This window comes from Hippoglossus hippoglossus, chromosome 22 (assembly GCF_009819705.1).
Source record: "Hippoglossus hippoglossus isolate fHipHip1 chromosome 22, fHipHip1.pri, whole genome shotgun sequence".
NCBI classification, from domain to species: domain Eukaryota; kingdom Metazoa; phylum Chordata; class Actinopteri; order Pleuronectiformes; family Pleuronectidae; genus Hippoglossus; species Hippoglossus hippoglossus.
Genome location: NC_047172.1, coordinates 10238260 through 10310348, shown reverse-complemented (window position 1 = coordinate 10310348; position 72089 = coordinate 10238260). Strand labels below are relative to the sequence as shown.

The window sequence follows — 72089 nt, the reverse complement described above, 5'->3', positions numbered from 1 at the left end:
GGCGCCTTCCACTCATATGCACGCACGCACACACACACACACACGCACACACACACTGGTGCTTTTGATGCACACACACCCACGTTTTCCATTAGTGTTTTTGCAGAGATCACAGGTTGTTCTGTTTCCTGCCACAGAAGCTAACCAGTGTTCATGCTTTGTCTGCTCAGAAGATGATCACTGGAAAATCAGCACACCATAGTGCGCACACACACACACACACACACACCTCTACCACAAACACAGATGTTTGAGCCCAAACAGATAAATGAACACAGATACCTTTCAGCTCGATTTTGCATCACTGAAGGAAGTGAATATATGTTGAAACCGGTCTGAAATTTTTTATTTTTTTTGTATCTATCACAGACAACCATCCTCCTCATTTTTCTCTGTGCCTCTTATCTCTTGTTTTCAGTTTTGTTGCTTTTGTCTTTGCTTTACCGGTCTCTGAGGAGGACTGATGTGAGCTCCAGATGTTGAAGTAGACTGGCTGGAGACCGGGAGCACAGGGGGCTCTACCACACCTCCTTCCTCTCATCTTCAGAAAATGTTATACCTGATCTTTTTGTGTTTTGTTGCTTCTTTTGTCCTCTGAGGCATTTTTTTTTTTACTTTTTCTGTTTATGAGGATACAAAAGAGAAAAGTTTGACATTTGGGGAAACATGCTTTACTTGCTTCTGAGAATTAGATGAGAAGATCGATGACACTCTCATGTTCGTGCAATACGCACGGGGCTATGAGCCAGGAGGGAATTAGCTTAGCTAAGCATAAAGACTGAACGCATGGGGAAACTGGCTCCGATTGAAGTTCAGAAATACACCTACTGTGTTGCGCATTGGGCAAAGTGGATTATTTTTCATCTCAACCTTTAGGCCAGACTTTGTGAAAATACACATTCCAGTGTATCCCTTTACACTCCCGTTGTTTATGTACTGTATAAATCCATGTATGTATTCTTATTTCTTTAAAACGTCTTTGTGCAGGTTTCTACTATTCCTTTGTTTCATGTGATGTGAAAGATAATAAAACTGTATTTATGAAAAGCACACCTACCGGAACCTGTTAGACTCACACAATGTAGTCATAACAACTTTATAATCTAACTATTTAAATACCTAGGCCAAGGCCGAACAATCGAAGGATTGTTTAGTTCTTACAGTAAAAATATTCAAAATAAAAAAAGGTCTGATAACCTTTGTGATTTATTTGTCATGAACATAAATAAATCCTGGATTGGCCTCTTCATCCACTTCTGCATCACAATGTAATGGGTTCTTCCCAGGCCCCATCGCTCCAACAAGTTTGGTGGAAATTGGTTTGGTAGTTTTGTATTATCTTACAAATAAATCAACCAGGATGTCACTGAGTAGAGCACATTCCTCCGCCAAGGCCCAGCAGTTTCCTTGAATTCACTAGATCTAGACATCTAGACAATTACACACACTCATAAACACCAGTTCCTATATCTGTCTGATTGTTTTCATCAAAATCCAGGAATTATTCTCTGAGAAATCGGTGAAAATGTCCAAAAACATCCGGAAAAAATAAATCCTGAATCCGTAAGCTTAATTGAACCCTCACCAAAATTGTATGGTTTCTTTCTTGGCGCATGTTCCATCCTTCTGCCACTTTTTGTGGTAATCCGTCCAGTCGTTTTTGTGTAATGCTGTTAACTAACAGACAATTGCCAATGAAAACATAACCTCCTTGTTATGGGCAAAAACTAAGTACATTATTCACACATATCACAGCATAACTGTAAAGCATCAATGGCCCCCAAGACGTCGATGTTATAATTATCCGTAGGAATTGACTGCATGTGCTGCACACAGTATTTACTATCTCTCTTTAGTTTGTTTTTGAGTCTGGTCTCTTCTCGGCCACATGACCCCTCTCTCTCTCGCTCTTTCCGGGTTTCACAAATGATGTTGAAGCTGTGTTCTCCCCATTAGGCCTTATTGGGGTTGGGTCGGAGGGGTCACTGAGCCTCTTAAGATACTATCTCTCTATCTGGGAACGTCCATCCATCACCTGCGATACGACGTCACCTTCCTCACCTCTCGTCCCGCACCGCCTCTTTCCTCCTCCTCACCCTCTCCTCCGTCATCCACTTATAGGTCCTGTGTTCGCTCACTCTTTCTCCCCCCTTCCACCCCCCTCGGTGGGTGCTTCCCTCAAAGGAGACATTGATCACCGACAGACACTGATAGACATTTTAAGTGTGTGTGTGTGTGTGTGCAGCAGCAGGGGTCACACCATGAAATTAGGCTGCATGCCAGGGCTAATTGAACTAACATGCATGATCCACCATGCACGTTACTTAGCATATCTTAATGTACTGATAAGATTTAGAGGTTCTCTTCTGTGTGTGTTTCACAGGTAATTTGAGGTAAAATCAACAATCTGAACAACAAGGTAGCTGCTTGTAGATAAAATGAGGGAAGATGAGAGTTAAGTGGTTTTAAGTGTTATTGCTTTATGTTACGGGAAAACACTGCAGCTCTCAGTTTTCTGCAATAAAAACCACTGGAGCATAACCATTTGATTTAAATTGACCAAACCATGACTACTTGAGTGTTGTTGTTGATCGCAGGAGGGATGGAGCTTGTGATTAAAAGGTAGAGCTGGTAATTTGTTTCTGAAACACTTTTTTTAATCTTATTTGTCGAAATCCTCTTTACGTCCCATTAGCCATTAAAAAAATAAAAACACAAAAGTCAATATCTGTGGCCCTTGCAGGACTGTAGGAAACACCGATCAATCAATTTGATTCAAACAGGATGAAACGATAAGCTGGCGTACCTCTCTGTCACTATCTGACTAGCCTGCCTGCGTGCACCTTACTCAAGCTCTCACTGTGAGTCTTCAGCCTGAGAGAGGAGCCCGTTTTCAGACATGAACTCCGGAGACGGTCCGCACAGTTGGGCCCAGACTTTCCCCTGAGTTTGCAGAACTCTCAGGAAGCGTTCAGGTGACGAGTGGCACGCGCTGCAGAGACAGGATGTAGCGTATTCATTCCACTGCAGACATCACGTGTTTACAGTAAATCAACACCCTGAATCAGCTCTTATCGCACAAAGCTCTTGACATCTTTGTCTGTGTGGCACCTCTTTTCCATCCTGAGATATTTGTATTCCTTTGAATTTTTGCGTCTGTCACGTGAGGATCTCCTGTTGTGTTCTCACATCTGCCCATTCAGACACTCTCCAGAGTTTTTTTGGGGGGGGCTAGCAGGAGAAACTCTGGAGGCTCTCACTCGTGCATTTACATTCTTACTTACAGGTCCTCCGGGGAATGTTGGGAGATTATCCGTTGCTCAGTGCACATCCAGAAGGGCCGATGGGAGGGGGTGGGATGTATCAGTTGCATTTTATTAAAGTGTAGCTTCCAGGATTACCAACCCTAGCTTTAACAAACTTTAGTTTCTATACATATGGCAGATACTCATATAAATATATGAAAAAAAACTCATGGTCAGTATTAACAAGGCCTGGTCAGGGATGCAGGAATAAACAGAAGCGTAAGAAATGAAACATTTCACAGATCTCATGACTGCTCTCTGGAAACTTTCCCTCTCAATGTTTTGGCTGAAGACTCCACAAATCTTCTATAACTCAATTTTACATCCACGTCACTGTCAAAATAGAACATTCACATTATTTCTGCGGCCGCAGAAATAAAACGGCAACAACTAAATCAAGTGTCACACACTGTCTATCTATTCAGAGGTCACGTTAGGTAGGGGGCCCAGTTTGAAACAGCTGCTAAATCTACTTTGTTGTAATTAGAGCATTTAGAGCAGCACGCAGATGCGTCGTGCATTAGTCCGGTCCCTTCCAGGCGAGTGAGACTGGTTTCATTTCACCTGCTGCGAGCACACGTCTCCTGCCCATTAGCCTGTTAGGAAGCTGCTATTCTGGATTTCCTGTGAGAGTTAGAAAACGGAGAATCAGGCCACAGTTAGTAGCTCATGCAGTTCTTATCAAGAACGTGCACACTACTTAAAACTAGAATGGCACTCAGGAGAGCGCATGCCTCCGACAAGGCCCAACAGTCCCCTGCACCATATTTCACACACTCATAGATATCAGATCCTTACATGCACCTGAATTAATTTCTGAGAAAACTGTGAAAATGTAAAAAAAATGCCAACAAAGTTAACGAAAGTTAAAGAAATGCTGGATCCGTAACAGAAACAGCGTAGAGATGAAAACCCGAACAAAAGCACGAGTAAAATAAGAGTCTTTAAGTGAGCAAATTGACTTGGTAAGAGTAGCTGCTCATATCACAAGTGAAGCTGGAACAGTTAAACCACTGCACTGAACAAATTTGTGTTTTACTGTTAATGAATTTAACTTTTAATGTGAGAGAGGTAGATTGTTTTCATTCATTTAGTCTTTCAAGCACTGAAATCATTATTCCGAAATATTTCAAACTTGCATCCTGCAAATTATCGTTACAAATAAATACTTTATGGCAGCAGTTTGGTTTTTCATTTCCAACCTCCAGAGAGTGAAGGAACACATATTGTGTATTGAACTTAGTTGCTGTACAGATGTTGACCCTTGTTGTCGAGCCTGACCTCTTATCAAACCACAACTCTGGCCGACAAGCTGCTGGAGGGGCTGTGTGTGTGTGTGTGTGTGTGTGTGTGTGTGTGTGTGTGTGTGTGTGTGTGTGTGTGTGCGCGTGTGTGTGCGAGTGTGCATACTTCAGAACAGACACTCAATGCCTTCTTTGCTAATCTGGGGCAAAGATTCAAGAGTTGCAAGAGTATTGATGATGACTTTAATGAATGTATGTGTGAGGGTGAGTGTGAGGGTGAGTGTGAGTGTGTGTGTGTGTGTGTGTGTGTGTGTGTGTGTGAGTGTGTGTGTGTGTGTGTGTGTGTGTGTGTTGCCCCTGTGCTCCCTTTTCCTCTGCTGCGGTTCTCTGTGGCTCGACCTCTGACCTGCTCATTTGACCTTCGCGATGCTGACCGCTCCTTGGCCGTCCAGCTGTGAAATAGGCGTCATGAGCACAGACGAGCACTTTGAATGAAAAAGCCTGATAAACACATTTGTTTGCTTCCTCTCTGTCCTCTTGCAGGGTTTCCTCTTATCGTGGGCCTGTTTGCTCACACTTTAAACCAGCACTGAAAAATCCTTCTGCTCTACCATTGTGGTTTTCCCAGATTCCTTGCCCCCTCTGCAGAGGACCAGTGGAACTACATCCCAGTGTAGAGTGACACTTTCCAGGTATCTGACTGTGACACAGGAGAGGAAGGAGACCTGGCAAACAAACCACAACTGACTTAAATCAGTTTAAACCAAAATATAAATCATTTAAGTGTTTTAATATTTAATAAAATGACTTGGGGAGGTTTTGTGCAGGCGAAGCTTTCAGTTTTACACTCGTTTCCTGTCACGTGAGAGATAAATAATGACATTTGGCAAGATCGCATTAACAGGACTGTGAAAGATACACAGGAAGAATTTATTCGTTGAAGTGGACGTGTTTAAGAAAAGACTGTCAAACCATAAGCACAGAGACAAAACAGAGCTCGCTGACTCCCTCACAACAACACGTGGCTGATGCAGAAACTTTGTCTTTAAGAGGCTGATCCTCATGAGGAGGAAATCTCATTTTTAGAGTGCAGCTCCTGTGAGTGTGCAGCTTGTAGATACAGTGTAAACCTAATGATGGCCTTAAAATCTAGTCCCTCCATTTCTGCCCATATCCTTCGACTTGCCGGGTCCCCGGTACAGCACACAGGGCCCCCTTTTCGTCTCCTCCCATCCCTCTCTCTGTCTTCCTCTATCTCTCTCTCTCTCTCTCCCCCCTGCTAGGATCCCCACAGCTGCGCGGACCAGGTGCGTTCCGCCCCGACACACACACACACACACTCGCATACACACACACGTGCAAATACTCACACACACCCTCACACCCGCCAACGGACGCAGCAGGAAATGCCTAATACCAGTTTTAGAATGATGCCACTATGCCAGCTTGACAGGGAGGCTGCAGGATCTGTCACCAGAGAAGGCGAAAGAGACACAGAGAGAGAAAGTGAGACAGAGACGGAGAGAAGCATCTCCCAGAAACAAGTGGAAACTTAAAGGGATCTATTGGCAGAGGCTGAATATAAAATAAACCTAATGATGTTTTCACTAGTGTGTTTTATCTCAATTGTACGAATTGTATTTTTTATATTTAAAAATGTATTATTTACATCGGTAAGAGGGTCCTCTCTAATGGAGGCCACCATGTTTTTTACAGTAGCCCAGACTGGACAAACTAAACACCTTTTGAGTTTTTATGACAACTGAAGGCTATCAGAGGTTCTCCTTCATGTTTGGAAGGGGGAGGGGGAGGTGAGGGGTATTCATCTGAAACATACAACTTTACCACTAGACGTTTCTAAATTCAACAAACTGGACCTGTAAAGAATAAGACAACTTCCTTTCATCCATCAGCATTTTGTTCTGGTTTTAAGTCTTGACAGTCTCCTAAACAGCGTCTACACGTGCCCAGTTTCACTCCTCATGGTGGTGCATCTCCAACACACACACACACACACACATCTTACGGCCAAAATACATCCATCTACACTTCTCTCCCGGCATCCTCATGTAAAGGGGACCTCTAAATGTGTGTAAGTCTGCACGCATGTGTGACTTCATGTGTGGGTGGACGCACATGTGTGTGTTTTTTTTTTTATGAAGAAAAAGAAAGTACCAGTTATTTTGGTCTGTGGCTCACCACAGCTCACACTCTGCCCTGTCTTGTACTCATCTCACAGGGCCCCATGAGAAGAGGAGGCGCAGGAGTGTGACAGGCGGAGGAGCGAGACAGAGACTGATAAGTGGAGGTAAAAGAGAGGAAGAGGAGGAAGAGGAGGAGGAAGGCAAACAGTATTTGTCAGATTGCAGATAAGCCATAAATCCGTATGGAGCAGTAGGAAGCATGAGGTGCCCATTCATCTCATCTGTTCCTCAAATGTACTCGACATTTCTTCTCATACATCACCAGAAATGAGAAATGACAACATGAATATTATGACGGCTGAATGGACTTTTAGTTTCATGACAACTGCGTAAACAATACTTGTCCACCAGTTCTGTAACTAATGGTTATTTCCATCATCAATTAATTCTGGTTTCGTCAATCACAAGTCGGAAATAGTCAAAACCCCCCAAAAAGGTTCAGATTAGTATCACATTGTAAAAAAAAAAAAAGTCTGTAAAAAGACCTGAGGTAAAGTTCGGCTTTCAAGAAAAAATGACAATCAAATTATATGAATAAATAAAATATCTATTGTATGATTCTTTTTCAGTTCCATGTTTGATTTCACCCAGCACATAGCCTTGATACATATAAATACATATTTTAAACTTTAAAGATCTTTTAGAAATTCTTTACTTTGACCAAGAAAGGCTGATGAATCACCTGCAAAAAAGTGTTGTAAACAAAACCAAACAAATTCTGTTCTTCAATATCTCAAAGCTCCAGTTTCCGTCAGTAATAGCGACGCAGTGTGAAGTGGCATCACTATAATGTAGCAGCTGAACACGTGCTGTTCCCCATCATTAGACAGTGGAGCAGCAGATGTAGCCAGCACCAGCAACAATAATACAGAGGAGAAGCCTCCAGTCCTCCCAGTATCTACATCCACTTCAGTAACTGTTGGACAACATTTGATTACGTCTTGGCTACGTTCTGCATGTTTGGACACACTGAGACAACTGAGCTGACGATTTGATTTTAATGACGTGTATGTTTAGAAACATTTGTTGACTTCATGCTCATCTGACTATGAAGCAAAATCTCCCCTTTCTGCCTCTGTTCACTTATAAATAACATTGATTAAACATATTCCATTTAAACTGGCTTTAGTTGGTTTTACATTAATTTTTTAAACTGGAATGGGACTCAGGCTGCACCAACATGAACACACTCATAGATATCATCCCTGAGATCCATGAATTATTCCCAGAGGAATTGGTGACAATACCAAAAAAAACTACTTCACAATGCTAAAGAAATTCATAAAAAAAAACATTCCTGGATCCGTACCAACATTTAATGGGTTCTTCCCCGACCCATAACACATCCTTCTAACAAGTTTTGTATTAATCCATTTAGTGTTTTTTTTGTGTAATGCTGCAAAATAAACAAATACTGTTGAAAACACAAGTTCCTTGGCGATAATTACCAATCCACAAAATAGTTTATTTTATTATGATTATGCTAAAGACTTTATCACATTGTTGACGTGTTATGATTAGGCAACATCTTATTTGTTTCATAGAAAGCGTTTACTTTCTCGCATTCGAATCAGAAACACAAGTTACAGTGATGTATCTGCAGAGGCCATCATGTCGGAGGTCAACCTGAACAGAGACAAAGGTGTTCGAAATAACCCTGCAGTCCATTTGAGCTATGTGGCAAATGAAGAAAGCATTTCATTGTGATGGAAACTTAAAAAAGACCGCCAAACACACATATACACACACACACTCACACCTACACAATCGCACACCCTGCTGACACCTCAGTGTGGCCACACTCTCGCCTCAAACCTTTCCATTCACCGACTGCCAGGCCAGTGTTTCCACTGGCGGATGTTTTTTGAGGCCAGTGTGAAGTTCAAAAGATGCAGCGAGTCTGAGGAACAATACATTAACTACTTTAGACCTCATCTTCTGTGGGACACCTGAAGTTTGACTTTTCAAGACCACAACTCAACTCTTTTTGTTCGAAGTCATTTGTTTGCCGAGGTCTGATCTGTTCTCACAGGGCGAGATTTTAAATCGTTTTCTGTCACAAACCTTTAAAAAGAAGGATTAATAAAGAGTCAGACCACTATTGTTAAGCACCCACAATGAAATGTTACTGCATTAACATATATCTTATATATAAAATGCACACATTGGCATTAAACCAGTAAAATAGCTGGAGAATACATATTGATGTGCTTGAACAATACAGGTTCCTCTTTCCTTATGTTGTAGTAAAAGAAACACACACACACACAGACAGACAGACAGACACACAAACGCACACACACACACTCCAACAGGAAGAGTGTGGGTGTTTGGGAGCAGCTGCATGGAGAAGCATCAGACCCAGCTTCCTCCTGGTGCAGCCAGCACCATCTCTCCTCTCATTTCTCTCCTCCCTCTATCTGCTCATTTCCTTCACATCTATTTCTTCTCTTCCTCTGATCTCTCTCTCTCTCTCTCTCTCTCTCTCTCTCTCAGACAGACACATTTAGTCAGTCTACACCATCATTGCACCATCTCGTGTTGGCCCTTATCAGAAACTGAACAGCGGTTTCAATCTGCAGTGCTGGCAGGAATTAGCTGGCTGAAGCAATCGCAGAGCAGAAAAAACAGTTTGTGCATGTTGCAATGCAAACTCTGCATGTGTGTGTGTGTGTGTGTGTGTGTGTGTGTGTGTGTGTGTGTGTGTGTGTGTCCTGTTTTTGTCCTGTTTCCTCAGAATTGTGACACGTCGATGCATCATGACCTGAAAGCCTGAATGTTGCACAACCCTTGACTTTCCAGTCTCCTATGCTAATCGAGGTCTTGTTGGCAAGCGATAAAAACACACCTGTGCGAGGTGAGGCCCAGATGACTTAAGGAACAGATGGACGCAGCAGATAAAAGCCTGAAAATGAATATAAAAGGGAGAGAGAGAGAGGGGGGGGAGAGGGGGGATATGGAAATATAACTGTTACATTAGAGCCTTAGCTGTAAAATGTCAAAGTTTGATTGTTGCAAAGGATCTTTGTAGTGGTTTGATTATGAAAACATCTCTGCATATGTCAGTTAACATGTTTAAATGCAAAATATGTGTCTGGATCAAAGCCGGTGGAAACTTCCTCCAACAGGAGACTGCACAGGTGCATCAACATCTCGATTTTTTCACTTTCCTTTCTAATTTTCTATTCTTGTTCAAACGCTAGCACGCCGCACCATTCCAGCCAGTTTTCCTCTGTCTTCTACTTTCCTTTAACAACTCTCCTCAAGCCCCTTTCTTGTCAGCAGCACACCCCCAGTGAGTGGTTACCGTGCAGAAGACACTCAGCAGTTATTTCTGTGTTTCCTGTGTGTCATGTGGTGATAAGCTTGAACTAGCGAGCATGGCTGACGACTCGCAGGCTTTCCAGGTGCAGAGTGTCACTGTGTGGGCCGTCAGCCAGAAAGCCAGTGGGCCAGTTAGCGAGCCAACCAGGGCCCTGCAGCACGTGCTGCCCTCCACCCCCCACCCTTAACCCATCACTATTCCCAGTGGAGCCTAGAACAGGCATGTGACGATTCCTCCATGGGAACGAACGTACATCTGTGTGCTGCGAGCGTGTGGGAGCTTGTTTTTAAAATTAGCAATAAGGGCGATGTTGCACCAATCCAGGATGATATAGTCTGTCTAAAAGTTGTTATCAACCTGTGCATGACTGAGACACAAGTACTTCTCTGCACATCTACTGTATTTAGGAATAAGCTTGTCGTTCTCTCCGGGAGTTCAGGGGTCAGGCTGCGCCGCCGGAGAAGACCTCGAGTGAAACCGGCATGCAGGGGCACCAGGGTTCGCCCTCTTCCCCCGGCTCGCCCCCAGGCCGCAGATGCAGCGGCCCAGACAAGGGCTGCACTTCTCTGGACAGCACAGAGAGACTGCTGTGCTCCGGTTCCTGGGGCCCTGACGCTCTGATTGAGACCCTGCGCCCATGCAGGAACCAGAGGGAGGGGAAGGGAGAGCTGGGGAGGGCACGCAAACACATCTGGCAGCTGCAAAAGCCGGCGCACAACTATCACATCGTCCTGAAAGAAATGTACGCACCATTTAGGGAAGCGCAAGCTCGGTTTCAGTACTGCTACAATGCAGGAAAGTATTATTTGAGAAGCAGGACAAGAGGGTACAACTGTTCTCCAGCTGGTAGGACATCATCGGAACCCAAATACTCTGCTATTGTTCTATTTATAAAGCTCACCAAACAATGCAATGTGTGGGTGTCTTATCTAAAGAGGGAAAAAACAAGGCTGTATAGTCTCAATGATCCAGGTTCTTGTACATATACATACAGTAAGATCTATTGGAGCTGTCAGGGGGAAGATAAATGAAAAGCTGTGAAAGGAGGACACAATACAGAACGTATCAGAGTGCAAGAATTTTGTGTGGGTGCACGTCTCTGCAAGGTGTCTTTCTGGAGTGTTTGTTTCTCTTGCGTGGGCGATACCGTGTGCATTAGACGGCAGTACAGGACGAAGTTAGAGGTAGTGGTTGGGACGTGTGTTAGAGTGTGTGTGTGTGTGTGTGTGTATGTGTATGACTGTGAGTGTGGGTAAGAGTGCAGAGTATTTCTGATAAACAACCAGCACCTCCTCTCTGTTTCAGCCCACTCTTCCACACAACCACGCGTTTTCACAAATCTATTCTTTACCTCACATAACGGGGCAATGACTACTCTTCAGGAGCTTAGAGAGTCTGACACCGAGGACAGGGAACGCCGGATCAAAGAGGAGTGTATATAAGAGTATAATAGAGTAAGATATTAAATTCACCAACATGGCGGCGCCCATGTGCCCTCCTCTCTTCAGGGTGAGCGAACATAGGTCGGTGAGAGGCGCAGCACCGAGCCGGAGTGCTGTGCTCTTTGTGGCCAGCTGTGGGGCCACTGAAGGCCCATCTGCAAACAATAGGCTCTGTCTGAAGGGCACGCACAGCCTGGTTCGTGTCCTGCCCTGCCTCACTGTGTTTGTGTGTGGATGCGTGTATATGAGAGTACCATGTGTTTCCATGCCCCATTTTAATCTATCACAAAAGGAATACACAGAAAACATACACTTACACATGCAGCTACTTGTAAATGCTCTTCCTACATATTATTGACTCATGACCTTTGCATCTTCATATAACGCATTTCTAATGTGGCAGAAATAAGAATCATGACGTGCGGTGAAGTCAGATATCATTGCAGATGGTGAACAAACTGATTTCTTCATGCGATTAAAGTGTTCACGCCATCGTAGAAGTGAAGATCGCTTTTATTAAAAAGGTTATCTCCTCTGGCACACTCGTCGAAACATAACAGCATGCAAAAAATACAGATGGGCTGGAAAACAGCTAGCTGGCACGACCACATATCACTCAGCGTGGTTCGATCAAGCAAGCCGCAGCTTCACACGCCCCGGCACACACACACACATATACGCACGCACACACGCACGCACACACACACACACACACACACACACACACACACACACACACACACACACACACACACACACACACACACACACACACACACACACACACACACAAGCACACAAGCACACAAATACAGAGGATGCTGCATGCAGGCACATGCAAAAATATCTGTCCCAATATTAAAATAGGCCCTGAGAGGTTGCACCTGCACCTGTGCCCTGGTCCACACCTACACACAGGTGTCAGGATGTGACACATACACACAGAGAAAGATAGATAGACGAGAGGGAGGGGGAAAAACAAGAGCGGGGTGAATCACACTGCTGTGGTCGACCGAGAAGCTTTTTTCTCCCCAGATATCATCTCTGTATTTTGGAGTCAAACCATGAGTGTGATTTTAATTTTTTCAAAAAATGTCAGGTTAATGTGTTTAATTATAACAAGAGAGGCACACAAAGCTTGTTCGGTTACTGATGGTTGCTCCGTGATATATAATTATATGATGTAAAATAGGACTTTTATTCATAATTACGGGTTGTGGCGGGGGAGTGGAGCGGGAGATTAAGCAAAACGTTTATCATATTGCATACACGAGTGCCTCGGGTGTGTCATTGTGCAATTCAGAATGAGTAGACTCTGAAATGTGTGTGTCTGTCGCAGTGAGTCATATCCATTTGTCCCTCATAGAAGCAGTGATACACACACACATAAGGTCAGACACCTGCCTGCATGAACACACGCAAAATGTCTGTTTTGATTGAGATTACTTCATACGCCTCAGTTATTCATGATGAAATGAAAAGAGCAATCAAAAACAGCATCAAAGTCAAGCTTATTGTGTTGACCTTGTTTGTCGAATAAATATGATTATATTAAAATCTGAATTTAATAAATCTTATGAATCGTTACTCTGACAATAACGTCTGAATTCTCACTGTGTTCTGGCTTTAGGATGGATGTAAAAGAAAAAAAAGTGAATGTGCTGGTTGATACATTTTCTTTCAATCCACAAACTGTAGATTCTTTTCTTTGCCACAGTAGCTCACATTGAGAAAAAAACAAAAAAAAACGCAGCTATTTTTTGAGAAATGTCGCCACCCAGTGGAAGCTGAAAGCTGCTACAATCCAACAGACACTGCTGGAGCTTAAAAGCTTAATTCTATTATTTATCTTCTTTTATTTTCATTTCTTATTTGTATATTGTACATCAATCAGTTTGAATCTGAACATTGCTACACAAAGACAACTACCTTACTGTACACTGTGTTGTCCAAGACTGACAATAAGTAAGCACTTATTGAGGACTCAGTTACTAGTAATGATTTTATTTGACTAACATGATCTTAAGTTAAAAATACTTACACATACATTAGGAATATTCACACATATAATAACAGTAAATGACAACATTAGTATCCATACAAAAATACTTATCCATCACCTGATCCCTTCTCTTAATGTATTCTCACACTTCATCCTCTGTGGCTCCGATGGGACACGAGACTCCGGTGCCTTTGAGGCCGCAGAAGCCTTTAGGTACTTTCTTCAGGTACTGCTGGTGATAGTCCTCAGCGTAGTAGAACTGCTGCCCCTCCCGGACCTCTGTTGTGATGGGGCCGAAGCCTTTTTTATCCAACTCCTGGTGGTAAAAATACAAACATAAATGTGAAAAAAAAGTACTATACTGTTGTTAACTAATCGAAATAATAACCAAAACTAATTCTAACTAAATCGACAGGCAAGAAGGTTTCTCTAGAAATCGACACCCTGAGTGTAAATAAAGATGGATGACAGGATAGCTCCTCAAAAGTGAAGCCAAAGTGTCTTGATTGCCACCTGGTGGCTGGCTGCAGTACATGTCATAAACCCTGCCTCTTCTAAGTTAGTGCAAGGGACGTGGACCAAACTAAAAAGGAAGCGCATGTAAAAATTAAAATCTTCAGAGAAAATTTCTGTCATTTAGGTCTTATCACACTGAAGTTTGTTCAAGTGCTAATTATTCTAGTAAATTTACTTTAGTTTCGTTCGTTATTCAATGCCACACAAAACAGGGTAAACGTCATGATTGACAGCAAAGACTGACTTGCGATTGGTCGAACGGGTGTGTAGGCGGGACCACAGTACTATGGTTACATCCGTCGGTTGCTACTGGGCAGACTCATTTAACTGAATTTTTAGATAGTAGGAGGAAGTGGAGACGTGTCGTCCATCTTTATATACAGTCTATGTTTTAAAGCATAAATATACACAAAGAATTTCCTGTGTAAGAGTTGATTCCACGTGGATCCTACTTTCTGTTTAAATCAGACGTAAACAAGTTAAAACTATTTTTCTATAAGTATAATTCGGTTTTATCTTTTAGTTGCAGCAAAGTGTTCCTGCAAACCGTTTCCGTCACCAAAGTCTTGGCAAGGATTCAGGTCTTCCTCCTCAGAATGAGCACAGCTTTTAAGTGGTGTATTCTGTAGTGAGTATTGGATGTGAACTTTCAATACCTATCACTAATACAGTAAAGAGTTTGTGCTCCTCAACTAGAAAGCAGGGTGATTGAGTGACAGAAGAAAGGAACATCTTTCTCTCTTTCTTCTGCAGTGCAGCTTGCCTCTGTGGCGCTCTCCGTGGGACGACGCATCAAAGCGTATCCGCTCTCTTTGAGAACTCCTGAAGACTCCTTCACACTTACACTTTTCTAAACATCCCGAGAGGAGGCTTCAAATGCACTTAAAAAAAAAAAAGAAGCACACATACACACAATAAACACCTCTGACAGATGTATCAAAGGTGTACCTGCTGTGCTGAGTGGTTCTTTCTATCTAATAATACAAGCGCTCAGCCCTCTGTAGATCAGTGCTCCAGAGAGCTGACGAAACAGCACATTGTAGGTGCACTGAGGACCGTCTGTGGGCAACAAGTAGCTTGCATGTAGCGCGCTGCACCTTAGATCAGCGCAGCACCGAGGAGCTCGGCTCTGCGGAGGCGTCGATTGGCAGGGTTCAGCGAGCACCGTGATACCGAAGCAAAATGTTCCTCAATCCAGGCTCAAACTGCTCTTATCAGACTTCAGCATACACACTGTCTCTCTGTGATACAGTCAGGGATGCTGTCGGGACAACTGTTCATCTTAAGGTGGGAGAACTGCAGAACTTTTTAGAAAATGTGTTGTTTGAGTTTGGTAGCTTGCTCATTTATGGTGGCTGGGACCAGGTTGTTTTCACAGAGGTTACAATGGATTCCATACAGACAAATTTGTAAGGCAGGAAAGGTGTCTTAAAAGAAACATACACGAAAGACTTATTTTAATACAAAAGCAGTATAATCCACTTTTTTAAGCCCATCATTGTTAATATGATCTATTTGCAGAAATATGGTGAATATGGCATTTACTTTTAATCCTTTGGCAAACTGAAGGAATGACTTTCAGCAGGCACATGTTCCAGGATAAAACTGCGATAATCAATAGTTTGACATGAACAATGGCTCAAATGATGTGAAATGTACAAGTTGTTACTTGTAGCGATGGGATGAACCCACAGAGAACTATAATGGCACTGAGTAGAGCACACACCTCCGCCAAGGCCCAGCAGTCCCCTTATGAAACCACTTTAAATTCTCTAGATCCAGATTTTTATTTATACCAGATTGGACACACTCAAATAATGGTCCCCTAAGTCATACATGTGTCTGACTTCTTTCATCAAGATCTATGAATTTTTCTCTGTATGAGAAAACTGGCCAATCTCACAATACACAGAAAATTGAGACAATAAATTCCTGGATCCTTTCTTGACCCGAACCACATTCTTCCACCGAGTTTCGTGGTAACATTTCCAGTAGTTTTTGCGTAATCCTGCTGACTAACAGACAAACAAAGCAACAAACTCAGACAAAAACATCACCTCCTGGGCTGAAATATTCATGATCATACTTTGCAGATGTTAGCTCGTAGTTTTGGTTCCGTCAATCACAATGTTCCGTATTTGTTTCACTCTCATTGCTCTCGTACTTTTTTCCAGCAGCAAATTTTTTTCAGTAAAAAAGCTCTAATAAACCCACTATACAATACCTGCATCGGACTACACACAGACAAAGTAAGAGACTAGCTGGTATGGTGGAGAACTTCACAGTTAAAGAGCCAGATATCTCCTCCAGGACTTAGCTCAGTCTAAAGTGAGAAGGCAATAAAGTTGACTCCTTATTGATCAATATCTTCCATGTCAACACGACTAGCTGCTGTGCTGAAATGATCTCAACTCTACGGGATGACTCAATATTACGTTGACAGGTTGCTTTGCTGCCACCAAGTGGCCAATAAGTATCAAGACCGTCTAAAGAAAATGTATACTGTCCCTAGATGAGCCACAAATCAGATGAGTTTAGTCTCTTGGTATGAGACTGGATCAACGTGAGCCTTCGGTTCAGCTTCGTGCACCTTGTCAAAGTCTCTGAAACTTTACTGTACCACCATTCTTTTATTGCTTTAAACCAACTGGCTCAAAATCTCCCATTGGTATTAATGTGGGATAGGATCTAATTCATTTTGAATGTTTCACATCATTAAAGCAGCAACAGTGACCACTCATCTCCCGAGGAGTCACATCAATGTAACCTGTATCTGTTTTAGAAGATGTCTGTTTGAATACTTCTGTCAGGAATAAAAACCAGTATACTGAACCCTGAAAGTAGTCTAATTAAAAAATAATATTTCTGAATGTTAAGCCAATAAAATAACCTCCACGTTGTATCCTAATATCATTTAAAATCCGCCCAGGAGGATAATATTTCTAAAAAGGTCATAGAAAACGTATCAAGCACCTGAACTCAGTGTCCTCAATAGTAACCAGGTCTCACCAGTCATCTACTGTATTTGTTTGTCAACAGTCTGTTTATCTATTTGTTTTAAAATCTCCCAGTATTTGGATTTGAATTTCATTTTAAACAGATGAGCTGTTTCCTGCTGAAGTAACCAAGGAAAGTCACAGAGAAGGAACTTGTTTCATGAGCACGTCTCTCGCTGATGCTGGAACTAAACAGAATAACCGAAGCACTGAAATTAATTATTTTGGCCAGAACTATTGTTTGCAGTCGGCACCTCCATTACCTGGGGCAGCTGGAACTGTGCAGGATTTTTCTAAAAAGAAAAAGTGTCATGTCATTTTTAAGAGGAAGTACTGTCAGTGAGGGGCAGGAGGGTAATGTGTGATTTTGTCCACATGGAGGCAGTGTGGTACTAGGTGTGTGTGTGTGTGTGTGTACATGTTAGTGTGTGTGTGTGTTTGCTGGAGGTGATGCAGTGGAGTCAGTAAATCAAAGCTCCGCGCCCCACAGAGAGGCTGAGGCAGCAGCTGACCTCCAAGTCCTCAGTGGCTGCCGCTACAATGTGAGGGCTCTAATCTCCCTGCAGGAAGGACCCAATGTCCACGCACCGAAGTGCAGCACAAACGCAGCGCTCGCCACGCGCTGACATATTTACCTCTCAAATGCACAGAGTGTGTGTGAGTCAGAAAAACCAGTTTCCCCTGCTTATATCCAACAGCACTGTGGTATAAAACGCCCCACACACACATGCATGGAGACCAGTGCACCATGGCCTAATTAATCAGTCATCACCACCAAACCAGAGTACAGTGAAGCCTCCGGGGCACAGGGTGCTGCTTCATGTGAGGAGAACACTACGTCCAAGAAAAAGGTCTGCTGTTCCAAGCAAGCATTAAACCCCCACACCACTCCCTCGCCCGCTCTCCATCCAACCAACCCTCTACAGCAGTCACAACACGGCGGCCATTTTAGATCTATAAATCAGAATGCATGGCGTCACGCCACTGTGTATAACCTTATGTGGCTTTGCTTTCTCTCTTTCTCTCTCACTGCAGCAGCAGAGGAATGGAGGGAAGGATGTGGAGGGTAACAATGGCAAAGATGGAGGAAATTCGCAGAAGGGAAATAGACGTCATCAAGTTGAGCATTTTGATGGCGCTGATGATGACGTTCAAATTTGGGTATATGTATATGTGTGTGGGTGAGGAGGGAAACCAAGGGATACGTCATGTGGGAGTGTGTGTGTGTGTGTGTGTGTGTGTGTGTACGTACTGCTCAATTGTGGTGTCATAAAAAGCCGCCTGCAGGTCCCCACAATGTAGTAACATCATGGCTACATTGTAAGGTTAAGACATGGTTACTGGTTAAGGTAATGATTATAGTTAAGATTAAGAGTGGTCGTAATACTGAGTTAAATCTTGAGGGAATGAATTCAAGTCAATGCAATGTCCACTTAAGTGACTAAAACATGTTTGTGTGTGTGTGTGTGTGTGTGTGTGTGTGTGTGTGTGTGTGTGTGTGTGTGTGTGTGTGTGTGTGTCCAGGGCTGCGCTCACTCAGCCCAGTCAGCCCTTCCTTTCTTCACGCCTGTCGGAAAGACTCCCCTGTCAAAGACATGGCTGAACGGGTGCATCTCTCTCCCTCTCCCTCTCTCCACCTTTCTGAATCTCTCCATCTCCCTCCATTGCTGATTCTCTCCCATTCTCTTTCTCTCTCTCTCTCTCTCTCTCTCTCTCTCTCTCTCTCCCCCATGTGAACACAGACCATCTATTCGTGCCACAAAGTCGTCCCTGCTATCCAGCCAAGCGAGAGAGAGCAAGAAAGAGAGAGAGAGAGAGAGCGAGAGAGAGAGAGAGAGAGAGAGAGAGAGAGAGAGAGAGCCCCCTCTTGCCATCGCCATCACCAGAGTCAGCCCCGGGACACAAATAGGACGTGACACCCTGAGAGAGGGTTGAGGTGGCGGTGGAGGAAGAAGAAAGGGGAGGAGAAGGAGGAGTAAAAAAAAAATGTACGCTCTCCTCTCTTCCTTTAACCCACTGTCTTGTTTCGCTCTCTTCGTCTTTTTTTTTTCCAGTCGGAAGGCCCACGGCTGGAGTGGTGGGGAAGAGAGTTTGTGACACCCGATGACTCATGGCGGAGACATTTGAAAAGGGATGTGACCTCAATTCGGTGATTTATGTAATCACCCATTAATCCACTCCTGTTACTAGTGTATGGTTTATTACATCTTTTCACCTCTACCACTGCATTTCTTTTAATTTCTTTTAGTCGTCCCTGTCCTGATTTCAAATTTAAAATCAAATTTGCTTAACAGGCACAACAAGAATTTTGTACGAGTTGGAAAACTATTTTGTGCCAGATTAACAAAGCATCTAAAGGCAAATTCTTATATCTTTTACTTTGTTGAAGTTTCAATATCACTTTAAAAAATCTATTACAGTTGGTCTCGTTGATATCAGTATCAGAAATACTTTATTGATCCACAGTGGGAAAGTGGGTTTTTGTTAGTCGCTACAGCCAGGAACAGAATTATATACAAACCAAGACAATAACAATAAATAGAAATATAAAACATAACTTGTCATTGGAAATTTTCTATTTCGAGTGTGGTTAAAGGCCTTCGTCACACGTTTTCCCTCCAATCCCCTGTGTTCCCTTTGCCGTAAAATGGAAGATCCTCTGTACGATGTAGGAGAAATGGTATAAAACCGCATAAAATGAAAATACGAAATCCTTAAAACTGTAGTTAAATAAAGCCTTTAGTTACTGTAACTCAGATTTTAAAGACAAAAGACATTAATGCAGAACGGCGATCGCTTTCGTTCTCCGCAGCCGCACAACAGAACAAGCGTGCACACAAAAAAAAAGCCCTTCAACATCTTAAAAATGTAAAAACCCTAACGCCGGTACATAGAATGTGTCTGTGCCTGAAAACACATGAAATGGCCCCGACATGATACTTATCAACTAGTCCGCTGCGCCACGCTTGCCCTCAATGACCTCAGGGAGAGAGAGAGAGAGGGTGAAGGAGAAAGACGGACAGGGAGAGAAAAGAGGCACAGAGATGGTGCAGAGACACGCAGGGGAGAGAGGGAGCAAAGTGGAGGAGGAGAGGAGCATGGGAGATTACAGAGAGAGTGATGGAATGAAAACAGTAGTGAAAGAGTGAAAAAACTAAACAAATAGAATAGTCAGAAAGAGAGAAAAGGGTGGTGATACGGTCGCTATGCTTCTTGTTGCTGTGAGGATCTATAAAATGCCCTACACGTGAAACAGCCATGTACATCACTATGACTGTGTGTGTGTGTGTGTGTGTGTGTGTGCGTGCTAAAGGATGTCTATTCCCTCCGCGTGTCTGTCTATGCACAGAGGATGAAGAGGGTTTTTTTTCATCTCTCTTTCTCTCTCTCAGCGCGGGTCAGGCATCCATTTTAGCTGGGCTCTAATCTTCAGCGAGCGCGCCTACATTTTGTGAGCGAGGAAGCCAACACTCCTACATTTTGAGAGGGAGAAGATGACGCACGCACTTCAGTCTCGGAGCGAGGCGGTGCGCGCTGCAATATTTTTTGTTTTTGATTTTTGTGTCTGTTCTTTTCCAGGGCAGACGACAAGTTGCTCAACATCTGCAGACGGAAGAAACGCAGAGATCAGTCAGAAACGCCTTTTAGCGATTAAAAAAAAAGTTATTTCAGAAAATTAAACCAGTAAGATTTTTCTATTACCGTCTTGTTTTGGTCTCGTTATCATCAATACGTTTTGCACATAATCAAAACTATTGAGATTTTCATGTAAAACCCAGACAGACTGGAAAATGTGAGAGCCGCGGAAGAGTTGGAGGAGCAAATCCGACTCTTGAACACTTTCCAAAACGAGAGACGAGAGCTTGTGTGACTTCGAGCCCGATTACAAAACCTGCTGATGCTGTGCCCCCTTTTAAATAAAACCCCAGGGCTTCTCCTCGAGACTTCTAGCCTTGAACGATTCCCCGTTTTTTTTCTCACACATCATCCAAACCCCTGCGTCCCCCCTCCATCCCCCTTTCAAGCTCATTAAGTTAGGATGCCTTATCAGAGGGCACACTCACCCCTCCAAGGCCCTACACACATGCATGTGTGACAGACACAATATTCAAGCTGGCTTGATAAAGCCTATTGTTCCACACACACACACACACACACACACACACACCGAACCCCTGTTCTCCCGTTTTTCTCTCCAAACCCTAACCCATCTCTGACCCACCCCCACCCCCACCCCGCACTCTCCTCCTAATCAACTCTTCCCATCCCTTCTCTTACCCTCCACTCACCCCCCCCCCACCCAGCTCTGGGGAGACACATTTTAGCAGAAAAAAAAGGGAGGGATGGAGGGAAAGAGAGAGTGAGAGAAGGGGCAGACGGAGGGAGAGAAAGAGAGATGCACTCCTCCTCTCTGCTCTGCTGCCACAGAGGCTCGGCTACAGAAGCCTTTGATGTTCTGCAAATTTCAAATTTCATTATAGAGAACTCCCTTCTCCTCTCCCCTGCTCCCTCTCCTCCCCCTCTCTGCTCTCGCGCTTAAACAAGCTTTTCTGCCTCACTCTCCCTCCGCCTCCCCCCTCCATCCCCCAACCTCCTCCTCCGAAGCTGAAGTTAAGAAACTGAAAGCCCTGCAGAAGAGACTCTTCGTTTGGGTTAATTATTCATTGGGCTGAGCGTGTATGTGCCAAATGTATGTCTGTGTGTGTGTGTGTGTGTGTGTGCTAAATGCGAGCGTGGCAGAGGGCTGGCATCGGGGCTGAATCTGGATTTCGTGACGACCGACGATCTCTGGTCATTTTAGGTCGCCTCCACCTTCTCCGCCCAATGCACTTCTCTTCCGATAAGAGAGCATCAGCCTTTTTGGGATGAAACTCACACATAACCTCACATGCACCAACGGACAGACATGCAAACCAAACCCCTGCTCCGTGGAGATGCCATTTTCAAGTCGGGCGTTCTTGAGACTCAGCATCAATGCGGCAAGGCAGCCATTTCAGGGCAGGAAGCTGCCATTTTGGTTCAGAGTGTGTCAGCCGCTTTGAGAAGATGCGTGTCCCAGTGGCCCTCAGATGAAACTGGGGTGCCACTGAAGTGGTTGACAGATCGGTGGTGTCAGCAGCGTTGGTGGGGAGGGAGAAGGAGGGAATAGTCGCAGTGTTGTTTCTCCTGTGGGTGTTTGTAAATGTGCGAGTGTCTGCTGCTGTTCCTGCTGTAATATTAACTCCATAAACCCTATAGGCTTGTTCTCTTAGTTGGGTTTTCACTCCGTTTGTTTACTAATGACAAAGTGATATCATGTTCAGAATAAGTTGGGCAACTCTGAAATGCTACTGACTCGTTCTTGGATATTTTTTAGGACATTTCATAAGAAACTCAAAACAAATACGTTTATATATGGCTGGAGGAGAATGTTAATGTTTCAGGAATAAAATTCTCCCCCAAAAATATTAAATGTATTAATATTAAGTGACTGATTCTGTGCACCTGTAAGAGGAGCTTATATATACATATGGTGAACCAGTATTTAAATGCCTCATTCCGCAGAGGAGAGTCTAACAAGGACTGAAACATTTGCACATTTTTCAATGTCTATACATCCCTGCTATGTGTGAAATGAAGACAACTGAAATCCAGACTAAAATCTGAGTATTTTTTTCTTCTGCCGTCCTCCTCTGCTTCGTTGTGACCAGAAAAGAAGATGAACAAAGGACAGTTTTTCAAGACGAAGCTCAACCCATCCCTTTCAATTCATATTCAGTGTAAAATAAAGCAAATTAAGTTAATTATTTCTCTTACCGTTGTTGTTTTACTTTTGTTTTTGAGAAAACAATCTCACCTCAAGGTCCATTTACTTGCTGATCCGGAAATTGAGACTTTGTGTCACATCGTCTCAAAAGTTTTGTTTGAAGTTCATTTAACTATTATTATGTTGTAATAATTATTAAAGGGAATCATTCTATACAATAATCAAAGAAGTTAGATTATTGTTTCCACGGTCAAGAAAGAAGCTAAAAGGTTGAGATTGTTTCATCAGCTCCTATTTTCAAGGTCAAGAAAGTTACTTATAATTATTTTTTTGTAATAAATACATTTCAACCTAACAGATTACAGTTGTGGTTTCACCTCTGAAACACAGGGAGGGTCTATTCCATGTGTGTGTTTGTGTGTGTGTGTGTGTGTGTGTGTGTGTGTGTGTGTGTGTGTGTGTGTGTGTGTGTGTGTGTGTGTGTGTGTGTGTGTGTGTGTGTGTGTGTGTGTGTGTGTGTGTGTGTGTGTGTGGGGTCACCGTCAGTTGATAGCCTGTCAGTCATGGGCCTCTGATCTGATTGCCTCCATTCTCTTTTGGTTTCTTTCTTCTCCTCCCCCACTTCCCCACCTTGCTGGTCCCAGCTGCAACTCCTATCTCACCTCTGACCCCAGCCCAAGGCCAAGGTTGGGAGGTTGTCGTCATAGCAACGTGGCAGCCCTGTGGCCCGTGACTGCTGACCCCCGGTGTCCTAAGTAACCATGACGATCATAATTTGCTCCCCTCTGCACCCCACAGCTTGTGTATGAATACCATTTAGAGAGTGAAGTGATGGAGGGATCAACGGATAGATGGACGGACAGATGGATGGAAAGAACAAAAGGGGGACGCGTGTGCCACTGAAAGGGAGATTTAGAAATGAGGTTTGATGACCTATCGACCCCTTTTTCCACTCTTTCAGTTTAAGAAAGGGCACAATGATTAGATGTAGGTGGGGATCAACTAAACAGAGGTGGCGTTGCTTAACTAAACAGTGTCCAACTCTGAGAGGTCACCACTCCAGAGGCTTTTGTTTCTTATTCAAATAACTGGAGCAAATCCACATTATACAGCCTAATCCCATTTAACGGCCGAAAAAGATATATATATATATATATATATATTTTTTTTTTAAGTATAGCAAAATCATGTTTAGTTCATGCTGATAATTTCCTAAACACATAAACATCCATGGTTAAAAGTCATCTCTCAAAACAAAAATGTTTTAGTCATTAATTATGTTTCTTTTATCGTTTTCTTTTACCAGTACTTCTAATATCTTATATTCGACATGATTATATTCGTTGTCTTGGATTTCAAACGTTGTATTATAGTATTTGCTGTTGTTTGAGTTTTTGTGCTTGGTGTCTTCGCTTGTTACCCGTTTTCGCCTCTGACCGTTCAGCAGAAATACGCAAAAAAAACAAACCTGGCGGAAAGATCGGACCAAGGCCAAGAAAGAACCCATTAAAGTTTGGGCGGATAAGGACAAAGTGGAGAACCAGGATTTTTTATAGCACATTTTATGACATTTTCACACATTTCCCAAGGTATAGTTAATTGATCTTGAAGAATAAAAAATTCTGGCACATTTTATGGGAACTGATGTGTACAATATCGTGAAGATCCAAATAAAAATCTGGATCTAGTAAATTTAAATGTGGTTTAGTAAGGGGACTGCGGCGTCTTGGCAAAGGTTTGTGGGCCATTCTAGTTTTTGTCTACATATATAAAGTTATTATTAAATAGATACTACATTTACATCATGACTTACTTCTCTAACAGCGACGTTGGCGTTTTATGCTATGTGTCAATACTAAATAACAAATTACAATAAATGCTCTGCCGCTACTGCTTTACTTTTCACATGGTTTGGTTTATATGTAACTCCCTGCTTGAGTAAATGTCATAAAGAAACCTTGTGGTGGGCTGTGTGGGTATTATACCTGCTGGAAGGCCACTTTGCTCTTCAATGCCAGCTCCAGTTGAGTGGGGCTGGATGTGTAAATAGCTGAACGATACTGAGAACCGTGGTCCCCCTGCTGCCTCATACCTGCATAAACACACACAGAGAGAAAATAAGGCTCCCCACAAATAAGCAGAAGTGCCACAACAATTGCATGAAAACGGTTTTCACAATCATGTCATCATCCTGCATCTTGAATTGATGAAGCTAAATGAATTCAGAGATCACAGCAGATTCGGGCTTTCATTAAGGAGGCCTGCGGTGTGTAGGTGTATGGGCTCACGTAGGTGGGCGCATTCTCTTCTGCGCTTTTGTCATCTATGTGGCACTGTCAGAATTTTCATCAGCTTTACATCAGTGTGTCTGGAGGAGGCCCAGGCCTAGTGTACCTTGGTGAGGACGCCTAAACAGCTGCCATCACTTCTATGCTTTTCAGATCCTACAATGCTGCGACAATAGCTGCTCTTGCATCCGCGGACCTCTCTCCATGGCAGCCTTTTCTCTGTCTTCATCTCTCACCAACTCTCCCACTCAGCCTTTATTTCTTTTTGTTAAAGAGTGGCATCATTCTTTTCTTCGTCTATTCTAAATCTTTGTCTTTTTCAATCTTTGGCCCTCTGTTACGGGCTGGGGCCAGTGACACCAGTGTTTCTTTTTCCAGTGTTGCCTTTCAGCCCAATTAAGCTGTTTTCAGAAATGCACTGAACTGGAGATCTTCCAGACCCCGTCTCCAGAGGGGCTGTATGTGTGAACGCAAATGTCATGATCCTCCGGACTTTCTGCAGACTTTCTCCAACCGGCCCCTTTGTAAAAACGTCCACAGAATGTCTAAAGGAGCTGATGTGAGAACACAGCAAGAGATCCTCCACAGGATTCACCGCGAGCGAGATGATGACGTTTCTAACACGTGAAAGATGCAAACATTTTAAAAACAAACAGAAAATTAGCATCTCAGGATGAAAAAACAGTGTCATACATGTAGAAGACACAGATGAAGACGTCAAGAGAGCTTTTGGTGATAAGCGGCTGAGTTCATCTAAACAACAGACCTCCACCTCTTTCCTGCCACGATCACTGAAGTGGCTCAAACGTTGTCTGTTGGTCAGTGATTTCCAAACAAGGTGCAAAGATCCAAAGAAAGAAATATCAGAGGAGACAACAATTAAAGGCCTGATTCTGCATGTAAATCCGTTTACATGCAGCTTATTTGTCAAATAACAGTTTCTGCATTTGTGTCGTTTTATAGTGTCCATTTTTCCATTCTTGTATTTTCTATTTGCTCTTTTGGCCACTTGTGGGTAGCAAAACAAGCTGTAAACACAACAACATGTATTCTCACCGTACAAAGCCAATATGCGAACATGTTGGCAAACAGTTGCCTATTTACACATCAGACACTCATCCACATTAGCATTTGTTTGGAGCTGAGTTTGTCTCTTATCCGATACATAAGAGTCCAACATTCACTTTCCTTTTTAGCTCTATTTTGCTCTCCACCAACCCCTGAGGGAGATTTCTGGCCTCTTAGCTGCTAAATTCTCCACCATGTTCTGCAGAAAACTGCTGACATTGTCCATCTGAGGTTTGCTTGGCAGGTTGTGCACAGGGAGGTTGTGTGAGTTTCCTCTGCTGAACTGAGCAGAAGGCTGGGGCTGAAAATGAGGATGATGAAGGTGGTGAGACTGAAGAGTAACGTTGATGGCTGTAAAACCAAAACACAATCTGCTAAAAGACACAAAAATCTAAAAAGACACTTCAGGGTGGATATTTGATCTGATCTGAATAAAAAGAGCAGCTTTAAACTAATTAAACAATCCATCTCTGTACTGGATAGTGATGAAATAATGTTTTGCACTTCAGCAGGTGTAAATATGTCAGGTCTACTGAGGGCTGAGACGAGATCCTGAGATACGTATACATTTGAACCAATCATACTTCAGTGGCCTCTTGCCAAATCTGCTGTGTTGTTTCCCCACAGTTTCTTTTAGGAGATAAGGTCTGTGGGCAATTAAACTTTTCAATGTTTTCATTTTGTCAAACAACATACAGCAAGTTAATATCTCATATGCATGGGAGAAAGCAGCCAAAAGACGCGGACACCTCCCTGACACTGTGATCTGCAGGTCTTGTTCTCTTTAGATTAAATGTTACCTTACATCATGGAGCGTCACAACCTTTCTGTGACACTGTCTATTCAGATATATTGGCTGTAAGTATTCATCTGGTCCTCGTTCACACAGACATCACCTCCTCTACGACACACACCGAATAAACTCCCTATTACTAATGCTGCTGCCTCACAGAATTAGCTTCTGTGAAATTGTCTTCAACCATATTAAAAATGTGACTCAAACGTGTGTTGTGGAGATTACCGTGCAGAGCAAAATGTGGGCAAATCATCAGGTTCTCTTCTGTAAACATAAACTTTCCTTTTAATATCTTTGCGAAAAATATATGAAATAATATATTTTAAATTTGAAATGTTCAATAGCAGCCCTAAAACATAATGGAGGCTGTGTATAACTCAGGGGTCGCAGCCTTTGGGGGACTCTCCAAAGGTCTATACCACAGCTTTGTAGGCCACGTACAGTAGACCTAGTAGATCTACGGAGGATTTCCTATAAGCGTCACCAGCTTGTCCCTCTTTACCATAGCGACATTAGCTAATTTGAGCGGCTGCACTTACTGGATTACTTACTGGAGGGGCGGCTGTGGCTCAGGGGGGTTGAGCAGTCGAGCAGCCGAAGCTTCCTTGGGCAAGATGCTGAACCCTGCCCCCCCCCAAAAAAGGTCCCTCATAGATGTTGAATGCACTAATTGTAAGTCGCTTTGGATAAAAGCTAAATGACATGAAATGTAATTCAGCGTACTCGGCCACCCACATAGCTAGCTTGTTAGCTTAGTCACCGGCATGCAATCCTGGGATAGGTTGGCCCAAGAAGGATCAACCCGTTGGATCCTTGATTCCTTAAGAATGGAAGGACGCATTTTTACACCAGGACGCATTTTTACGCCTTGTTTGAAGGAGCCTTCGATATGGGACAAGTCGTGGTGCTCTGACGCAATCAGTCTTCAAATGCAGGGACATTTAACACGAGAAAGACTGTGTGCCTCCCACTTTGCGGAAATTTCAGATTCCCTCATCAGTTTCCAGGTACCAAGTCACTGTAGTACTGAACAAACTTTGACCTGGTATTTCTGCTATATAGAAAGATGGGAAATAACTAAAACTGTTGATTTATCAGGAGGGCGGCGTGAATGAGTTTACCAAATTTCATGACAATTCATCATGTAGTTGTTGAGATATTTCAGTCTGGATCAAACCGATGACCTGATTTCATATTGTACTATGTTGTTACCATAAATTCACCAATTTGATTTATTTAAATATTTTTCTTGATTAATGTCACATCTATTCTTTCTCTCATTTTTCTCCCTCCATCTCTGCATCCATCTCTACTTTCACCCTCTTTCTCTGGATGTCAGCCATCTTGCTCCCGGCGCTGTTGTTCAGTGACGAGGCTAATGGTGGCCCCTTCATCAAAGGCCACCGAGACACTCTGTCATTGGCTGCCCACCAGAGCCTTTAATCTGATTGGCTGGCTGGCAGGGGTCTTGTGGCTTTACTGTTCCCTATGACCTTCCCTTCTGACCCTGAGGTTCTGACCAACACACACCCACACACACGCACACACACAAACACACACTGACATGAACAAGATTATGTACGATGAAATTATGCATAATAATTAAAAGAAGGCAACCTGTCATTTATCATCAAACTAATGGTTTGAATGCTTTAATTTCATGAGAGCTGAACAATTCCTTTTTCTCCCTCGCAAAAAAAGGTACAGCTTTAATATCTAAAATATAAAAACGTGAAGTCAGGGAAGGCTTTTCATCTCAAAGAAATGCTTGAAGATAAGGAATATCAGAGAAAAGTCAGGAGACTAAAAAACCCTCGAGTTGTAACAGTTGTTTCTGACACAAAGACAATTAAGATTAATCTCGTCTTCAGAGCTGCCTCCGCCATCAGAAGAATAACTCGTTATTTCCTAATCAAAATATTAACACTATCCCAAACATCAGCCTGGCTTTTGATTTTATTATACCAACCCTGAATCCATCCCCACAAGCGTTCAGTCCTCAAAGAACTACAACAGCAACAATACCACCCCCCAAAAAAAACACTCCGCTTCTTTGCTCCCGCCGCCATCTCTCTCCATTTTTAACAGCCCCCTTCGTTATTTTCTCCATCCATCAAAGGCGGCAGTAATTATTAATGAGAGCCTCCCTGTTCTCTCTGCATTATGCATGAGAGCCTTGCCTCTGAAAGCAGAGGGTAATGGGGGGTGGACAAAAGGGGAGGGGCCACGGGTCACACACATGCACACTCGACGCGCGCACACACGCCGCCTCTCGGGGGTCACTGACCTACACCCACAAAAGCCAAAAATATTTATTAATTGCTCCACCCCTAAGTCCAGGAAATTTAAAAGTCAACACAATTAGAAGACAAAAATCAGACAAGGTGGGAGGATTGAAGTGAGGACTCCCTCCTTTAAATGTGCATTTCTTCAGCGTTCACCCTCGCACGAGAATAAAAATGGCTCCGCTCAGCTCGTGACGGCACTGTTGGGGATAAAAGCCAGCTACTTCATCTAATTCCAACTTAAACCTTCCCTCCTTCTTACTGAAATTCGTCCTCATTCCGTTGTCTTTTCTGGCTCTCTCCTTTACCCATCCCCTCACTGATGTCCTTCCAACATCCATCCCATGTGTATATCGATTTGTGTGCTTGAAGATTGGTGAAAGGAAGCAGGGTGGGCTTAGTCGGACTTTTCAGTTGGAGGCTAAAAAAGGAAATTAAACTGGACAGGACGGAAGAGAGAAGAAAGAGACGGAGGAAGAAATGACAGGCCGAGAAAAAAGTGAGGGGACTCTACCAATATGTGTCGTACTTCTACTTGTCCCTTTCTTCCGGGCCCTGAACCTGACCGGGCCTCTTCTCCTGTCTTTTACACAATGATCTGTAAGTAAGAGCAAGAGCTGAGATTAGCCCAACCTCTCCACCTCTGAAGGTAATGTCCCTCCTGCAGCTCTCTCACTCCCTCTGCATTTCAGGAAGAGCAGTCAGTGCATCAAATACATGTAGAACAAGAGGAGATTGCAAATGAGGCAAAAAAAAAAAGAAATTAATTACGGCAACGAACTAATAAACATTTCAAGATATTGTCAGTGTCTGCAATTAAGAAAATGTTTCTGCATAATTGGTGACTTTTTTGCATCCTTCTGAGCGCAGAGGGAAAAAAAAACATATGAAGTGAATTTGGAATTACTGCACTTGGCAGCGCGTACCAATTAGACTGCGGCAGAGTGAGCGCTAATGAAACAATCTAATGTAGTTTCTTTTCTCTTTTACCTCCCACTGACTCCAACTCCCTGCACTGTCATTCAATGTAATATCCACCTCACTTCAGGCCGAGGAGGCAAAAACCCTGCCCTTTTTTTAAGCACATCGACAAAAATCAACACTGACCAGCGACCGTCGTTTCTACCGTTCTGTCACCAAAGTACACCGTGTGTGTGTGCGTGCGTGATAACACTCAGCGTTGTGCTGTGCCCTGCGGTCCCGTTACAACTGTGTGCGTGCCAGCAGAGCGCTCTCCTCCTCTCCTCTCTCAGCTGCTATTTTTGCCCTGTTCTTATGTAAGCTGCTCCTGACGGGCTGGAGACAGAGGCAGAGTACGGGAGCTGGGATGGTGAGAGCATCCCCAGCAGATACACACACACACACACACAATCTGCACGTGCAAACACACACATACACAATCATATATGCACTGTATGTTTGTTATGCATGTATAGGGGATTGAATACGTGACATATGCAAGAGCAAAACAGAGAGCGATGCTCTGCTGGCTGTCAGATGGTGACACTACTCACACTGAGGCAACCTTAAACCAATAGCAGAACTGCGTTTGCCTCAGCCATGGTGCTGTGCATGTGTGCGTATGTGACTCGACATGCACATCGTGTAGATAACTGCAGTAACGACTGTCATCTCGTTTTTTTTTTGTTTCTCTAGTGGAGCAGTGCTCTCTAACATGATCACTTCATGGTCCTGGACATGTTGTCAGAGCTGGGACTCTGGTCCTTGTACCGTTTATTTTTAGCTGCGTCTAAATCTGACAAGTGGAGCTTGTTCGACTGTATTAGCCGAATCAGCCGGATGAGAGGATGAATTGAATTTTATTTAAAACTATGATATGATTTTTGACAATAAAAAAAGAAAAGAAAGTTAACATAAGACAGTTTTCTGGTCAGCAGGTCCAGCAAATGCTACAAATATTAAACATTAAATAACATGGTTGCTCTGTCACATTTGTATCTTAGCCTTCGATCACTGTCACTATTAACACGCAGCTTTGGGAAGAGAATAAAATCTTTATCAAAATTACATTTTTCTATTTACATCTTTAAAACATTTTCAAAATAAACAATTATCCTGTTGTCATTGCTCCATATTTAATGGCAATAATATTATTTTAACAAGGACTAACTCTACGATTTTATGTTTGAAGTGAAGAGACAGCTTCACTCCCCTGCAGGGAATATTTGTAAGAAAATATTGATTTTTCCAAAGCTGCACATCTCATTTTAGAACAAAAATGTTTTAGTACATTTTCTTATTTCCCAATCCTCAAATGACTTTTTTTAATCATTTGAAATTAAGACAGTCAATGTTTTAGCTCTGTGTGTGTCAGTGTGTTGCATGAGACAATGTTTTATTTATCATATTTATCATGCATCTATTAATCATATATTTATCATATGTATTAATTACAAACACCACTGATGCTGATTTCACTGTCTAAAACCAAAAATCAAAGCGTTTTCTGAAGTTTTTCAGGATATTAGTTTTTTGGTCTCTCTTCCTTATCATTTCATCTTTCTCCCCCTCCTTTCATTTGCCGTTTTATTTATCCCGTATTGGTTCTTATATGTGAGAGTTGATTTCCATGCAAGGTTAACAAGCAAATATAACAATATAACAATTGTGTCTCACAAACACTAGACAACTTATAAAAAACCACAAGTTACAAAACTTATAACCTCAACATAATCAAATGGACTAACATCTCCACCCCCCACGCTGTGCACACACGTGCCGCAATCTCCATAAATTAGGGCTGTCAGCGCGTGTGAGGGTGTAATAAATGACACCTGGTAATGAGCACGCCATTCTCCGCCAACCAGGGGAGATGGAAGAGGTTGGGTGGGTTAGAAGTGTGGGGGGTGACGGAGGTCACAGGTCAGAGGTCAAGGTCAGATCCTATGGGGTTTGCCTTTTAGATAGAAGGGAGACCCCTAAATTATGGGATGGGGTGACACAGGGAGGACGTGGGGGGTACCCCAACAGGGAATTGGCGTGTGTCGCCGCCAGCTGGGCTGAAGATATTATATAAATGGAATATTCATGCTAATTTTGATTGTCAGAAAATAACGGCCGCCAGCGTGACTTAGCACATCCATCACTGCTTCATATATATGTCTAATCCCCATCCATGGTAAGTGTGTGATATGTGATAAGACACATTTTCACTTATCATAAGCTATTTTCATACTCTAACAAAGATTCGATATTTTAAGCAGCAACTACACAAAACAGCTTACAAATATACGAATAAATAAAGAAAAGAAAATCGTGAATTAATAAAAAAGGCCACAATCATTTTGAATAGCATTTACCTGCTTCACAGATCTGTTATACACCTCTTTTCTACTGCGTGACTCCAACATGTACCTGCAAGGGTGAGCGTGCACGTACGTGGGGACGCTATCAAACGCAGACAGCCGCGTCGGCCATCTTAGCTGTGCATTTCGTGTTTCTGTGTCTATGCCTGTTTACTGACGCAGCATCAGCAGCCCGAGCCATAAATACTGCATGGCCTCAAAAAGGATGGAGGGAACAAGGGAAGAGGAAGGAAAGGAGGAGGAAAAAAGCAACGAGGAGGAAACAAAGAGGAGAGGGGGGGGGGGCTCGGTTGTTAAGATGAAGGGCAGCGGGGAGGGGGGGTGGAGGGGAACGGAGGAAAAGGGGTGGGGGGGGGGTGACTAAGAGATAAAAGAGGAGTGAGTGGATGCGAGTGTGTTTGTGTGATGAGCGGATGGCCTCGGGGAGCAGTCAACTCCGAGCTGCGGTGCGGATGTGCTGACGGGCTCCGGGCCAGTTGCTCACTCGCTTGCCCCTCCGCTCAGCTCACTGCGAAGGAGAAAGAGGGGTGAGGCTGGGGGAGGGGGGTGGACAGGTGAAGCGAGTGAGGTGGGGGGGGGGGGGAAGACAGGAGTTGGAATTTGAAAAAAACTTAATGGGGGTATGAAATCAAGAACGGGGCAGAAAGGAAGCGAAAGAAATCATTAAAGAAGACGTACGGCCGTGACCGTGTGCTTGTATGGGTTGAGGGAAAAAGTAGGAATGGTGACTAGGGGGGAGTACAAATAAATTCGAGGGGTGAGAAGACAGGTTGGCCGGGTTGGGAAGAGGTTAGATCAGGCGTTTCTGTCCTCCACTGGGAGTAAAGGGGACATCAGATTCAGGGAGTGAAACGGGGCCTACGGACTTCTGCAAGGAAGTGATCAAACTGACATGCCATTGGTGCAGCTGTGTACACCCCCTGCATGCATGGTACGTGTGTGTGTGTGTTGTGCCCATTCGCCTGCATGCACAAATGGAGTAAAGCTGTCTATGAGCAGACATAATGAGCATTTGTGCATAATGTGAAGTGAACAGTATGCTTGCCTACGAAAACTGTGTGGGCAATAGATCTGCAGTGTGCGAAAGAGCGCAACGTGTTTGCGTCTCCACTGTGATCATTCTTAACGCATCAAATCAATGTTTTCAGCCAACATGACGAAACACAACGGCTGTTAGCTTCCGACATGTGGGTGTCACTTCGACTGTGCAGAGTTTGGTCTGTGCTTCGGTGCCTCTGTGCACACTCCCATGAGAAAGTTGTGTTACCGAAGAGTTGTCATAATGCAGACATAAGAAACTTATAATATGGGAGCGTGTTGAATCAGGGGTCTTTATGCAACATCCCAGGGAAGCCAGCAGATTGAGACTAGTGTTGCTGAATATGGAAAGAGGGCACACAGCAAAGGCTGCTGGGAGTTTCTGATTGGCTGCTAATGTTGCTATCCAGGCCGGGATTGGTGGAGCTGACGCAGCCCGACATCACGTTGTCGGGACTAAACCCTTTTGAACTGAGGCAAAGCAGGGAGGCACAGATCTCAAAACACATATACACACACACACACACATATGTGCATAGACACACTCGCAGATACACATCCACATTAAAGGAAGTATTGCATGCATCTGAATATGTATATACATGATAGTTCTACAGGCGCTCCATGAGAGTATATATGAAGCAGGATGCGCTCCGTGTTGATACGTGTCAGGAGAAAAACAGAATTCATAATGTTCCCGGGCGCGTCTCCATATACGATGATCTCTGGTGAATCTGCGCAGTTAAAAGGGAAACGAGCGAACTTCCTTAATTTATCCATTCTCTTTTAAGCCCAGCTCTAAGGTGGACAGAATAAATTGGAGCTTAAGCATGCGTGAAGGCACAGCCAGCGGGCCCCTTTCCACCTCTCCACACCACATTTGTCAAATCAGAGGAATTTCTGCAAGACATGAACCCAGAATCGGAGAGGAGAGAAGTGGCGGAGATGAACACATCCAGACGGGGGGGGGGGGGGGGGGGAAAAAATTGCATGTTTAAGTTTGCGTTTCGAAATAGGTCACCTGGTCTAAACTGTGACAAAAAGACAAAACTTCATAGACAATAAGCTGCATGCTATTAATAAAACATGAGATGAGACAAGGCGGTGAGACAGGGGAAATGCATGACTACTCTTTTGGCCTCATTGCCCTGTGGCGTGTCGGCTCAACTCTGCCTGTGCCTTTGCCCATAGTAAGATGTGTCTCTGCCCCTCGGCTACGGAGAAGAGCCGAAGAATCTCTCCCGATCGACATTCTTGTGGATCTCGGACGAGCCTCAATACTCAATCGATTTCTTCCTTCCCTTTGCCTCCTGCTGTAAATCCACCTCTACAGTAGCCGAAGAGGACGAGTGAAAATGTGAGGTACGTACGACGTATTTAACTGAGGAGTCAAAATGGCTGACGTTTCGGAGTAATCGGGTCACACGGTGTTCGAGAGCAGCGATCATGACAGATGTAAAAGAGATGATAGAACTGACATGGGCAGAAATGAGGGTGCATGCATGTGCGTGCGCGAGCCTGTTTTAAAGGTCTGGCTAATAAATCTTTGATCCATCTCTTCCCAACTTGTCAGGCCCCTCCCTCACTTTTTGATATGAGTGAGCAGAGTACATCTTTGCCTGTCATTTCTCTCACACACATGGACACACACCGTACCACTGCATTAATGTTCTTACATCACCTCCTCCAGTGAGCAGAGAAAACAAGAGACTTGAAGAGAGGGAGAGACGGCTTTTTGGGGGTTGGGGGTAAATGTCACGCACACTTTGTAGCGTATATGTAAAGGTGGAATGTGGTTCAGAACCAGACAAGTGACCAAATTTTTATCATGTGAATGAATTAGGCACCGTCGCTGCAAAGTTTCCTGTGATTGACAATTTCAGAACTGTCGTCTGGGGAATAAACCCACCAATGAAACACAGGGAGCGCACTAAAACAAATATTCATTCATTATTATTCGACCCAGAAAAGAAGAAATGTAATATAATGAGTGAAACAGACATCAACCTCACACGTGATGTGAATACCTGGTTCTCGTTGGATGAAGTACTTGCTATTCACATGCGGTAACACAGAAAGGGGATTTTTTTGCAGTTGGGGCTTGAACATGCAACACACTGGTGTGTTCTCTCTATGGATGGCTGGATCTCAGACACATTAACACTGTCTGGCGTTGACTTACACCCATGAGACCCCCCCCCTACCACAACGCACACGCAGGCACACGTCTGGGCATCATCCTTCTGCTCTAATACACCCCGTGCCCCTCGGGATCAGTCTTATTTGAGGGCAACGTTTGCGTGAGTGTGTGTGTTGCTACCTTGTGTAGGATTGTGGTTCTCCCAAAAGCGTTTAAGCAGCTCTTCAAGGCTGATGTCTTCAGGGGAGAAGACCACCCTCACCACCTCAGTGTGAACTGTTAGACCTGAAGAAGAAACCAAAAACGTGGATTAATACAAATCAAGTTATATAATGCTTTTCGCCCAAATTTCACTCACAAATGTTGACCAAAATCAACATGTATGGAAATTCATTGAGATCATGGGTAGGAGACATTCAGGGTGAACCCACACACAGATATGCTACTGCTTATGGCACAATGGGAGAGAAAGAAGAGAGGAGGCACAGTTAAGGTTGGAGCTTATGGTGGAGGTTGCGGAAAAGGACACACACACACACACACACACTTGCGCCTGTCTGCAGCTGCCAGGACCCCAAAGCTTCAACAAGCTGCCAGCAGGCATTCTCAAACTAGGGGCTTCTTATGTCTCACATGTACTGTAGGCGCGCGCACACACACACACACACACACACACCTCAGCCCAACATAGTTTAGCTGTATGTAAATACAAAGGTGTTAGCTTAGCGTTGTATCAATAAGAGCAATTCCCCTTCATTTGTTCACACAGACACGTGCGCAGGTGTACTCACACTCACACACACACCATTTACACAAAAGCATGCCCACACAGAGAGATGCATCAGGTGCATCCCAGACAATAGGAGAACGCCTGTCAAATTCATGCATCTGGCCTGAGACCCACTCTCTGTCTCGAATGAAACTCGGCACAACAAGAGGATCATCCTGTGCCAAATGATCATCGAAGACTTCACCTGTTTAAACGGCTGTTATTTACCTACATAAAGAACATACACCCATTTCAGTAGATATTTGCCGTGACCTTGAGTAGAGTGAATACTGAGTTTTTGCTGGAACTGTTCACATTTTTAGGGCTGAAACGGTGACTACAGGAAACAATGGTCGCATTCAAAACACAAAAAGGTCAATTTTTAATCAAAACCACGTTTGAATTCTGCCCTTTGAAAAACTAAATAGTCCCCAGCATCACCCAGAGTTATCAACAGTCTCGTAGAGCAGAGGTTCTCAATATTTCTCAGCCAAGGACCCCCAACAGGATAGAAAATATTCCCAGCATGTCTCTTGGAATAAAATGACATGACCCATTAATTTACTCTTCCACTTAAGTTATGTGAAATAGAAAAAAATTCTTGGAAAGATATTAGTCATGTATTAAAAATATTTTCAGCATGTCACATATCATTTCAATGGACGAATCTGGAAATGTTTAATGGACCCATTGGCAGTGTGCCGAGAACACTTTGAATGCAAGGCAAGATCATTTTTAACTCGATGCATGATGTGGGGACTTTGGACTCAGGGAAATCGAGATTTGTCAGCCCAACTTGAAAATGGCTCCTCAACACTACACACTGTTCTGTTGCTGCATGTGTTTTTTCATCAGACTCTATATTCACCCACTGCATATGATAACACAGTACATAGTTTAACCATCCAAATTATTGGTATTTCAGCAGAAGAAACATTATAGACAACTGTGTACTGGGTTCATCGCAATTCATTTGGCCATTAAAATCACGGTTTGAAATACCGTTTCATCTTTAATACATAGGATGTCTCTCACCATATGGGGCTGCATGCATGTTGCGTGGGTTGTATGTTAACAATCGTGGCACAGGAAATTCAGTAAGAACAGTCGCAAGCAGAGAAAACAGAAAATTCTAATGAAATAGCCGTCAAGACCTGTTGGAAAAACAAGGTGAATATGCACCATGATGTTTCTCACTCGTCCCATCTGAAGGGGGTGAAAGTGCTGCAGACCAGCACCACTGAAGCTGCTACTGATTCAATGTTTTGCTCAAGGACACTTCAGCAGGGTGAATGGCCTTCTGGGTGACGACCTCCCTCCCAAATCAACACGCCACCATGTTGCCCTTTTTTCGTTTAATTATTCAAAAACAGTCAAATGGGACTTCATGAAGTTAAATTTGACTTTACTTTACGTGCTGCCATTAGATGAGCCTGGCTTCACTGACAAAAGACCAGACGGATATAACAAGGGTGTCCTCACCAAAAAGCAATACTGGACGCTTCCAATACTTACTATGATCTACGTTAACATCGTCCTGACACGCAACAGTTGTGAGGTGATTATTGTCGTCTCTAAAGCTGGATTTATACTTCTGTGTTAAGGTGTTACGACGTACCTATTGCAACTACACGCAGAGGCTCTGGAGCTACGCTGTCACGGACATGTGGCTTGTCAAAATTGTAATCACATGCTACCGAGATAAAATGTGGGGACTGCATGAATTGTGACTTGCCTGTGTTTCCTCCTGCGAGTTTATGATGCCGTTAGCGACGGATGAGAGTGAAAAAGTAAACAGACACGTGGAACACACCCATACACACAGTTACTGAGGAGAGTGTAATTAAAGCACTATACGGCTCAATAATGTATGATACACCAGTTTAATGTGAAATCAAAGTGTGAAATACAACATTGAAATATGAATCTAAACCTGCACCAAAAGGTATCTACAGCAGAACTTTGTCATTGTTATATTATTGTGAAACTTCTCCAGAAGGAGGTAAATGTAGATGTCTGAGTAAACCAACTTGTGATTCAAGGAAACCAAAGTTTATGTCTCGTCAATGCTAGTTTCTTTTGCTTCCCTGACCTTTTGTGATAGTTATTTGCATAAACCTTGGAACTGCAGAAAACCCTGCTGTGAGTCACTATTGGAACAATTATATTGGTAATCTGAAAGATACGAACATCAGCAAACAATGGTGAATTCATCTTTTGAGGACTTGCTGGATTAAACCATTGACTGTATATAAAAATGAACGACATGGCTGTTGCCCAAAAGTGAAGTCAAATCATCTCAATCACACCCTGGTGGCTGGCGGTCGTATAGGTCATTAACCCTGCCTTCTCCATGTTAGCAGATGGGACACAGAACAAACTAAAAAGTCAATGCACACATAATTTTTTTCACAAACATGGTTTCTGTCATTTTAGGTAGTTTGTAATCACACAGATGTTTGTATTTTAGCTTCACTTCTGGATAGTGGGAGGAAGTGTCTACTAGTCAAGACAAGTCGTCCATCTTTATTTACAGGCTATGGATTAAAGTCGATGCAGCACTGTGGAGTTAAAGCACAAGAGGTTACAACATCATCTATTGATTCTATCCTGCAAAACAGAGTGTATTGTGTATTGGTTGAGATAAAATATGCTGATTGACAATAACGTCTCCCTCTCTCCACCTGTCAGCTGTCTGTCCTGTCCGTCCTCCCGAGGCAAACGTGACTGCGCCTCAAGCTCTCTTATTTCTGTCTGTCAGGCCGTCCAAGTGTCTTCCTGTCCTTCCATCCTTCCCTGGCTCTGCTGACAGTTCCATCGGCTCTCTCTTTTCTGTCCGTCTGTCTGTCTGTCCTAGCCTGGCTGTGTTGACAGCTCCTCAGTCTCATGCCATCACAGTGTTCTGCTCCGTCATGGCCACTGGAGCGACGCCTGCACTCCCTCAGCCGATGGACAGGCAGCCATCCTTTCTCACACTTTATTTTCGGCCCTCAAATTTTTCTTTCCTCTCAAAAGTTTATTTTACCGGTTCCCTCACTTGCCACAGCTCTCAACCTCTCTTTCTCTGTCATCTGTCTCCATCCTCCTCCGCAGCTGACCATCTTGTTGCTGGGGAGCTCACTGAGAGAGAGAGAGAGAGAGAGAGAGAGAGAGAGAGAGAGAGAGAGAGAGAGAGAGAGAGAGAGAGAGAGAGAGAGAGAGAGAGAGAGAAGGGCTGGGGGGTAGACAGATAGGAAACATACAATCCCTTGAAGGACTCTGCTCAGAAACTCCGCCAGCCAAGCCCACAGCATCTTTCCCCTCCTCTCCACGTCCCCCATGCTGTGCGTGCACCTAGACTCCACAACTGCCTGTGATGATGTGCCCTCAAAAATGGAGCAGCCCCAAACCAAAAGCTTGTGACTTCCTAAACACGAGAGGGGCGCACAAAGAAGAAAAAAAGGGGGCCTAGACGTCTTCATTTGAATTATATATAAACCACCCTACATCATATATGAGGAGGTAAACGGAGAGAATCGAATTCAGAGACACGGACAGGTATAGCCAAACATTTTCACTGTCATTATACCAATTTAATTCATCAACGTCTTGTTCACCGAATCACAGTCTCAGCAAGAGAAGCTCGTTTTAGGCGCTTCATACACAGTAACCTCTGTTAGCAAAAAACGCCGCAGTACAGCACAGTACAGAGCCCAATCCTTACAAGTAGGTCATGGGGGGGTGGGGATGCGGGGTGTAGCCCATCTGGAGCAGTACATTCTGAGTAGTTGACTGCAGATGAAGAGAGGAAGGAGGCGAGAGGATGAGAGCGTTGTACTTAAAAAATCCATTTCCGAGCGCATTTCTTTATCTTTTTTTTCCTTCACAGTTTTTGATCAAGTTGAACCTTGACTCATCTTACAGAGAAATGTTGTGCCATCCCCCCGGGCAGCCGGCGTGAGTAGTTCATACACATCTAAGCATAGACGCTGTAAATATACAAAATAGTGTAGTACCTGAGCAAACCTCGTGGTAGTCGGGGTTGGGTGTGAAACCGCCGGCGTAGCCCACTTGTGTGGAGAAAATCCCTGGAAGTCGCCAGAAAAGTTTCTCTGCGCCCCAGAAACAGCCCATACCTGGATATGAAGACAGCAGGCCCACACACACACACAGACACACACACAGACACACACACACACACACACACACACACACACACACACACACACACACACACACACACACACACACACACACACACACACACACACACACACACACACACACACACACACACACACACACACACACACACACACACACACACACACACACACACACACAGTATTGGTGCTTCATCCACATTTTTACCACAATGTGTTTGACCAGATTATTTCATACTGGGTTTGTTTCTGATTTGAAAAACTTGTGATTGTGTGGTCTCACCAAACATGATGGTCTCCATGCCTTCTGGAAAAGGCTCCACAGTGGGATTCCCACTGACTGCATGCTTGTCTGTGAAGGGACAGAATGAGCAAATATGGCATCAGATCATAACAGTCTTTCAACAACTCAAATTGCAGCATGCGAGCAGAAGAGGTCCATTATCTGCTTCTACTAGGCCGCATAGGTCTGCACTCTGTAACAGACTGACCCAGGCCAGCGGATCAGAGCCAGAGGCTTCTGTGCTGGAAGACATTTAAGAGATTACATGGCTTTGACCGCCATTATATCCCTGCTGTCCTCTCCTCAATACCCACAATTAAACACGGTTATTTTCTGATCTCTCTCTTACTCTAGAGTGTGGCTTTAAATGTTAGCGTGTTAAGTGCTGTGCTGGGCTTGGCACCATCAGGTAGCCACGAATTCAGCTATGCTATGCTGTGATGATACGTCCGGGGAACACGCTTGTTTAACCCTACAAGCAGGGGAGGGCCTTGTAAGTAGACCCAATGCTATCCTAATCTTCACCATGGTAAAAAAAAAGCAATAAGTAAAACAAACTGCAGTGCTGAGAGGTGGCAGGAGGGTGGTACACTACTGCCAACTGTGCTGTGTGGAATTAGAGCACTAAAAAGGAAGTGTGTGTGTGTGTGTGTGTGTGTGTGTGTGTGTGTGTGTGTGTGTGTGTGTGTGTGTGTGTGTGTGTGTGTGTGTGTGAGTCTCCATGTAGCCCACAGATGTGTGAGGAGGATTAGGGTTTAAGAAGACTGAGGTGACTTAGCGTGCAAATCTCCACTAAGCAAGGCTGGTTTGTACTGCAACCACTAATATTAGTCTACAGATAAACAGGCCATAGGGTACACTCGGAGCTTAGGGCACATACCGATAATGGATGCTTGCTTGCTCTAAGTTAAATGTGCGATTGTCCTGGGGCCGCCCAGAGATGAGATGTGTGACAGTGACCTGAATACGAACAATCACTAATCTGACACGGACATAATAGTTCATTTCCTAGATGGGCCCAGGGTGATCCCCAACAGGCCAAAGGCCAACAGCAACCTGCAGTTTATTTTAGGCTTTCAATGATTAGTGTAAAGCCACAAGGTACAGTTATGCTATGCTGGGATATGGTGGCTCTGAGAGTTCAATGCACTGCAACTGAAGGAACTGCATGCAAATTGAAAAAAACATCTTTAATTTGACAACAAAAGTGTGGAAATTAGAAAAACGCAACTACTCACAACACAACAAACAACTCTTAACACAACCAGATACTCACAATAACCAAATCCCCACAACACAACAGAATCCCACACTTGTTTCCATGGCCTGTGACAAGGTGAAGCTGGCTCTTCCTCAATGTTGTTGGAAAATTTGGTAAATGATTATTTTAAAATTGTGACTGCATTAAGATATATCTTGTTAACCCTGTGTCAGCATCGTGCTCATTATTAGCCGACTAATTCAAGTAATCTGACGAAACACAAAACAGCAAGGCCAACGTCACGTTAGCTAGCTATATAACATACAGCAGAACTGAATTGGAATACCTCGGCCCCCTTTTATTGCTTTAACTTGGTGGACGTAGGCGGCTGGACCAGAAGTAAAATATCGGACCTGGCGTCCTAGCGTCAGCCTCGTGCTTTGATTAGTAATCTGAAGAAATGCACTTAATTGAGATTAATTGAGGCTAACCTAATGTTACCTAGCTATGTAACATGCTAGCGTCATCTTTTTCAGATCAACAACGCCACAGTAAAAACAATAGGCTACATGTTGATTTGATACAATATCTTCTATTGTCTGTAATCTAAACATGTATTTGATTTGCACATATTTTCTGAAATTGCAGGGCCACAGTACTGGGAGCCTAAATATTACCATGTGTTAGAATATAGGTGGTAAAAGAAGCACGGTGGCACTTGAGCTGATAAAGCCTGTCTTGGTGTGCCACCTCAAGGGTACTTTTTGATATTAGACAAAGCTGTGTTTTTTTCTGTGTAGTGACAGATTGTAGATCGTGGAAGCATAAAGGACTCCTAAAATGTCACAGAGGCCTGGCTGCCCTCAGGCAGTCCCTTTCTGCCCCGCTGTAGTGCAACAGTTCTGTCTTTTAGCAGCGGGTTGTTTGGCACTGCCAGGTCACGTTCACGGGCACAGTCAGGGCATCTGTCTCAGTGACTGCACTAGCTAAATATTGTGTTCAGGAGAGACTCAATGTGGTGGGAGGACAGGAAACATCTTCATTCTTCTCCTCGTCTGAATTTGTTTGGTCTCTATCCTCAATCTCACCCTCTTGTCCTTTGTTTCTGGCCACTGCGATAAAAAGTCCTGAAGTTGCCAAAAGACAGGGAGAAAATGTGAGAGTGAGAGAGACAAGTGTGCAATAGGAGGAGGAGGAGTGGGAGGAGGAGAGTTCGGCCTGCCAAAACAATAAAAGGAGTAAATAGCCAGTGAGAAGCAACAGATGAGGGTAGCAGAGAGGCAGTGAAGGATTCTTTTGGCCGTCAGACCACCATGCCTTTGGGCACTGTATGAAAAAGATCAAGCACTTCATCCAAGAAAGAACGGAGAGAAAAAAAACAAGCAAACAAATAAACAAACAAAGAAAAGGAGGTAAAAATGAAGACAGCCCATAACACGCCGACTCAGCACTGTCCAGAGAAGACAACTCCGAGCCAAAACTCCCCGCCCTCTCGTCTCCCTCAGCTGCTCTCCCATCTTCACTTCACACTCTCTTCCTCACACCACCTTCCCATCATCCCTCGTGCTCCTCTTATAAACACGTGCACGCCAGCCTGCACGCACACAAGTGCGCAATCAGCTGTACAATCCTCGCACACCAATCTCTGCTGTGGGTATTTCTCCCACCGAGCCGCTGGCAGAGGTCCAGGCGGTACCAGGCTGGCTCCTTTCACTGAGCCTAGCCCAGCATTCCCCCCTGCCAGCCCAGTGCCCACACCCCATTCTGCCAGAATTACCACACACACACACACACACACACACACACACACACACACACACACACACACACACACACACACACACACACACACACACACACACACACACACACACACACACACACACACACACACACACACACACACACACACACACACACACACACACACACACACACACACCAAGAACTGGCTGAATACCCTCACTACGATGCCTCACTACGCCAGCAAAAGAAAGAACAGAGGACGACAAAAAAACAAGCAGGGAGTGTGACTGACTGAGCTTTCAAAGAAGAGAAAACAGGCTGAATATGGGGGAAGGATTCATGAAAAGGATTTTTTTCCAACTTGGATGAGATATGGGCGTAATTTCTTTTGTGCGCTTTTGTTTTTGAGGATATCTGAAAAGCGCAGTGCAGGCTAAACAGTACAGCAGGACTGAATTGGAATACTTCGGTCACCTTTTGTTGCTTTTAGCGAGGTGGTTGTAGGCGGCTGGACCAGAACCAAAACATCGGACCCGCTGCCCTGTAACGCTGCTTGTACCATGGTTACCATCAGTGAACAATCTGTTGCTTAGCGAATAATAACATCCACTTTGACTTGTTTCGGAGGGTATTTAGTCTTTGTAACCCTCCGAATCTACTCGTGGTTCCGTGTTTCTCACCCGTAAAACGGAAGTCCAAGTGCTGCTGCCCCCACACGCGGAGACACGGGTGAGGTTCTACCCCTGGATGCCAAAACTGGTGACGGAAAGGTCGATTTCCAGGCTGCTCTGTTTACTTGCTTCCAAAAATCCATTCTCTCCCTTCCCCTCTTCCCTCCCTCTCACTATTCCGCTTCCTAGCTTCACACAGGTTGGCAGGGAGTCAGGCACGAGTCGTCGGAGGAGGCTGATGCTTTATACTGGTGCCAACTACCCTCTGCTGTATGGGAGGATGGGTTGGGGTGAAAAAGAGTGGGGCAAAGAAGGGGAGGGGAGGAAGGAGGCAAGGCTGGTGGGAGGTGGTCCATTTTTAAAAACATTCAGAGGTAAGTAACACAAAAGATGCTGATGCAGTCCTCAATCAACCCAACGTGGTATTGTGGTGCAAGTACATGAAGCTGCCTGTGTGCAGGCTGGGGAAACTGTCTAGACTCTGGAGAGTACAACTTTCAAGTCATCAATGCATTCCATACATTCAGTATCCTAGCAACGGAAACAGTTGCTATGGAGAAGACTATCTACTATAGCGCTTGGCTTCATTATCTTCCTCCAGCAAGATGGAGGTACATCCTGTTGTGCCGTGTTATCAACATTTTTCTCAACTTGCAAGGGAAGAAGGGGACGGTGTCCTGCTGGTCAGCATGAATTCATAAATGCACCTGGTTTTTAACAGCATAGTAAAAGCAGATTTACCTTTACATACTCTCTTCGGTATGCTTTGGGCACGGTGCATGGTTCACTGTTGTCTCATGTTTATCTAAGTGACTGGGATGGAAACCATAGCACCTGCAGGAAACTCATGTGGAGAACATACAAACTCCACACACTTGGGTTGGGGCCAAGCCCATTCTGTTCCTGCGCTGAGGCAACAGAGCTAATCACCAAGCTACAGAGCTGCCCAAGAGCAAATCTTTCTCCTTTATTTATCTAGTGTTTCAATTCTTAATTTGCATGCTCTCCCTCTCACTTCTACACACGTTTTTTCTTAGCCTCTGAGCTTAATGCAAAAGCCAGAGAGCAAGGGCATCGGAGACAAGAGGAGATGAGACAACAACAGAGAAATAATGTCAGAAATATATCTTCGCCGTGAGTTATAGAGAAGCACGCAACAGAGATTGATTTTGGTCAGCTGACCTCCCCCATCCCGTTTGGAAGAAATATTGGCAGTCTATGCTGCACTGACTCAAAATAATAGCTACTGTGCCCCTACCATGTAGCAATCTGCCACTGGATCACTCTCACCAAGGTCACAGAGTACATTGCACACACTGGAGCCAGGGAGGGAACGGAGGACACTGGGATGTCTGAACAAGGAATAACAAGCTTCTTTTAAGAGGCCATGGGGCTCATATAGCAACTTTCAAAATAAAGTGATTTTCACTGTACAGGGGGGACAAACGTGTGCACTCGCTCTCACACGCAAGGATGCGACTGCACAGGGCATATGCAGAGACAGTCCCTGCAATCCCCAAATTACTCATGCTTACTGGACCACACGGACAAACACATAAGCATTCTATTCCAACACACATATGCACACTCTAGAACAACCCCAGTCCCCACCTAAGCCGCCCCCCACGGTGAAAGGGGAGGGACAGATTTCTGCCATGCGGTGTCTCCGAGCTGCTTCGACAGACGGAGCAGGAACTTATGATGGGGCGGAGCCTTCATGCGCATAATGCCCAGATGGGCCCCTGGACGCTGCGGCACCTCTCCGTACCATGCACTAACACCCCAGCTCCCACAATGCACTTTGTGGATGCTCTTGTCTGAGTAGGTGATGACTGGGAACGTCGGGTTCAAATTGGTTCAAATTGTTTCTTTATTGTCACATTCTCCTGCAAGCCCTCCTCTCCCAAACTAATTAGATCAGAAGATGAATGGAAGAATAAGATGTGAGGAAGCAGTTTGAGTCTCTGCTACAAATCAAAATAAAACAAAAAAATGCTAAAGTAGGTGTAAAAAATAAAACTTCCCTCTAAACAATATTAACTGAAATGTCCTATTCTCTGCGAGTGCCACTATGTCTCTGTCAGTCCTAAGAACTTGATCCATACAGATTTGCTTCATCCCAGTTTAATCATCAACTATTTGTAACACAATCCCACCACACATCCCAGCAGGCTTTTGCTGCCACTTCAGATTCTGAGCTTGGCCCACAGATTTCATCACTGTCCTCAAACAGGCTAAAAACAAAACCATCCAAATGGAGGCAAACGTGGTTTATAAGGTTAAGTTTGCAAAATTAGGCTGTTGAAAATACAAAGGGAGAAGTTACTACTGGTAAAAGGAAGTAAACTGACTCTAGCTGTTTTTGTTTTTTTATTCTGAAGTCAGTGCAACAAAGAACAGAACAAAATTGAAGTTGGCAGTTGCCCATCAAGTTTTTTTACGATTGGTTTTCTACATCAAAAGTTATAAAAGACCTGAAAAATGCTTAAGAATACTGCACCAGAAACCTGCACTTTGCTAATTGTGAATAATGTACAAATTTGTGCTTCAGAGTTTTTACATATTCTGTGATTATTAGTCTGATATTGTGACTCTGCTGTATCATCACCACACTTTGTAGATATCCAACAGACCACATGTTTAGACTGATCTCTGGAACAAACGTCCTCAGACACAAGGGTAGTAGTGTCAAGATGATTGTTGGTCAAATATTCTCAATTTTCTTATGTTGAGAACTCCCCAAGTCCACTTTAAACCACTTCCAGACATCCACTTGGGAAAGGATATATCCCTGGACCCTGTACTTTGTAAAATTGGTGTTTAATCTTGGAGGCATTAGAAAGGTTCAAGCATTTTGCTTTATTCAATGTTACAAACGTATTTTAAGTGTATATTATATTGTTTTACTGCCCAGTCGGCCACGTGATGAGTAGGAACATTACAGGCCACAAAGATCTGACTTGCACTGGTCCATCTTGGGAGCTTAAGAAAGATTCTAAATGCCACCTGAAGCTTGTTGGTTTTATCTCTACTGTAACTGCACCAGTACAGTAGGCGCTTAAAAGGGCTATTATAACATAATCTGTACACATGTGAAATTTGTGTACCAGCATATTGGCTTGTGCATAGAGGTCACAACATACTGACGGTCATCATCACATAAATCATTCATGATGAGGTGACCCAGATATTTGACTTTGTTCAGTGAGCGCTTGGTTGAACATAAAAAAAGAATTGGTGAAATTTAGCTTTTTATCCTCATTGCTTTTATCAATCATAACCCAATCATGGCCCAGTCTACCAGCCCTACACACGTCCAGTCATTTTATCATCTTACTCGACTGTCTTGAATTAAGAACAGTTTTACAACCCAACAACGTTTTGATATCACGTTCCATCAATCATTACATCACTCCAGAATAAAACAGCATGAAGTTATATTTGTAGGTTATTCATGTTCACTGAACTGTTCAGACAAGATAAGATATAACCTTATGGATCCACACCGAGGAAATGCAGTTTTTTTTACAGCAGCAGACAAGACAGAATCAGACGAGACAATGAAAACATAAAAAGGCAATAGAATAAAATACAAAATTGACAAAAATATATAAAACATAATATACACCTCTCACTAGAGAAATAGATTGAGTAATGTAATTGAGTAAAGTGCAGTGGCACAGGATGATTGCACTGGCATGTTAAACTGTATCTACGCATACGTATAAGGAGATATTGAGATAGACGTGTCCATATATGTGCAGATTAGACCGTATATATTGGCAGATATTGTATAGAAAAAGAATATAAGTAGAGAATGATATGTATATATATGCGTGTATCTACATACAGGTATATGGATATAGATTCACCATAGTAAACAGTGTATGTATATTGTACAACTATAGAAAGTTGTATATAAGTATATAGGTATGAATGTAGTATGAATATGATGTTGTTTCTCACGCACGACTCCAGCACGTGGTGAGTTTAGCAGGTTCACTCCGTCACCATGTTGTTATTTATTTACCTGCCACGACCATTTTCTCCTGCCTCCCCCTCAGAGCCCGCTCCCTGCCCGGCAGCTCAGTCTTATCTGCCATTGAGTCAGCGGCAGCAGCGACACACACTCACAGACACACACTCACAGACACACGCTCACAGACACACACACACTGAAAGGAGCCAAACTGTGTATGTGTGTGTGTGTTTGGAGAAAATGTCTTCCGGGATGCCTCCATCACGCGGCGCGCTGTTGCGTTTTTTTTATGGCGGGGCTGGGAAACGGAGAGGGAGGGGAAGGGGGGGGCGGCGGTGAAAAACGCCATCCGTATGAATATTCATCGTGCGTGGGCAACGTCGTGCACCGCATATCAACTAGTCAAGGGGTTAATATGACTTTGGCACAAAAGCCTACAGTGCGCAGTGTGCGGGAGCGAAATTAAATTTAAATAAACACCCGCGCCGTTCAGCATGCAAATGAGCTCGCGCCAATTATCAGCTCTCATTCTGTGGGAGGTGCCACCGGTGGGTCAGGATGGATGGATGATGGATGGGTGGATGGATGATGGATGGGTGGATGGATGATGGATGGATGGATGGATGATGGATGGATGAATGATGGATGGATGTGTGTATGTACAGTATGGATGGATGGATGGCTGTATGTACAGTATGGATGGGTGGCTGTATGAACAGTATGTATGGATGGATGATGGATGGCTGTATGTCCAGTATGGATGGATGGCTGTATGAACAGTATGGATGGATGGATGATGGATGGCTGTTTGAACAGTATGGATGGATGAATGGCTGTATGTACAGTATGTATTGATTGACGATGGATGGAAGGATGGGTAGCTTCCTTTTTACATCCAGCACAGTGTGTTCAGGATTGATCTGTAGGAGAAGCAGCTTGGAGACTCCACTGTCAACAGAACATTTAATAAACTGCTCTATACCTTTAAACGACGTATTATACAACCAGCCGCTGTAAGGTTCCCACAGTTCATTCAGCCCGTGAACTATCTGACTCTCAGCACTGACCATATGATGCTCTTATCTCCAAACCCATCATCACGACAGATTAATGTGTGCAGTCCATTTGGAACTAAGACATAAGTGATTTTAACACAACTTATCCCGGCACTGACATGAGGGTCTCTTTATCTCTTTTCCTCTCTCTCTCTCTTATTCGTACTATAAACCTGCAAACTGAATTTTTCTGGTGCAGACATCTGCACAGTGTTTATTCACATCTGCTGACAAAGGTCAAGTTACTCGATCAGTCTATGTGAGACATATAAAACATAACCTCGCGACATACTGTGTCATCTTTGCTGTAGCAGTTACAAGTCTTCAAGCAAATTTTATCACAAACCCGGGTAAGAGTAAAGGCCTGTGCACACTATATATGTTTCTGTCTGTGTGATTAATTTGCATGTTAGTGATATTTTTCAAGGTCGATTTTCCCAAGTTTTCAAACATGTAGCCTTCACATCTAACCAATCAGAATGCGTGTTGTTGCCAATGTCAAATTATGAAGCAGTAGTACTTGTACTAGAAGAACCTCCTCCTCTATCCTGTCTGATATAAACTTTATTTAAAATATTTGTCTTGAGCCATTGCTCACAGTGGTTTTTGTTTATAAAAGGTTAAGATGTAGTTGAAATTCACCTCGGAATCATTTGTTATTTTGTGACATTTATTCACGTTGATGTGCAAAGGCCTTAATACTGAATCTCCATGTCCTGGATGTGTCTGAGTCGTCAAAAGCAGGACTTGGTTTGCATGTTGATGTAAAATAAAAGAACAATAAAGACCAGATGAGCAAATTTTCTTTTGAAACCAGTTAATCGTTTAAATCATTTTTCATGAAAAATCTCCAAATATTCTCTGGCTCCAGCTTCTCCGATGGGAGTATTTGCTGCTTCTGTCTTTTTCATATCACTGGATATTGGATATCTTTGTTCTTGAAATCCCTATGGACTCTCTGGACGTATGTATTATTTACAAAATACAATGAAAATGAATTGTTACTCGCAGCCATAGACAGGAATCACCAAGAGTGTGACATCAGGGTGGCCTTGTGTCCGAGGACACACATCACATAACTGCAACGTCCTTGGTTGTCTGGCCCGTCCAAGTCTGTCCTCACACTCACCTGACTGTCTGCTGTCTCCCCGTCTATTAAAGGTGAAATATACAAAAAATAATCTCAATAAAAAGCTCAGGTCTCACTCTCTATTGATTTTCCTGCCCCTCTGATTTTATTTCCACTTCCGATCGAGTGATGTGGTGGTGATGAGGACGATTATTTAAAGTGTGGGAACTTCTCGCGCACGCTTTGAACCAACAAATCTACCACTAACGAAGGATTCGGGGCATTGTTCCTCTATCCTCCAAACCAGAATAACATCACACCCTCCTGCAATCCCCCCTTTCCTTTCTTTTCTTCCTCTCTCTTCCTCTTTCTCGCTCTCTCTTATCTGCTGAGGAAATGAAGCTCAATCACCTGCAGAGGAGCTGAGGGCGGCACGGGGGACTTTGCAATGCAAATGCCAGGTAATTACCCGAAAGCTAGGAGAGTGGAAGTGCATGGATGAAAATAGAGCAGACCGAGAGAGGAAGAGAGGGAGAGAGGGAGAGAGAGAGAGAGAGAGAGAGAGAGAGAGAGAGAGAGACAGAGAGATGAACTGAACACCGGGTTCACATGCCTGTTGATGCAGGATGATTTGGGTGTTCTGGGATGTGTGTGAAGATGTAGGAAGAGGGGAGGGGAGGTAAGGGTGATGAGAGCCACACGGATGAAGGGAAAACACACAGAGGCCCTGAATGTGTGTTTATTTCCTCCGTGTGTGTGTGTGTGTGTGTACATATCTCTTAGATATCCCTAAATTGAGTGTTTCTGGGTTTCTCGGCTGTGATGGAGGAAGGATCCACGAGTTTCTTTGCACGAGTGTGATACTAGTTGGAGCAGAAGTGTGTGTGGATGTCTGTTAGTGTGTGTGTGTGTGTGTATATGAGCCAGTGCGCACCATTGTGTGCATGCTCTCTAATGGGCACTAGTGTATGATAGTGTTTGTGTGTGTGTGTGAAGCAGGGTGATTGCATACAGTATGCTCGTATGTGTGTGGTTTGTGTGTTGCAGCGGAGGAGTTAGTGAGTGTGCCAGCTTGCAGCTGTTTGATTGTCAGCGAGTGAGCGCAAAGACATGTGCAGATGTGAGCGAGTATCAAAGAGATTATGAAATGACCTGGAATTAAACAGCACAGTAGATTTCAACTGGGTATCGGTGCACTTTAAACCCTGGGACTGAGACATGGCTGAAAAGGCTGCGTGCTCACACACCTGGTTCGGACAGTTTATTCAATAAGCCCAAAAAGCTTGTTTGTATTTCAGTGCGGGACTCTGGCCTTTGTTTGTTTTATTGTTTGCGTGTTTGTGGATGATATTACTGAGCAAATAATGAGACTCACGAGCAGTTTGCACCTCAGTACAATAGCTGCCTCTGATTAACATCCGAGCAGAACAGGAGCCAGCCCACCAGAAAACCGTTTTGGCGATTTAGTGTAATTGTGGCTTTGCTAAAAGTCTCACTTTGCCTAATTAGAATAATAAATCATGCCGCCTCGTTGTTTTCAAAAGGTCCTCCATCGTCTCGACGAAGCAGGTGGGATTGTGGGATGGTGTGAAAAAAAACAAAGGGTCTGATTGCTCGACTGAAGCTACAGTCAGTTAAAAGCAATGCGGTGCTCTCCGGGGATTCATATTCAAAACGGTTGCTGTATCAATTCATAGACCTGACAGTGGGAAAAGCCAACTTGACAATTTTTTATTCATACACCGGCCCGTGCTTGACATCACTTGACATAAATCATTTGGTTCATTGGAAAATGGAGCGAAGGGACGGGGGTTTATTTGAGACAGGTGGATTGAATGGTGCAAACGCTCCAAGATGGTTGATGTGTCTTTTAGTTGCTTTCGTGCTGAGCTACATGTACCAGGTGACCTTGCAATGTTACATCCCCCCCCCCCTCTCTCTCAAGTCAGTGAACTTTACTGACATGAAGTTCATCATCAACAGCAGTAAACGTAGCGATGCACATAAATAAGGTCTCATTCTAATATTGAGGAAAGATTGTCAGGCCTGCAACTGATTATTAGCTCCGTCAGGGAGGTTATGTTTTATGTCTGTGTTCGTTTGTGTGTGAATTAACAGTATTACGCAAAAACAGTTATCATGAAACTTGGTGGGAAGAACCCATTAAATTTAGTGCAGGTCCGGATCATATGGCGAATCCAATACATTTATTTCACCTTTATGATGTCTTTGATGAGTATGTGGAATTTCCTTTGGATCCAAAAATCTGGTACTAGTGGATTTCAATGTGGTTTCAAAGGGCTGTCGGCTTTTTTCAGCCACTGTAAAGTAACAAACAGGGCTACTAACCTGTTACTGGAACCAATGTGTAGCTGAGAAACGTAATGTGGCCTCAGCTATAAGGCTTGTTTTAATTTAATTTAAGGGGACTGTTGGGAGGTATGTGCTCTGCAATTGTGGTTATTGTTACCTCCACCGAGGAGGTTATGTTGTTATCTGGGTTCGTTTGTTAGTGTGCAGGATTACGCAAAAGCAACTTCACCGATTCCCATGAAATCTTGTTGAGGGGCATGACCGTCATAAGAAGCCATTCAATTTTGGAGGGGATTCGGACAAAAGGGCGGATCCAGGAATGCACTTTCTTTAACAAGATCTTTGGTAATGTGTTATAATCTTGGTTTGTTTGTTTGCAGTTTTATGCAAAAACAACCCCAGTGACCTCCACCAAACCTTGTGAAGTTATAAGGTCTGATACATACCCAAATACATTTTTGTGAGGATGTGGATTTAGGGGCGGATCCATGATTTTTTAACTGTTTTATGACAAATAAATTATTTAGGTTATCAGATCACTTCCTCTTTTCTTATATATGTCTATTGTTAACTAGATATTCATGTGTAGGATTGTTTGGCCCTGGTGGAGGCTGCATTCTACTGAGTGCCACCATCATTAATTCATCTGCAGATGAGATTAATGTAAAAAAAAAAACAATAAATAAAATATACTTAGTCTGAATAAAAATGTCAAACACTGTTTTCCAGAGCCCAAGGTGACGTCTTCCAATGTTGGATTTTCTCTGATCAACATCATTTTTTTAGGGTTAGAATATATGAGAATTTAAGTTTAGAAAATTACCTCCATATTAACTGATCAAAATAGGTGCAGATTTTAACTCAGCCCTAACAACAGTATCTGTCTCAGCCTTCTTGCAGATAAAATGTAAAATATATACAATTCACTGCCCTCTTGTCCATAAATATTCTCAGTCAGTGTGAATTTGTGCAAATTGTTTTCTCTCCACAGTGAAGGAGGAAGTGCGTCTCTGTCGCCACCGTTGTTCTGTAATTACAAAGTGTGCACACTCCAGTTTGGGCAGCCATGTGTTTCTGTGTCTTCCTCTCATTTCCTTGAGTCTATCTTCATAGTTTGGAATGCGTTTCAGCTTCTGAACAGACAGTTTCTCTTATACTTACCAATTTGCAGCCTCTCTTTCGAGCCGTGTAGCATCTAATTTCATTGCGGGTTCTGCATATGTTATTGAAATAATATGGTTTAATTTGTTCAGTGATTTTGGATGATTGTAAAATGTTTGCCGTGTAAGTGGTGCTTATGTTGTAAATCTGGAGGGTGCTTGGGACTGAAGGGCTTTGTACAGTGTTGCCGGGATTGAGAGGGACTGGATTTTAAATTTAACAGCCCCCTTTTTCAATATTTATCATGAGTGGAGGAGAGGAGAGGCTCTACACGAATTCTTTCTTTCTCTTAGATCCTTACTTCACCCTTCAGACTTCATTATTTTAGACCACTGTTAGATAACTGTTCCTTTAATGAAATAAAGCTGCACGCATATATATATATTTGTATTTATTCATTTTGCAAGAAATCCTCTACATCAGGTACAGAAAATTGTCCTTACAGTACTTAAATGTACTTAGTTGCTTTCCACCAATGACAGCAGGTTGAATTCACTTTGCATATTTGTTTAATACAACATTTAATACAATCCCCTCTTACACTAATTCTTGTTCTCTCGCATGGATACAACAGATTTCCCTCCCCCGCACCCCCATTTTTATGCAGTTTGCAAATCAAACCCCCCTTTGATTTCCGAACAGCAGGTTGAACTTTTGATGTCACGGGCCTCTACATGCAGGTTGCGAGTAAAGCGACAGCAAAGAGGTGAAGTTAAATACAGGAAAAAACAGGAGGTGATCCAAGCGAGATGAGCGCAGCTATATAAAACGCTCCAGTCCACTTCCTCTCCCTCTCGCTCTGGCGCTCCACCCGTGCTAAGAGTGGCTAGACTAAGCCACTCTTGCCCTACATACAGCCTAAACAGCAGATTACTGACTGTCCCTCTAATCCCATGCACCAGGGCATGTGCCACTGTCACCATGCACCAACCACCCAATCACCCTGCAGCCACCGTCACAGCGCCTGCTGTTCTGCTCGCTGTGCAAACTCCCCCCACCCCATCCCAAACATCTTCTGTTTTCGGTCAGCCATTTTGGATTTTCGGTTTTATTTCTATCCAAACAAAGCGCGCGAGAAGCACAGATATTGAGACGCCTCGTTCCACTCGCACATCTTTCTGCTTCTCTCTCTCTCTCTCTCTCTCTCTCTCTCTCTCTCTCTCTCTCTCTCTCTCTCTGTCTTCCCTAGCAACACCCTGTCCTGTCCTCATCCTCCCAGTGCCCCCATCCTCTCCCAGCATTAACCTCGTCATGACCACCTGGCACGGGACAGCTTCCTACAGTCCCTCAGCCTCACCTAAACCACCAGGCCTGAGATTAGGGTTAATCTGGACCTTGTGTCATCCTGTATCTATCCACCACCCTGACAGCCCCATTCTTTCCTCCCTCCCTCCCTCCCCACCTCCCTCTTTACCAAAGAGGCTTTGGACTGAAATCCTTTATTGTGAACCCCCGCTCCCGTTGCAGTGTCTTTCCTCCTGCTGCCAACTGCAACTTTTCCTCCTGCGCCACATCCTGAGCCAATCTTTAAACAGATACTGGTAGAACCTGTCCCCGAGCTATGTTGGTTAAGGGATGCGAGCAAAGGATTTTTGCATTGTCTCTCTCTTTAGAATAAATTTGGAATTAGGCGAGAACTGTCGTATTTTATGCAGGCACTGAAGACTAAATAGAAGCACTTGCTTGCATACGTGTTCATGAGCATGCAGTAATACGTGACTATACATAGAAAGTGTGCATTCAATATGAGGACTTGCTGTAAAGGCATAAGTGTGCGTCTTTTGTTCAGGTCCACGATATTTTGCTCAATTCTTCTGGACGAGGGATTTAGACGAGAGTCAAAATAATTCATCCTTCACTCTTCCGTCCCAATCACCCAACCCCCAGTGCATTTAGCCGGCCGTGCTCTCCCGTATACCTCTCCCCCCGAGGACACAGTGAAAGCACGGAGGCCTGAGCTGGATGAAGAGACGCCACAATGGCGCAGGGAGCAAAGATGCGTAGAGAATGAAGACAAAAAAGGGGGGAAAGATACAAAGTGCTAAAGCCTCTTTTCATTTTTTTTTTGTCTTTGGAAAGAAATGGCAGATTCTCCCTCAAGCAAAAGTCTCCTTTCTTGAGTTGAAAAGCCAGAAAGAAAAAAAGCACTTTGTGTCGAGAAAGTGGTAGAATGGAGAGTGAGAGGTGGTGGTGGTGGTGGTGGTGGGGGGGGGGGGGCAGGAGATGTAGGCCGGCAGTAGAGTGTCTTACCGAGACCCTTGAGCACGAGAACCTGCATCGGGTCGACACTTTAATGACAAAACGACATGGAGGGCCCGGTGAAACCATCACGAGATGCTGAGCTTATAACCTTAACGTCAAATTTCTTGTGTAATCATCAGCAGCCAATTTGTTTAACACAGTTTTAATTTGTTCTGATTACGTGGACAGTTTTTTTTCTTCTTTCGCTTATTAAAGAATCTGAGTAAATGCAAAATAATGATTATTTATAGGGTTCATTGATGTGATTCCCTGCCAGCCGGAGGTTCCTCATGACACCCACACTCAAACACACACCACCTGAACACACACACACACACACACATCCGTGTAGTATGAACTCGATGACATTATCGCTTATGCAGCAGTCCTTAATGCATTGACGTAGGACGGGATGCTAACGGCCTTCCACGTGGATTACGAATCCGGAATCCTGGCACCTGGAGGGAAAAATGGGCAGCAAGACGCAGGAGTGACTGGTAGAGTGAGAGTGACTGATTAAAGGGGAGAGAGAGAGAGAGAGCAACAGAACATGCTGAGAGAGGAAAAAGGCGGAGAGCGAGCGAAGAAAGGAGGAATGTTCAAAGTGATTGTGCGAGAGTGCAAAATGTCCACAGAGAGCAAAAAAAAAAAAAAAAGAGAGAGAGAGAGCGATGTAGTTAATGGATGTAAATTAATTGCTGTCATGTGGATTCTGATCCCAATAAATCAGGGTCAGTGTGGTCTCCTGTGCCATCTCCGCATGGCGAGGAGAAGGCAGGACGGAGAGCTTTGATCTGGCTGACGCACACTGGCACTCACGCAGACATGCACGTAGACGTGCACGCAGAAACACACAGAACTTGCACAAAACATGCACATTTCAAGAGGTTAGAACGAGAAATATAAGAAACACCGAAAAATTTGCCAAATCCTTGTGGGATCAGATGTCCGGGAATTCCTGCAAATCAAGACTAAACATATCAGCTGAAATAAAATCTTTGGAGCCAGAAAAAGTTGTGTAAGACACAAAATTAAATGTAAATATATAAACAGTAATATTAAGTTTTAAATATATATGCAAATATTTTTTTTAAAGTTACGGTAACTCTCTTGCACAAACACTTGCCGCCGTATAATCCGCCCACATGAGATAACCGGCATCCGTGGTGCCGTGCGATCCCTTTCATCAAGAGGAGCTTTTTTAAAAAATGCACCTCAAGTGCAAACAGGCTACTGGATGCCAACTAGTGCAGACCTAACTGGGTTATAAATGCAATGTGGTCCAATGAATTAGCCATGCTTATTACTGAAAATTACCACTGTGCTTTCTGCTTAACTAGGCTGCAAAATTGATTTACCTTATTTCCCCAGTCTATGACCATCACAAAGACGTGCTCTTATTACGAGGGCTGCGAGTATTATTGTACGTGTTAATCAGAAAATATGTGAACCATGTATTTTAATTACAAATCATACAATGGCAATTTTATAAACAAAAGCCTTGGATGAAATAAAAATTTTAAAAAAATGCATTGCCCACACATTAAGAGAAGCTGCAACAACACCGGATCATGTCACAGCCGATGTGAACGTTTCCATATTAAAAAAAGGAAATTCATTCATTACTCCTTACAGTTCAGAATTCCCCACATTATATACACCGTGTTTTCTTTGATACTGTATGCCCCAAAGCAAATCGCTCATGTTCAAACAATAATATCTGAACATGAGAGAAATGGTGCAAAATGGGAAGTAGGTCACATAGCAATTTATTTGACAAAAAGGGATGGGGGTGGGGAACTGGGGCATGGTGTATGCAGAGGCAGCAGCGAGGGGGGAATGTTTTTTGGGGAATGCAGATCGGATGGTGTATGTTTGCATGTGTGTGTGTGTGTGTGTGTGAGTGATTGAGCGTATACATGTGGAGCGTATATGCTCGATGTGGAAGTTGAAAAGCTGTTAGGGCGCGTTCGAGAACAGCTTGGTCAGTGTGGAATCGAAAAAAACTGACAACTTGCTGACACATGATCTCACCCACACACACACACACACACACACACACACAAATATATATATTTTGTGTACATTTAAAAAAAAATATGACCACACACACTCAACTGAGGTTGCACTGCTCACTCTAGTGAAATTGAAACTGATATTGCAATCACTGGACCATATCAGCACATCTGACACAGAGAGTGTCAGCAGCATTGATCAGCTGTCAATGAACTACCCAGCTGCCCCCACCCCTGACAACACACACACACACACACACACACACACACACACACACACACACACACACACACACACACACACACTGATATTTACAGAGTAAATGACTACACTGCACTACTGTCATAGCATGTATTCCCCTGTACAGACACCCACACACACACGTAAGCTCCCTGGATTCCTCCTGATCCTGTTTAAATCCTGTCATCACCCAACGTAACAGCTGCATGATTTGCAAGTGCACGGAAGGCCATATATCGCTGTATTCTGCGGTGACCCACTGTGCTAAATGCTACAGCTTATCTGGCTATGCAGTTAGACATATAGAGCGGAAGCATTTTTCTCAGAGACGCCCTCATTTGTCTTCGGGTTCACCTGCCTCCGGGACAGAGTCTGTTTATCCTCACTGTAAACTCTGCTGAAGTTATTCTGTGTGTGTAAGTAGTGTCTTATACAAAAATAAATTCTGATAATAAAGGAATTGCAAAATTTAAGACAAAAAGTATAATCAAAACTGAGCAGTTAGCCTGACGTGGTGATGCAGCTGATGCAAAAATAAAATCAGTTCAATTAAATTAGTTTCTCTCACATAGAACGAACAGTTCATCGACCAAAAGAGAAAAAAAGAACTAAAACAATATATGAATATTCTTGTTAAAACAAGAAAATATATTTTCTTTCTGATTAATTTTCATTAACTTTTATGGGAAAGAATTTAAGAAAACAGAGCATCGGTCCTGAAAAGTGGTTCATTTCATTCGGCACATAAATGGCACATTTTCCTTCGAACAAATCAATCTGTGCAGAATTTAGTTTACGCAGCCTTATTTACATATTGAAAGATTTATTTACTGTACATACTCCGAACACAATCGACACGATCTGCGCAGACTGTGCTGAGGATCTGTAAAGCCACATTAACACATGAGAGAGGCTCTGGAGCACCAGTCTTTTCTAATGACTCGATAATCCGACCCAAATGCTGCCTGCTTGCTAATCTCTCCATCAGATTACCAAACTAGGGACGAGCACTGTCTATTTATCCCAGCCTGTCTCCCTGCCTTCCTGCCCGTCTGTCTCTCCCGGCTTGTCTCTTTGTATAACCGCTCGTGTCTTCCCCTTGTAGTTTCTCTGTATGATACAAATTCTCGGCCTGCCTCTGTGTGATCTCCCTGGCTGTCTGCTGGCGGGGTTGCATTCGCGTTTGCCCCGCTCTCATCCTCACATGTGCAGACTTTTAAGATGGAGGACGGGCCGGTAAAGGACATCAAAATGCAGTCACAAATCTCCTTTCGCCGTTCTCGCCAACACGCACGAGGGTAAACACGCCCGACCTAAACATACGAATGCATACGGGACAGTATGCGTGAAATTCATGGCATGAAATTTATGCTTGCAAACAATACGGGTCCCGCCGAATTCCAGAAATGGACAAAACATTTACATAATTTGAAAATAGTAGGTATGTTGGACAAAAACAAACAAAGGAAAAGGTATTTTTTTGTGTGCGCGTCTGTCCGAACCATCTTCACTCACATTCACTCTTGAAAATCCAACTCTCCGTCCCCAACAAAAGGCCGAGCTGTCTCCCGCGCCCGTCCCCAAAGCTCTGCCGCAGCGTTATTGTGCATTTCATGTAAACAGATCTAAACTAATGTCCTGTTTGTCACACTTCGACCGTGTCTGATTCTATACATTTACTGTAAAACACTGCTGCAGTATTGTGCCTGCGAGGCCCCACGAAATGTCTCCTTGATTTTACAGAAATCACTCTGTGTCTGCCTCCGTGTGTGCGTGTGTGTGTGTGTGTGTGTGTGTGTGTGTGTGTGTGTGTGTGTCTGTGTGTGTGTGTGTGTGTGTGTGTGTGTGTGTGTGTGTGTGTGTGTGGGAGCGCATCTGTGTCATGTTCGGGAGGGTATACATGAGCTTGTGTATTCTTGTCTTATACGCTGTAGCTCAAACTGCAGTTGACAGTCTGCAAAAACTTTTGACATTTAGCTTTTCACAAAAATAGCACTTGACACGACTAATGCTAATTGAACATGTCTCTGATTTATCCCTGTGTGTGCGGAGCAGTTTATGCAGATTCTGTGACAGAACCGGAGACGGATCGCATTCTCCGTGAAAAATCACTTTTGGGGTTTTATCCCATCGAGGTGAGTAATTCCGCCCGATATTGAAATAGATATTTTATGTTTTTAGTAAAATGGAGATCATTAAACGTGTGTCAAATTGCTGCAGAAATTTAGCCTACGTGCTTTTGGTAATGTCTGACAAATATTACACCGCCAGCAGTGACCGAACCAGACGATTCAAACTTCCACCGACGGCACTGAAAATTATCATAATCACATCGAAAACTCTGCCACTAATGTATTTGTGATCACCTCGACATTTTCCTTAAAATGGGTTTTTAGTGTTTATTTGATTAATTCTAACACATTAATGTATTTGATTGAATTTGTTGTATTTGAAAAATACAAGAAAAAAAAAAGGGTCACTGCTTCAACAGCGACATGCAGCGCTGGGGATGAAATGTGAGTGTGTTGTGTCAAAGGTCTGAACAGCTCCGGAGGAGAAACGGTCAAACTAAGACTGACACACAATATAAGCAAAAATTCTTGAACACAATAGGATCAGTCACAACACGAACGCACAGGAAAATATGCTCATTCAGAATGGATCTGCTCTGCCACAGATATGACAGTTGCAGATGTCGACACATTTCAAAATAATGAGAGTGGTTAGGAGCGGGGAGATCGGGACGAGCTAAGTGGTGAAGTGAGGCATGAGACGGGAAAGAGCAATGGAGGGCTGCAGGGAGCGAGGGATGGAAAAGGGTTGAAGAAAGAAAAAAAAAAAGAGGAGTTGAGGTGGGCCCTGGTAGATTCAGCGCTATTAGCGGATGAGTGTGTGCGTGTGTGTGTGTGCATGTGTGTGCGCGTGGGATTTGAGCGGGAGGAAGAGAAGAGGAGGGGAGGGGGGGGGGGTTTACTGCGGCTGTCCATTTCCCGGGATCAGCTGATGGCCGCGGATGATGGAGCGGAGAGGGGTCAAGGGTCAAAGCCTTGCATTGTCAGCCCCAGCCTCCGCACTCCCGCGGAGTTCCCTCCCTCCCTCCCTCCCTCTCACTCGCGACCCCCTCCTCCATCCGTCCCCGATGCCTCGTGCACATTTACATACATTTATCAACACTGTGCGTCGTGGCTCGCTGACTGAGGGGATGCACTTGCATGTATTACCGTGCTGAGTCTCCGCCGCCGCAGCCCGTGCGTTCGCCGCAAAGTCACATTTGTGAGCATCTCATATTGTGCTCGGGCGCTGGTGCATGATACATAATGTGCATGTGCATGAAATGTGTATGTGACAGCGGAACGTGCGTGTCTATGTGCACATCTGTGTTTGTGTGTGTGTGTGTGTGTGTGCGTGCAGGACAAGACATCAGGCCTCCCATCCCCCCCCCCCCACCCCCCCCAGTATTAGGCCTCCCCTCCTCACCCCTCGTCCCCCCCTCCCATTCCCACCCCCCACACACACACACTCACCTCCCCCACTTTGCCTGTGTAATCCCTGCCAGCTGGCCCCGATGGCTAATCCCTCTGCACTGATCAGCTGGGCCACGCATCCAGTACGGGACAGGACAGGGACAGGGGCAGATAGGGGCGGGACACTCTGTCTGTGTGTGTCTGCATGTGTGTGTGCGTGTGTGTGTACGGGTGTGAGGTGGGGGGTGGTGTCGACCAGAAAGCATAAATTGAAGCCCGTGCCTTCGCCTCGGCGCAGTGTGTCTGTGTGTGAGGCAGTTGCCTGTTCCTCCTCATCCCTTATCTCTCTCCTTCTCCTCCTTCTCCCTCGGATCCTTATACATATATACCTGCCTGGCTTATATATGTATATTTTACATCTTGGGCTTTTTTTGTCTTCCTTTTTGGTTTTGTCTTGAGCAGATCCAAATGGATTTTTTCTAATGATGGTGACTGGGTAGAATTTAGCAGAGTTTTTTTTTTTCTTTTTCTTTTTTGTTCCTGCTGCCCTCCCTCCTCTTTCCCCTGACTGCATGCGTGACACCTGCCTGCCTGCCTCCCGTCCCTCCAGCCCCCTTGTCCGCCATCCCACCACCCCCAGTGTGCCTGCTCCCATGATCTTCCCAACCCACAAGGACCTTCACAGGATGGAGCTGCGCAGTCACAGCTACAACTACAGCATCAACAATAACAAAACCAGGACCAAGGACCCGAAGGAGGAAATACTCTGCAGCTCCCTCGGCTTTTTTGCCTGGTCTTTAGAGAGGAAGGATGTATTTGATAGGAGCAAACATTATTCTGCTTGTGCTACAGTAGTATTCTATACAGGCAAATGTTGAGTGCATGGGTTCAAGAGTTAAAAAAGACAGGGATAATAAATGTAGCAGATTTTCCAGATCTGAGAGTCTTAGATAATGGCAAAGAAAATTCATCCTCTTCTGTTTTAGATTTTTCTCATGCATCAGTATTTACCCTTTGTTAAATTATTAATTTGTACTTCTTGGTCCGAGGATGGAGTCTTGATTGATTTAGATTCTGTTTTCCAGTTTGTACAGGGCTGTAGTTACATGCGCAGAGTGCACACACACACACACACACACACACACACACACACACACAGAACTGTAGAGAAGAGATGGAGAGTAGGAGGGAGGGATGGAGGGAGGGAGGGTGAGGAGGGGGGATAACGACACAGCTTTACCAACTGTAATGAAGAACTGCTTGGTCTGGTTAAACCGAACACCAAGCTCTTAACCAGGAGCAGCGGAGGCAGAGCTATGGTGAGGACGAGGCGCAGCGGCGCATCGCCGTGTGTACTCATTAATATCTAGTCGTCATCCTTTGTTTTGCTCTGAGGGGAAGATGGTCTGCAGGAATGGCAGCAATCAGGTAGCTGGGCTGCTGCTCTCTTTATGGTGCAACAAAGGTAGCGTTGCTCGCTGCTCTATCTCACTCCCTGTTCCTCCGTGCTCTCCTCTCTCTGTGGTGCTTTTTTAATGATGTGCTGTATACAGAGAATGCCTTAATGCTGCGAATGCTGCTTTGATAATCACCAGATGTATGTATTTTTTTCTTTGTTCATATTTTGTTGCTGGAAAGCCTTTCTTCTTCTTCTCTTTTTTTTTTTTTTGCACATCCACAAACGCATGCATGCATTTACACAATCGGAGGAATCACAATGTCATTGGTTTGTATCGTGTATGTATTTTTCAATGTATTGTCTGTATCGAAAACCTGTTTTCATTCCAAAAGGTTGAATGCATGTCGGTGTGGGATTAGCATGCGATGTACATGTTTGACATGCGAAAGGACCGCATAGCCGCCTCCGGGTCCACTGGGAGGAGAGATCACAGGTGAGGACAGAGAATGGGAAAGTCAAACAGGGGTGGACTGGTAAAGACAAAAAATGTATTGTATACTTTCACCAAATAAGAGTGCATGTTGAAAATTGCTGTAGAATGTGAATACCAAGGAGGGAAACTGTTGCTATAAAAGATGGGTAAAGTGACAGAGGAGAACAGGACGGAGAACGCTTTCGGAACTTTGGGTTTGAGCTCTTTGTGTTCACAGTGGACCTTGATTTAATTTCAATACAATTAAGGCACGCGGTGAATGCCAAGAGAGAAGCCACAGTCTTCGCTCACCTGAGAGACGCAGCGTAAAGCGGGTATATACAGGAAACAGGAGAGAGGCAGTGGTCACTACAGAGATGGATCTGCACTGCAATCCCATGAGATTAACACGCAACGACACGAACAGTCACGGGAAGCCAGGAGAAGAGGTATTAGGTAAAGAGGAGTGGTGACCTGCTGGTGTACAGGTCGAACAATGCAAGTCAGTTATGGATATTTTTGAATAAAGACATACAGGTAACAAAAGCTAGTTAATAATCGCCGGTCACCAGTCAAGCTAATATACTGGTTTCCATAATGTCAGAGCGGACAGAGCCGAAGGCAGCCTACCAGTGTCGGTCCCGTGGCCAAATGGACAGAGGGATCACACCGGGGGTATTTGCCATGTGGTGACGAAGGGCCACTTCAAAGGGTCTGTGTGTTTACGCATGAGCGTGCACTTGACTTATCTGAGAGGAAAGATGGAGAAACCGGGTGAGAATGCAATAAGTGCATGAAGCGCTGCACTGGAGATAAAAATTCACCAGCAGGCCTGTTATAAAAAGAAACAACCTCCCGAAATCGCTCTCACGCATGCCGATTTTATTTGATTTCAGCTGAACATATTTCCGCAACCATCCTGAAAATACGGCTTTGCGCCTCACTCCAAAAATATTTCTGTTTGTGAGTTTCAATATCACGCCTTTGTTTGTTTTTGTTGTGTAAAAAAAAAAGTCTCAATAAAGAAGTCATTTCATGGACCACATTTCTATTTGTTCTATCTAGTATTTCTTCTCAAAGTCAAGGGAAAAAAGGCCCAAAGCACATCCAGTCATTTAAATAATGAGCTTCATTGCCACTCGTATAATCACAGAGCGGCATCAAATGATTCCAGCTGTAAATCGCTGCAGGCGATAGAGATGCGAGTTGACCTACATCTCAGATGATGGAGGCGGACGATGTGCATAAAAAAAATTAAAAAAAATCGGGGGAGTTTTGACTCTGCCACATATTTTACCGACTGTTGTATCTCATCTTATTCTCAGTTTTTCTGACTTTGGTGAAAATACGACTTAGTATTCTGAACTGTAGGAAGAATGGACAAAATGAATCATGCATCATTAATCAGTTTTAAAAATTAGGGATGGAAAGCTTGAGATATAAAAAAAACCACACAGATGCAAACAGCCTTTTTACGCCTTGCATCTATATTAGGCTTTTACAAATATATATATAGATAGCCCGGGAATATATTAAATTTGTATATATACCGGTGGGTGACATTTAATTATGGCCTGTCAGCTCCACACAATGAGCGTGTGCGGAGGGCAAGTGTGCCACATATGTTGAGACAGAGGTCATCAACTGTGGCTATAGGCCCCCGACGCCCGTCACACATTATTATGCATTTTCAAAAACTCTCAATAGAATCGGGACCCTAGAAAAGAAAACAGAGGATGGGGGTAATACTCAATATGTCAACAGTGCAGGACCCCTGGCGATAGAGAGCAGGTGACCACATATAACCCCCCCCCTCCTCACATGATAGAAACATTCATCATGGTGACATCCTTATTCCTAAATAGGCTGCATATTTATTTTTGCTGCTGCTGCTTTCGGTTATTATGCAAAATGAGGCGGATAATGTGATGACGGGGGGACGATTACGGAGGCCATTGAGAGGAGAAGTTTTATTGTCTATGTAATGTTTGTAGCATGTTATAAGAAATAATAGTTTGTCATCTAAAGGGAATTTCTGTGGCCCATTTGCACGATTTGAGCAAAATTTGTCTACATATATGCAATATCTATGTCATTTATATATATTCTAAGCAGGACGGATCCATTGTCCTATATTTTCCTTTCATCATTTTCTTATGTTGAACATTATTGTCAGGCTTTTCAATGCAGAAAAAAAAAAAAAACCCTGAAGAAATCTAATTTAGTCATGTAAATAGAGTTGGGGTTGGCGACATGGTGAAGCGTCACTAATGGAAGAAAGAGATGGATGCCTCATGGTAATTAGGGGAAATAAAGCAGAACCATGACCTTGCAGTTCAATATGTGAACCCGTAAACACAACACGCTTTCATGTGTGGCTCTGTGACCAAACAATAGTTTCTATCAGACTAAATACAGACAGGGGGCGTTTTAATTATTATCCCCTCTATATGAAATGCAGGGTCACTGGGTTTAACCAGATTAAAGCAAAAAATAATCCCTGAAATGAGTCGATGCAAGTAAAACACAAAGCCAGTGGACTGCCACTGGGCATTTTAGGTTGCCTGAATGAAAACATTTTTCTAAATTTAGTGAAAGTAGATTGATGAGTGACAATTTGAGTGGCTCTTGTGGAGGTCCTTAAATAGTGTTGAGATTGTGCACGAGGGAAATGTCCTCCAACACACACACAAAGCAACTCTACGAGTGAGGAATTTACTGCAACTTATTTCGTTTGTCCATCTCCTCCGTCGCTCCGAGACATTAGTGCTGACCTCTTCTTCCTCATCTTCTTCTTCTTCTTCAATCCCTCCTTCACTTTCTCCCCGTGGTACCATTTCCCTTTTTTTCTTCTGCTTCTCCTCCTCCTCCTCCTCCTCCATCGTCTCGGTGTCTGTTTGCGTCCCTCCCTCCTTTAGGGCCGTTCATTTGCATCCCAGGAGGAGTCTGAACGACGTGTCCCCGGGGACGCGCGGATAAGGGTCACAGGAGATCCCCCTCGAGGCGGCGTGTTGGCCACGCACCCACAACGCAGACACGACACGTGCCGTCAACCCCCCTCTCGACAGCCGTCACTCACACACACACACGCCTCATCTTCCCTTGAACCCGCCTCTGTCTGCACTATGACGCACAGAAAGTCATCAAATATCAAGAATATAGGACCACATGGCGCTTATCGTTAACTAACTAAATGTATAAACCGCTTTCCTACTTCAACTGATATTTGTTGTTGCATTTAAGAATAAAGCTATATATAAAACAATAAGTGCATTAAGTCTGCATACATGCACACGTAAGATCTATTATTTAAAGCTACTGAAGGTCTTCTTCCATGCATCACGCTGAGGCCCGATTTAAAAAACCCATTAACCCAACCGAAGACCCCTTTCTCTGTCAAAGATGGAGAATGAACTCCAGTTAATGGTGCTGTGACGCCCTCTTGTGGCCACTACCTTACAGCCGTAGTGACGAGGCCAGAAAATGGCGGATTGCACAAATCCCATATCCCAGTCATTTGTACACACACACACACACACACACGTAAACGGGAAACTTCATTACCAGCATGTAAAACACTGATGCATCCATATTTCTATATGCAGCTGAGCAGCATGCTCACATTATCATTTATCTTTCATGCAGACTGAGGTGGAGCTGATTTCAAATGTGCTTTATCCCACATGATACCGTAAATACACCTTATACAGTCCCGTAGACAAACTCAAGATGGCCACAAGGCAGCTGTGTACTGCCACAAAATAAATTGAATACAGCATGATAAACATTGTCTACTATTTTAGTACATCATGCTGTGCAGGAAATTAATACAACACAAGTATTCAAATAGAACAGGCCACCCTCGTGACTGAAAAAACAAAATAACACAGCTAATGATGAGGAAAGGCCACACATGACTTTGTGGAGCATCTTTATTATGCCACAAATAAAAGCCAGTAGTTCTGAAAGAGGACCTTGCGTTTTTTCTTTTTTTACTCACCAACAATGACATTCTGAAAATGGTGGAAGCTGCTTGTGATATTATAGTTATGTATGGTTGGCTGAGCAGTCGGAGACACGAAGATGAGGAGTGTGGAGGACGAGGTGGGTTTGGAAAGTAGAGAGGAAAAGAAACATTCCTCACGAGTTGAAAATTGGGAGTCAGAGATGGGCGGGGGGGTGGGGTTGAGTATGAAGGTTAGCAGAGAAATAAAAACAGTCATTCATATACCCATCAGGGGAAAAGAACAGATGGAAAGGATGCACAGACATAACTGCTTTACAGAGTCAAACAAGGGGAATGCACACCAGTTCTGCTGAATATACCACATTTATTACTTTTGAACTGATTAATAGAAAGAGCGGGGGCAAGGCCACTCGCATCATTGTCTTTAGAAAACAGGGGGAAGGAGAAAAAACAAACAAGAAAGCAGCCCATAGCGACGATGAATTTACTTGTCCAAGAGAAAGAAAAAGAGGGTAAATAAAGTCCAATGAAGACTGTCAACAGAGGGGCCCCCCTTTTTTTACTTTTTAGATAGATTTAAATTATACAGCGAGCAAGGCTCATCAACTTAACATTTCTTCTGCTTTCACACTCTCGAGCCCCTTTCCCTACTCTTCCTCTCCAGATCCTCCAGACCCTACCTTCCCCACACACTCTGCCCAACACATGCGAAAAACAAAACAAGAGGGCCGTCCTTTTACATCTGCAGTCCTCTCAAACCAAAAACATGGCCAGCATGTGTGAAACAGACTCTGGAGTGAGCGTAGTTTGTCGCCCGCTAACGATGAAAATCCACTGAAGAGAAAACTCCGCTGGGTCCTGGTTGAAGAGTTGAGCATCCTCAGAAGACATGGGGGGGGGGGGGGGTTTACAAAAAAATAAACAAAACAATGAGACAAACTGCCCATTCCTGACTACGGGACACTATCATAAGCCAACACTACAAATTTCTATTGGATTTGTGTGTTTGAGAGAGATTTAAAGACTTGCTCTTGGACCATAAAAACAGAGGATCCTTTCATTTTAAAAAAGGAAAAAAAAGGGGAAGAAGCAGCATACAGGGGGGGGAAGGATATGTTGTGGAATGGGGCAGGGCAAAACAGATTTCACCTAAGGATGCTATGCATTTAGTTGTAGTCCTATGAATAATCGTTTCCTTTTGTTTTTACTACAAGTTCGAAGTAAGTCTTCAAAGTCAAAAGAAATCAAGAAAGTCTTCATTTAGTTTTTTTGTCCTTGGTTAATTCTTCACCCCTATTAGAATTTCTTAAAGAGATCTGAATGTGATGATGTAATGGGGTGGACAGGGCTTTAGGAGGGGGGGGCATTGCAGTCTTTGACCAAAGCACTGACTGTTACTTGACTCGTCCTTGGCGCTCCTGGAAAACAAACAAAAAGATGGAAGATTACACACGAGAACATTCAAGATTTGTATTTTCAAAGTGTAGCTGACACAGATTCCCAAAACTTTCATTCTTTCACGAAGCCAAATGTGCACAACACCATCTTCCATTTTATTTATTATGCAACAGCCAACTCTTGCCCAATTATTAAGGACTATGACATAGCTATGACACAACATATAGAAACTTGATTTATGATTATTTCAAACAGTTCAAAGCACTTCAGTCACCAGGTATTGAAATAACTACGTACATATAGCTTGTGTATATGGTGACAGAGGAAGCAAGTTACCTGAATCCTGTAATGAGTCCTGTTGCTTGGGTTGCTGGGATATGGCTCGTTGCCTTGGACCTCCACCTGTCACACAGAGGAGTGAAAGCTGAGCGTAACTGGAACTATTTCACATTCAAACCACAATCACAATTCTTAAAAATCTGATGTTGGAACAGCAGAGGATTTTCAGAGTCTGATCATGACGTTGATGCTAACGCAGCTTTGTCAAAGGATAAAATATAGATTACAACTCTGCCTGCAGGCGTCACACAGACAACTTGTCACAAATCTAAAACCAAACTTGCATTGCAGCATAGTATAACTTGAGATAATGATAGTTCTGGGCAACTAAAAAAAAAAAGATGTCTACTTTAAAGTTTCACAAATGATGGGTCATCTACTGCAGCCATCACTTCATAAAGTCAGTTACACCGCTGTTGATCAGATGGGCTTTTTACATCACAGCATTAATATTTCTTAAATGAATACTTCAGGAGAACACAACTGTAAAATGATCAAAATCATACATAAAATGTCAATTCGGTAAATTGTATCTGTGCAAATATCTTACTTGCTGTAAAATATGAGAAAGCAGGCAGCAGATAAAGCCACTGTTCTCAACAAGCTCTGGAATATAGACGATGCATTTCAATAGAGGACTCTGACCAACTTACTGGTTTCTCAAGCTCATGTAACTTTGCTCATTAATACTTGTGGCTTTATCGAGTAATCTCCCCTCTAAACATACTGCAAGTATACAGTGACGTAAATATGAAAATCCAACTACAAAAACAGTTATTTATATGAACCAACTGAAAATCACATCACACTTGAGCAGAATTACTTATATGCACAGAATGAAACAAGCCTCTCTCTATCGAACAGCAAAATATAACGATTCACTAGAATTTAATAAGCAGCTGTGTTCAGGAAGGATTCAAAACAATTGTGTTTTGTCTTGGCATCATTAGTAAGGCATGTGTGTTACAAATGCGAGATACAGCTGTGCAAGACATAAAAATCCAAGTATTTAACAGCACCGTGTTCAAATAATTGATCATTCATTTTATGATCCACAACATCTACACATTTCCTCCATTTTTGTTCCTTATGCTGATGCTGCTTAATATAACCGGTTTCCACCCAATGAAAAAATGTGCGAGATTCAAATAAAAAAAACATTTCACATACCGTCACAAGGCTGCTAAACTGTGTACATGTTAGAAATGTGTAAATAGCAACAGAAATGTCTGATATGAATATGTTGTCATGTAATCCACTCAGTTTTACCATATCATAATATCAGCTCTGTAAACATCACCAAGTAAAAGAATTATGGTGTTCATTCTTCTGTGCGTGTTATCTTTACGTGGAGGGTTACACATAAGAGATAGTTAACATCAAAACAAGAGAAAATAAATTCAATTTAAATTCTGACAAAGATCTCAATTCAGCTATAAACCCTTTAGTTCCTCTTTTGCTTTGTTACGTACAAAGCAATGTTGATCAGCTTACTTGCTGTCAAATATACAGGCTTCATATACAACACAAGGTAAAATGGGCACCTTTTTGATTTCTTTCTTTCATCACTTTATTCAACAGTAACTATGTTACCTTTTTCACACACTCTTCCTCCTCCTGACGCTTCTCGTAGTGAGAAAAGTCATCGAAGATGGAAGTGGTGTGTTTATATCCAGCGATGATCTTTAGCACCTGCCTGGCCTTATCCAGTGGTACCTCCTGTGTGTCCCGAGAGTTGGTCACTGGCTTGTTTTCGTTGTTCTCCAGTCGAATGTGCCTCAGCTGACTGTTGGGAACGTCCTTAACAAAGATCCAGCGCACATCGAAACGACCCTTCCACTTGTCCTGTGACCACACGCCAGCAGACGTGTTGTAGTCCACGGGTGAGCGCATCTCTGCTACGCCACAGAAGTGACCGCTCCCATTGACACTGAAAAGAAGATAAAGTGGCCCCTTGGCCCCCAACGAACGGTAGGCCGTGTCGAGCCTCTTGTTGCCATGCTCCGTGCTGCACCAGATGTTGTACTTGATGGAGCGGTGGATGTCATCCTCGGAGTAGCTCTTGATGATAAACACCCGGCCCTGTTTGGGGTTCCAGTCAAAGTCCTTGGGGTTATAATTGTTGACCATACGCAACTTCTCTAAGACCGGGTGAGGCTCAGAGGGAATCCCAGGAAGAACACCCACACCAGAAGAGGTGGGAGGCGACTGGCCTGTTCCATTCCCACCAGCATCCCCAAAACCATTGGCCCTGTTCCGTGGAGGGACCCAACGAGTGGGCTGAGATGGTTGCTGCTGTTGGCTTGGAGGAGGACCCTGGGAGAGGGGAGGCTGGGGCATTGAGGCCATACCTTGCTGCCCAGTGGGTGGAAGCTGATGCTGCCCCATCTGGGAAACAGGTGCTACCATCTGTCCATTGCTCAGGGGCATTTGTGGGTTCCCT

General features: G+C 43.7%; 2 protein-coding genes across 3 annotated transcripts in view; both read right to left on the bottom strand.

The window, feature by feature from the left end:
* Positions 1 to 13352: 13352 nt before the first annotated feature.
* si:ch1073-358c10.1 (mitochondrial peptide methionine sulfoxide reductase) lies at positions 13353 to 48786 on the bottom strand. Of its 2 annotated transcripts, none has more exons than XM_034576065.1 (6): positions 48564 to 48786; positions 40916 to 40984; positions 40486 to 40605; positions 35902 to 36006; positions 24766 to 24872; positions 13353 to 13838 (listed from the first exon to the last, which is right to left on the bottom strand). In XM_034576065.1, exons 1-6 carry the CDS (start codon positions 48634 to 48636, stop codon positions 13665 to 13667), a joined length of 648 nt encoding a protein of 215 aa, XP_034431956.1. In that variant the 5' UTR covers positions 48637 to 48786; the 3' UTR covers positions 13353 to 13664. The 2 variants fall into 2 exon arrangements, with proteins under 2 accessions (XP_034431956.1, XP_034431955.1); XM_034576064.1 differs by lacking the exon at positions 48564 to 48786 and adding an exon at positions 44337 to 44531.
* A 19073-nt stretch (positions 48787 to 67859) lies between these two features.
* ythdf2 (YTH N(6)-methyladenosine RNA binding protein 2) overlaps positions 67860 to 72089 on the bottom strand; it is a 7806-nt gene continuing 3576 nt past the window's right edge. The window contains exons 3-5 of the mRNA XM_034575527.1: positions 71240 to 72089; positions 69644 to 69709; positions 67860 to 69327 (exon numbers count right to left, since the gene is read on the bottom strand). The exon at positions 71240 to 72089 is cut by the window's right edge and continues 842 nt beyond it. Coding sequence (XP_034431418.1) covers positions 69304 to 69327; positions 69644 to 69709; positions 71240 to 72089 — 940 coding nt within the window. The 3' untranslated portion in view covers positions 67860 to 69303. The remainder of the gene's footprint in view (positions 69328 to 69643; positions 69710 to 71239) is intronic.

Bases quoted from the DNA above. Each gene is read 5' to 3' on its own strand.
- si:ch1073-358c10.1 (XM_034576064.1), bottom strand. From the start codon at position 44,433: ATGGTAACCATGGTACAAGCAGCGTTACAGGGCAGCGGGTCCGATGTT. The intron at 36,007-40,485 runs GTACTACACTAT...TTTCTTCTTCAG, and splicing joins CTACCACGAGGTTTGCTCAG to GTCTAACAGTTCACACTGAG. The intron at 24,873-35,901 runs GTAGCAACACAC...GTGTTTATGCAG, and splicing joins GAACCACAATCCTACACAAG to GTATGAGGCAGCAGGGGGAC.